This window comes from Periplaneta americana, chromosome 1 (assembly GCF_040183065.1).
Source record: "Periplaneta americana isolate PAMFEO1 chromosome 1, P.americana_PAMFEO1_priV1, whole genome shotgun sequence".
Taxonomy (NCBI): Eukaryota; Metazoa; Arthropoda; class Insecta; order Blattodea; family Blattidae; genus Periplaneta; species Periplaneta americana.
The window spans coordinates 143961684-144033772 of NC_091117.1; the positions used below are offsets into that span (position 1 = coordinate 143961684).

General features: G+C 36.1%; 1 protein-coding gene and 1 non-coding gene across 2 annotated transcripts; both read right to left on the bottom strand.

Annotated features, from left to right (window-relative positions):
- Window positions 1-3928: 3928 nt before the first annotated feature.
- Window positions 3929-4001, bottom strand: TRNAV-AAC (transfer RNA valine (anticodon AAC)). The gene has a single exon. It is a non-coding gene; the product is annotated as a tRNA-Val (tRNA).
- Window positions 4002-9941: 5940 nt separating this feature from the next.
- Window positions 9942-31018, bottom strand: LOC138709297 (gustatory and odorant receptor 24-like). Its single transcript, XM_069839971.1, has 6 exons — window positions 30781-31018; window positions 23416-23676; window positions 21749-22033; window positions 16113-16190; window positions 15915-16004; window positions 9942-10510 (listed from the first exon to the last, which is right to left on the bottom strand). The coding sequence occupies exons 1-6, from the start codon at window positions 31012-31014 to the stop codon at window positions 10406-10408; spliced, it is 1053 nt and encodes a 350-aa protein (XP_069696072.1). The 5' UTR covers window positions 31015-31018; the 3' UTR covers window positions 9942-10405.
- Between the last annotated feature and the right edge of the window lie 41071 nt (window positions 31019-72089).

Here is a 72089-nt window from a genome sequence, read left to right on the forward strand (position 1 = left end):
CAGTACAGTATTAACAATGAGTGTTTTTACTCACGAACTGAGCTGTCCATGTGGACGTATTCATTATGCAGTGTATATTATACTGTCTACAGCACATTAGCGTACAATATGGAGAATGAAGTTAAATTGAAAAATAATCATAATATGGATATTTAAACACATTTTTTAAAATGGTGGCCGTTCATTTCGATACAGACTTCAGTTCTAATGTGCATATTATCGCACTATAGACTATTGTACCTAATCGCAATTACCAGTTTCGTTCTTCGTACTAGTAACTCATGTTGAAATAATTCTGTATCTACTCTATAAAAGATTACCTTACACACTGTAAATTCAATCTTCACTTCCGCCCGATCCGAAAAGAAAAAATTACTCAGACATACTATCTACTGTCCGTTCAAGTGGTTATGTCGTGGGGTCGTAGAAAGGGGGGAAATCACGTGACAGTTAATTACTTAACGGGGCCCTTTTATTTAAGTTACCGTATTTAAACAGTTGTATAATATTACGTAGACGTCCAATTCCTAACAGAAATTAATGTTCTCAGAAAAGAACTCAGACAGCCCAGCCACTAGCTGGCGAATAAAAGTTTGTGGGGGAAACCGGGATACGATGTAGGCAAATGGACGACAGTACCTGTGCGAAAATGATTCAATATAGAAAGCTCTTTCGTCACTGGAAAACGCGAACATATTTTTGGAACGTACTTTTTACTATGACCGTAAGGCTACTATGACTGTACAGTATATGCGGTCTTGGATCTGTGTGGATGACGGTTGAGCTTTATTAGTAGAAGGGGTGGGAGTGAAGTACATTAAAAAACTCAGGTACAATAAAAATTGAAGTAAAAATAAAATGATGTCCCTGTACAAACCAAGTGAACATCTACAGTAGGACGGATGCACACAGAATCAGACGTGGCGCAGCACGGCACGAGCAGACACGGGGATACAACATTGGATGACTGCTTGAATTTGATCGCGAGTAGAGACTGATAGCTGTAGTGTACTGCGCATGCGTTAGTAGCCACATCAACGATTGCACGCTTCCACTATCTACAAATACCATTGTTGTGTAGTGAACATAATGGAGCTCGATGCGTATATTTTCTATTAACATTAGAAAATATTGATTGCAAAAGAATTTTCTCGCTTTTGTTTATGATTAAGTTTCTGTGCTTAAATTGATTAATTAATGTCTTCAGATCATGTGTCTAGACTATAATATTTATTTTAAATTTCTGAATGTACAAGAATTTCTATACCTCGTTTGAGGAATGGAAGCACTGTAATGTTTCTTTTGCAACAGCCTGTACATCTGTGTTAGAAGTCTGCAGCGGCCATCTACTGAATTAGGTATTAGTGAAAAAAAAACCATAGTCCCATGTTAAAGGAGTGAAAATTTTCAGTAGTTTTCATAAGACAACCATAGTCCAAAGATTCTTTGTGAAAACAGCCATTTTCCAGGAAGATGGTACGATAATAGCATTTATAAATAATATCCTTCATAAACAAAAGCAAGAAAAGTCTTTTGAATTCAGTATTTTGTAATATTAATAGAATAAAAAAAGAGTTCAGATAAATTTGGGGGGGGGGGCAGTGCTCCCACATACCCTCCCATAACTCTGCCTATGATTATGCCCTATTATAATTTGTAGTAGACCTACAGTTGAAGCCCTAGGTCCGAAACATCGTGGATATGGATGTAACACTATAAGAAACATGCACCCCAAAATACTTATATTAAATGATCATATTCCGATATTCTGTACCACAGTCAAGCTATAACAGGGGAGTAAGTAAATGATATCCCCCGTAACTTCGTTATATCGGGATTCTATGGTTTTCCCTTACCCCCTCCCCAAGGAAACTCTTCTCTCTCCGCATTAGTACAGGAAAGATACGTTCTGTACAATCTCTGAAACAATATCACGACAAAAGTGTGGTTTCTAAAAATATGTGAGAAAATTGCAAATGAAATGAAAGCAACAGGTGAATAACAATTAATAATAATAATTTGTAGTAGGTCTACTTCTGTGCTCTAGACTATCGCTTATTATTATTATTATTATTATTATTATTATTATTATTATTATTATTATTGATTTAACATATTCTATTATTATGGATCGTGAAGTAGTCATAAACATACAAAATGACGTTTGTGCAGTACATTAGTAGTATTTAATTTAAAGATGCTTTAAATTGGCGTCCTTAGGAAATAATAACCAAATACAATAGAATTTCTGATATAGACAGTCTCATTCATTGCCGCCATTTTCTAGCCTAGGCCAGTTTTCCAAAACCACACAGCCAGCAGATCAGTTGTCGCGAGATGTGAGACACTATAAAGCAAAACGTCGCGTCGCGAAGAGTCGCGCCGTCTCTGATTCTGTGTGCATCCGGCCTTACAGAAAAAAACAATGGACTGACTTGAATTTCTTGTAAATAAATTATGAAAAAGTTATAATATTCTAGATTGAAAGTAATCAAGCTCACCCCGTTTTGCGGTATTATTATTATTATTATTATTATTATTATTATTATTATTATTATTATTATTATTATTATTACTACTTTGTTCACCGACCCCGCCCTATTAATTGTTCCCCACACCCTCAGGGCCACGGTCCCCCGGCTGAAAATCACTGTTCTAGAATGCAGGTAAGCAAATGTTAGCGTCCGTGCCGTATCGAGCCTTGAACCAAAGGACAGCAGAAACAAGTGATGATCAATAAAGATAGTTATGCAATGTAATATCCCTCGGCCAAAAATTGGCTAGCTTAGTATATTATGTTGTTGCATAATATCAAGTTCAAATGAGTAATGTGTTTCAACAGCGAATAAAGACGAGTATTTTCCCTGGACGAAAAAATTGTACTATCCCTTGAAACAAAAATAAAAGGGAACAAAGAATTAATCAGTGAATGAAAGGTAAGTAATGATTACTTCACAAACTTCTCTGTATAGTTGGCCTTGAATAGTTGGCCTTGATTTTTCACAACGTTAACTTACCGCACGATTTTTAGCTCCATACTTACTGTATTCGTACTCTAGGACCGTTCCTATTGGCTTACGGCCGGGGCTTTGGCACGGCATGTTTCCCGTACTGCGTTTGGGGAAAGCCAATGTAGCCAATGTGCAGTACCTAATGAAATATTCAGGATCTCTAACAGTTTTAATGTTATTCGTCTTGTCTTCCTTCACAATTTAATGGTTAAGTACGTAAAAACTGTGGTTGAAGCCTTGGTTTTATGAACGTTATTTTATAATGACTGGTTCACAATAAACCGGGAACGGAAACGACAACGAGAACGAGAACGTAAATATTGTTAAAATAAATGTATTTAAATCTGAACATTAACAGTTAACTATTGTGAATGCTCACATTTAAATAGATTTATTTTAACAGTATTTCCGATCTCGTTCTCGTTGTCGTTTCCGTTCCCGATTCATTGTAAACCAGCCTTTAATGTTTACGTACGTAAGGATTTATGTTTGAAGCCTTGGTTTTATGAACATTATTTTATAATGGCTGGTTCAAAATAAACCGGGAACAGAAACTACAACGAGGACGGAAGTAATGTTAAAATAAATGTAATTAAATGTGAGCATTCACAATAGTTAATGAATGTTCACATTTAAATAAGTTTATTTTAACATTACTTCCGTTCTCGTTACCGTTCCCGGTTTATTGTGAACCAGGCTTTACATCTAAGAGTAATGGACCTACTATAGAGTACACCAGACTTCCCACAAACCTGTTGTAACATTTCACATGCCTCAGTACACGAATAAAATTTCAGAGCAGAAAAGCAAAACTAAACGCCTGAACATGTATAAACTTGATCGTCTATCACAAATTTCATATTAATTATTCAAATTATTGAAGAGAAGCATATCCATGGAACGAGACATAAAATTATTGTTTCCGCCCGGGATCGAACCGGGGACCTTCCGCGTGTTAGGCGGATGTGATAACCACTACACCACGGAAACCTTATATGTCTTGCTCTGGTGAAAGTAAAGGAGTTCAGATTTATTAAAACCATAAATATATCATTATTACGTAATGGATGAAACGTATTAACAATGTACGGTAACAGAATTATAAATTTAAATTCAAACCTAATGATCATCCATTCTTGAACAGATTACACCACTGTCTTGTCCACCGCTGTGGAGTAACGGTTAGCCTGCCTGACCGTGAACCGAGCGGGCCCGGGTTCAAATCCTTGTTGGGACATGTTACCTGGTTAAGGTTTTTTTTCCGGGTTTTTTCCTCAACTTGTTAAGAGTAAATGCTGGGTAATTTTCCGCGCTGAACCCTGGACTCATTTCGTTGGCTTTCTCATCTTTAAATCATTCACACGCTAGATAACTACAGCAGTTGATAAAGCGTCGTAAAAAAGCCCACTAAAAATACTGTCTTGTTTATTTATGCATGTACTGCAGCATTTGCTTACCTCATCCGGAACTCATGAACTTACAAGATGGTAAGAAATGCGTGTGTGTATCCAATGCCTACCCACATCACTTACGTGATTCGAGTTAGTTAGGAAAAGTTAGTGTATCTCTCTTGCAGTCATTTCCAATGTTACAACAGCCATTCGGAGGCCGATAAAGAAGACATGTAAATAAGATAAAACTTCCGAAAGAACTTTTATGCTCGAGCATACCGAAATGTAGTAATTATACACCTGGTAGCAGCCCTTTAATGGACCTCATTACAGTTAAACCTATTCATTAAAGTTCAGTTGTTCCACCAATCAGAAAATACCATTGTAGCAATATGAAAGCGCAAGTATCGATTATTCTCGGATATGCAATCGAAAGACAACTAGTTCTGTTACTATAATTAGCGTTAATTGTAAACTATATTTAAATAAATTCAATTTGTCATCTCGTTTTTCAATATATAATTCAATTCCTATTCTATGTCTTTTATTTTACGACGCTTTATCAACAGCTTAGATTATTTAGCGTCTGAATGAGATGAAGGTGATAATGCCGGTGAAATGAGTGCGGGGTCCAACACCGAAAGTTACCCAGCATTTGCTCATATTGGGTTGAGGGAAAACCCGGGAAAAAACCTCAACCAGGTAACTTGCCCCGACCGGGAATCGAACCCGGGCCACCTGGTTTCACGGCCAGACTTGCTAACCGTTACTCCACAGGTGTGGACTATTCAATTCCAAGGTTATATCAAGATTAATGTTTATTTTACTCTCTAGATTATATCAAGGTCAATGTCGACATTTGTTTCTCGGAAAAAAATCAATCCTTTCGCGTCTGCTCACATCTCACAATTTACGAGGTATTGCACAAGGTCAGTTCCGCTCCCCAGCTTGCGCTCGTTTCATAAACACACTCGAGTCTTAATTACTACCATTATAGGCTCGTTGCATAATGTACTATTAAATATCCACTTAAAAGAGGAAAAAACTTTGAGAACGGAAAAAACTTCAAGTCAAATCTAACACAACTTACCTTCATTGTCTGAAGGCAAAATAAAGTGGAAGCAAGATGGAATGTAAATCGATTTTTTAATATCAATTATAAATTTTGTTATACTATTTACAGGTACCGGTAATGCAATTGCGTCTTCATACTGCATGGAAAACAGTACAAATACTAACAAATACCTCATGGTTCTCGTGACCAATCCTCGTGAGATAGTGGAAACCTCTACAGTAACAGTTTTATAGTTTGTGGTATAAGCCAGCAGTTAAAATTACTGAAAAGGTTCACCACAACAGAAGTAATGTAATGCATAACAGTAATATAGGTTATACAGTTATTATATTCATTGCAGTCGTTCATAAATCCAAGAAACCGTGTATTATTCTTGTTTGAAGTCATAACGCTTTTGGTAGGCCTAACGCGTGACAGTTGCTGTGCAACTGATGCTACGTACCAACACCTTATTTTTTAGTTCACCTGTATTATAAATCTATTTGAAGTGTCGGCAACTACGTAGGGTTTGAATACAAAGTAATGTGACACGTCTCTAACTCAGAGAATCAGGGAAGAAATGACTTTCCAAACTTTAGTACTCCACTTACCTAGACATTGACAAACGTTACAGCAACACAAGCTTCTTTTCATAAAATGTCAAGTTTTCCCAATAAAAGCAATTGTAGATAATTTCATAACGAGTCTCTGCACAATTTTTGATAGATTTAGATAAAAAACAGCCTATTTTATAACGTTATAAGAAAGGATAACTGAATACGACAACTTCACTTGCCTATAGTAAACTTCTAACGAGATTTTAGTCGAAACCCGTGGCTCGCTGTTCTCCAAAACCAGTAGCCCGGCAATCCAAAGCCGTCCGGATGGAGTCCTTTCGACCGGTTCGACTGTCTCAATGGAGGGATGTGTTCATCAATGTGTATTGTACAGGCACATCATTTTATTTTTATTTCAATTTTTATTGTACCTGAGTTTTTTAATGTACTTCACTCCCACCCCTTCTACTAATGAAGTTCAACCGTCCTCCACACAGAACCAAGGCCGCATATACAGTCATAGTAAATAGTGCGTTCCAAAAATATGTTCGCGTTTTCCAGTGACGAAAGAGCTTTCAATATTGAATCATTTTCGCACAGGTACTGTCGTCCATTTGCCTACGGGATGCGGTTTCCCCCACCCGCTTCTATTCGCCTCTCTATAAAGGCTAGTGGCTGGGCTGTCTTAAATCTTTTCTGAAAACATTAATTTCTGTTAGGAATTGGACGTCTACGTAATATTATACAACTGTTTAAAATAACTTAAATAAAAGGTCCTCGTTAAGTAATTAACTGTCACGTGATTTTCATCCTTTCTACGACCCTGCGACATAACCACTTGGACGGACAGTAGATAGCATGTCTGAGTAATATTATCTTTTCGGATCGGCCAGAAGTGAAGATTGAATTTACAGTACGTAAGGTACTCTTTTATAGAGTAGGTACAGAAATATTTCAACATGAGTTACTGGTACGAAGGACGAATCAGGTAATTGGAATTAGGTGCAATAATATGCACATTAGAAGTGAAGCCTGTATCGAAATGAACGGCCACCATTTTCAAAAAAAGTATTTAAATATCCATATTTGATTATTTTTCAATTTAATTTAATTGTCTATAGTGTACGCTAATGTGCTATAGACAGTGTAATAGACACTGCATAATTAATACGTCCGCATGGACAGCTCACTTCGTGAGTAAAAACACTCATTGTTAACACTGTACTGTATTTTAATTAAACAAAAACCTAATGAAAATTATCAAACTCAAAATCCTATTTTACGTAAATGGATTAACCACTTTTCTTCCTTCCTATAACTAGTAAAGTGATTTGTTTGTATATTACGCCAGTATCATCGAACTCCAGTCGTAGAAGGGGATAGAAAACGGTGTTTATGGTTCTCAAAGGTATAGCCAGGTTAATATTCGAAATGTTAGTAAAAATAAAATGATGTCCCTGTACTAACGCTATGTGTATAACTACAAGTTGGATGGCTTACCGTGTATTCGGACTGCGAGGTGATGTCTGCAGTGATCCGCCAGATTGGTGGATGTGTAAACACGTGAATACGATTGTATACTATGTGATAATAAAAATAAAAGAGTCTGGGTAGGCTTACACATTACGCCCAAATAAGAGATATAACAGCGGACTTTGAAAAAAATTGTAGTCCATTTTTTATGTAAATATGAAACACATTCTTGGTAACATTTTCCAAAATTGCTTTTCTAAAAAAAAATCCCACTCTTTAAAAGCGGCTCAAGCCTTGCATTATTAAATAAGTAAATTTATATTTGATAAAATTAGTTCATTCACCTTTAATATACATTACACTTGATCACACTTTTCCTTTCTTGTATGATTAATTAAATGACCCAAATAAACTGTTCTAATCTGCCCCTTGATTTTATCGTATAGAACAGCCAGTGCTACAATCATAACTCTTCCATTCAAATTTTCTGAAGGATATTTTTGTGGTTAGATTTAAATAAAAACCGCTAAATAAATTTTCTAGGTTTATTTCACACATGCAGTATGACATTGTAAAATGTTAAGACAATAATAGTTTTATATTACGTTGAGGCCAGTTATAACACCACATGAAATAGGTATAAAATCGTTATTATTACATCGTGGAACCAAATGCATAAGTAGCTCAGAGTAAGAATCTTATGGTGGGGGTAAATGAGCTAGCAAGCTACAAGTAGAAGCGGGAGCGAAACTTTTCAGTCCACTTTCTTCTTCCCCTCACGCGCAAGTAGGTTTCGCGAGATAACGAATGTTTCCGTTTGCGATATGTCAGGCTATCATTAGAGTCTACTCACAAGTCTACGGCAGTACGCATTAAATGCGAAATTATCATTTTTTACTAATGGCGCGTATTTGACTTACGTCATTCACCCATATGAAGCCAGTTATGTAGACGAATTTAGTAGTAGTAGTAGTAGTAGTAGTAGTAGTAGTAGTAGTAGTAGTAGTAGTAGTAGTAGTAGTAGTAGTAGTAGTTTTATTTTGCCTGGCAGAGTTAAGGCCATAAGGCCTTCTTGCCAGTTGTGAAGTAACGAAGTGCACTTTTATTGTACATCCTTCTTTGTGTAACACAATCTTCATTCACTTGTCATGTATAGAGCGTTCGAGCCAAGATGTCCTCCACTACCATGAAAACAGGTTGACGGGCGGGAATTATGCGAGTCCCGGCGTTATGGATCTCCCTAGTTACGACAAATTCCCACGGCTCTCAAGTCAGTATTCAGTGTGTGTCTGTTGTGCGTGTTTGTGCTATGATGTGCAGTATAGAACAATGCATTTTTGATATGCAAGACTTTCGTGAAATATACGTGGAGAACGTGTTGCCGTAAATTCAGACGTCGTTTCCCCGATGGTCCTGTACCAAGTAAGAAAACAGTATACAGACTTTACGTAAAGATTATTATTCCTACAGAATATATCTGTTATGGTAACAATTAATATTAGAGGAGAAAAATTCGCTCCGGCGCCGAGGATCGAACCCGGGTTCTTGGTTCTACGTACCAAGCTCTCTCACCATTGAACTACGCCGAGGTCCAATCCACAGCACCATAACAGATATATTCTGTAGCACCAAAAAATAATAATCTTTAAGTAGAGTAAGTTATTTTACGACGCTTTATCAACATCTTAGGTTAAATAGCGTCTGAATGAGATGACGGTGATAATGCGAGTGAAATGAGTCCGGGGTCCAGCACCAAATGTTACCCAGCATTTGCTCATATTGGGTTGAGGGAAAACCCCGGAAAAAATCTCGACCAGGTAACTTGACCCGACCGGGAATCGAACCCGGGCCACCTAGTTTGGCGGCCAGACGCGCTAACCTTTACTCCACAGGTGTAGACTCTTTAAGTAGATTCTTCGAGCAACATTGCATATTACTGTACAGGTTACTGTGCATATTACTGTGGAATCCCGGCCACCAAGTCACTCAACTGAGTGCTGTCCTTGTATAATGCCAGTTGACTTGATATAAAATGTAAACATACATGTCCAACTTGGAGTCAAGCCACAAAGGGAAAAACACTGGAGGAGAGGTGTTCGATCCGGTGTTATGGATTGGACTTCGACGTAGCTCAATGGTGAGAGGGCTTGGTACGTAGAACCAAAGACTCGGGTTCGATCCCCGGCGCCGGAGCGAATTTTTTCTCCTCTAATATTAAATATTAATTAATATTAAAAGTATACAGACTTGTAAACAAATTTAACGAGACATATCAGGTTCAAAATAAGAAGCGTTGAGTGAATAAACGGGTCATCTTAACTGAGGAAACATGATATGAAATAGGTTTTCGATTAGAACGAAGTCCTCAGAAATCTTTGCGCAAATTAGCCCAGGAAATGAGGGTGTCAAAAACCTTAGTTCAATACGCCACTACATTGTTGAAGTTAATACCGTACAAAACCCGTGTAGTGCATCACATAGCCTAAGTGAAAATGAGCTACAGGAAGTGTTCGAGAATGTGCTGAAGCGATGCCAAGCATGGAATGCCGAAGGTCACCATTTCCAGTAACTACTACAATAAGATAAGCCTTATACTTCAGTATTATGAATTTTATTTTGTCGCAAATGACGGTTACCGTTTGGCGGGAGACGGGCGACCCGTATAGCAGGCGGATGTCGCGCAGTGAGTGGACATCTTGGCTCGAAGACGTTTTGGTAATACTTATTGTGGACATTTTAATAACTTACCCACTGTGATACTGAACTATTTATAAGCGTGGACACTTCTTTGCATAATGGACATTTTACGTTGGATATTGTGAATGACAATCATGTTACAGTGCAAGAAATGACAAGTTCCACATATCGACAAGTACATGCATGTAAAAGCACAGCATTCCCCATGTGTGACGGAAATATCTATGTCTCTGTGGCGATAGTCTCATTTCTAGCATTCTTCTCTTCGGAAGAACTCTTCTGGAATTGTGACAGAACCACCAAATATGTCACGGTAGCAGAAAAATACTGAAATCAAAAGCATTATGCATAAATTTCATTCTAAAAATACATTATTTTGCTAACACTGGCTTCACCTACAACTTATAGGCCTACATACATAATAGTAGGTATATTTTTCTTCCTCTCTTTCTTTCCTAGAGGAGCTACATCATTATCTATATGTGTTGATATTTTATAAACCAACACTAGACTCTCTCACGTGGTGGACCTACCTGACAGTGTTATCAGCACGATGCAGGATCACAGCAGAGATTACAGACAAATATATTAGAAGACCTCCAACTCGTTACGTAGGCCTATTAATAAAATTGTAAGTGAATGTCAGTGGTGACAAAAATCGGAGCTACGTCTCATGTTACATAGCCTTATCAGTATTGCAAGTGTATATTATACCAACAATGTTGTTATTATTATTATTATTATTATTATTATTATTATTATTCCCCAAAGGTAAAACGTGCAATGATCAGTATAATGAGACGTTTAACCACAATATGCTCACTAAATATGGTTTTCGGTTAAACATATGCTTATGAACAAAGGACGGATCAGAGTGACTGTTCTTACAAGTTTACTCACCATTTACTATAGTCTGTTTATGTTGAAGCAGAGACGGTGACTGCAGAAGTACACAACGGACGCGTACCTGCAATGTCCGTACAGTTGTATCAAAAGAATGCGCACACCGTGCTGTAAATGACGGCTGTGAATTTGTACTCCGTTATAAAACAGTAGATTGTACTTAGTACGTGTAAAGTGAATACTACGTAGTCTGTGCATTGCAGTGTACAATAATGTACATGCGGAGATTGTCGAAAGTGAACGTTTCTGCGTATCTTAAACAAAAATTATATCGTGATAAAGTCCCTTCGACATCGCGAGACGTAATAGGTGAATACGAATAATGCACTAACTTATATCAATATCTGATATATTATTTCTTTCACTTTTTGATCTGGAGGTCTCTGTTTGTTTTTGCGGCAACACATTTCGCACAACACACATGACTGAAAAATCATTATTTTTTTGCTAACACATTCTAAAGATTCTCGTTCACTTTTTTCGTAACTTCTCCGGCTTTCGTTTCCTTACGTTTTACAGATACTTCTTCCACTATGTTCTTAGTCTTTGGCATGTGTAAATCATGTGCTTGTAACAACGTTATGGCTTTCGGTAAGTGACAAAATTTCTTCTGTATGAAATCTAAACTAAAGATCAACTGAAATTAGGGATTTTGCTATTTCAATTGCATGTGCCTCTGTAGAATCTAAGCTATTGATCACTTTCACAATTTGAACATAATATGTGGCATAATAGTAGACAGCGTCTAGCCAACTACCCCATCTTGTTATTATGGGATTTGGTGCAAGGGGAACCCAGGGAGCGATTTTCTTGAATTTTTGTATCCGGGAAGGTGTTTTCAGAAAACTTTTCTTAACATTAGGCCTACCTATAAAGCTATCGACGTCACTATAAGAACAGTGAATTACTTCCGCGACCCTATGGAGTCCATGTGCTAATCAGGCTAGGTGAACCAAGTTATGATACATTATTTTTGTGTCCTTGGCCGTCTTTATCATATAGGGCTTAGCATCTGTGCTTAAAGAAATAAATTATTATACCTGATACCATTAGGCCACAAAATATCCATGGCATTAGAAAATACAGTTGCCATTGTTGTGTGGTTCACCTTTTCCATCGTCTCACACGTTAGTAAATATTTCTTGCCAGTAGGTCACTACTATGAGTAGTTCATCGGATAGTCTTATTCCCACATTTTTACTAGTAGTAGCATACGCCACCTATTTGCGAAGCGGAACATGATATTCCTACTACGTACTGTATAATTCTTTACCCACTGTCTGTACCTAGGGAACACGTGCCGAGACAATCTGCTCTCTGCATCAGTAACATGAAGTCACTGAACCTGGTCACTCTGATCCGCCCTCTGCTTATGAATATAATGGTTGAACATTAAACTGAAAATCATTGGCAGCACATTCCTTCTGCTACCCAGTCTGTTCACATGAACGGTCTGCGTTTTTAATATTCAAACATAACAGATACGCCAGCGAATAGGGATTACAAAGAATGGACACTGAGTGAATTTTCCTGTGTTTTGTTTGTCTGTGCGCCGGTGTTTAGTTCCACTTTCAAGCGCTAGAGGTTAGTGTAATCGAGCACATGCTAGGATAATAATTGAGAATAGAGTTGAGACACAGGATCCAAACATCGCCTACCTTATTGCATGATCCAGTAACGCTTTGCTTCAAATTAATTCAAGTTAACAGCTTTTCTTTATTTCTCAGTGACAAACTAGTTGTAATAATATTTTTTTTTCATATTTTATATATAATAAATTATATTATAAAATAATATAATACATTATATAATTATGTATGAAATTCGTTTAATATTTGCATACAATATAATATAGGAATATGGTTTTGCTTCTCATAGGAGTTTTGTTTTTCCAGTTTCAGCGCTATCAAATCATTACATATTTTAATTGTTGTTGAGTCAAAGTCTCAACTCTCATTATAAAGGAACTCTAGAGTCTAGACATTACAGTTAATGCCGGATTTATTATTTCATCGCTTCAATTTATTTTATTTCAGTACATAATGTATAGTAGCAGTGGCAAAAAACCGGACCGACCCTTGTAGCTGATTTCAGAGCCTTGTTCACTCCAAAGCACGATAGACTGGTAACTAAGACTTTTCTTGGTTCGAATCCTGCCTGGGGAGGAAACTTTTTTTTTTCCTTATTCAAATTTATTCCCAATACTTTTCGATTGCAACGATATTTTACTACTTAATTAACTTATTATTCCCAGAACATGAATTTTACCAGCAATTGAAAAGTATTGGGAATAAATTTGAATAAGGAACAAAAAAAAGTTTCCTTCCCAGGCAGTATTCGAACCACGAAAGTTTAGTTACTAGTGTATCGTGCTTTGGAGTGAACAAGGTTCTGAAATCAGCTACACGGGTCGGTCCGGTTTTTTTGCCACTACTGTATTTAGATGTATTAATTGTATATGTTATATTTCGCTGTGTCGCCTGCTAGCTGGTGTGATGTCAGTGTCAACTCCAGAGAGAAAGCAGAATCTCACGCTCAAACTGGTTTGAAGATAATTGAAATCAGTCCTGCTACAGTGGCGTAGCCAGCGGGTGGGCTAGGTGGGCCCAGGCCCATCCAAGAAATATGCGAATTTCTTTTTATGGAAAATACTCGAAATTAAAACTAAACCATGGATGCAGAGCAATAGTTACTGTCGATAGCGTTAAGGTAAGAAGTCAAAAATACGTTCATTTCTTCAAGAGCCAATTTATTTGTGTTGGATTGGGCCTAAAATTGTCTGGCAGCGATAAAAAGAAGGAAGCTGTGGAGGCTACTGAATTGTTAACATCAACTAGAAAATTTGACACTTTATTTTATTTGGTATGTTTAGATGATATTCTTGCTCTTGCAAATTCATTATCGGAAGCACCTCAGTCTCCAAAAATGGATATTAGTAAATGTTCGTCCTTCATTAAGGAAATCATATAAAAGTGTTGAAAGCTCTGAAACGAAGAAAAATTCGACAATCATGTCAAGGACAATGTTTTGTAATCTAGCATTTCTATCCATTGAGAGGAAGAAAAGCTGGGATTTGTTGAAGGACCCATCATCAGTCATCGACCGATTTGTTTCTACGAAATCTCGACAGCTCCAGTTCACCTTATGAAGAGTTTGTATAGGTATGCCTTGCATGATTGTTTATCATAATTTTTAATGTTATTAAATAGGACTTTCGAGAATGAGTTTCAAGAGAGTTGACGGCAGCGGCATTGTCAGGAGATGGATCAGGTATTTTCTAAACCCTGCATATCTGGCCCATCCAAAATAATTAGTCTGGCTACGCCACTGTCCTGCTACATCAAAGATACCGACGCGAAGTGTCCGTACTGTATAATTATCTATACGCTGGATACGTCAACTAATCACTGACCAGCTGAAGAAAAGCCGCTAATATGGTTATTTTGATTAATGACAACTACGTTGAGTCAATGCAAGGGACATAAAGCAGTCAGGAGGCATGCATCATATATAAACGCCACTGCACAGTTAACACAGCCGTCCAGAATAAACAACACAGAGTACTAATGCTGAGACGTACGAATTGCCTTCACTACTGCACACAGGTACACAAGAAACTCTTCACAATTTCGGTGCACGAGTTTGACAGGCATTGTTGTTTTTCAGTTTTCAATATGTTACCAAGTCAGCGTTTGTAGCTAAATCTGGTGTTTTCAGGACTATGGTCAGCTACAGAATTTTACTGTCAGCGGCTAGCTGTTTATTTGGCGTTTTTTTATGATTCCGGCAGAAGAAAACTATATTTTTCAGTTTTCTTCCTGTAAAGATATAATTATTTTTATATGTACTTGCGGACAACAAAATTAGTTAATCATAAATCAGAGTTTAATATGGAATTATCACAATTTTTCATTGTGCGATCAACGTTTTATGTTAACTGGATTTGGTACAACCACGTCCATTTCCTGCCTCACCCATTGTTGTTGTACAATTAAAGTATGCTGCATTTTGTTCAACTCTTAGTCTAATCATGTATGCATTGTTTTTGTAAATTAATTGTTATATTTAATCCTAAAGACTAAATAATGAACTGAATTATTATTATTTCCATTTATGATAAATTATATTATGATATATTATTTAATTTATCATTCCGCATTATAGTTTATGTAACACAGACATACTTAAAATCAGACTCATTATTGGCAGGCACGTCTCCAGTTCAGTGTGAAATCAAATTACGAACCGGCTGGTGTGATTGTGAATATGATTGTTTCCGAAGTGTCCAGTATATTCTTGAGCTACTTCATTCACTTTGAAGAAATATGCCACGTATAACTCTCTACGTTCTAAAGTTTATATATGTGTGAAAAAAACATGTGTTGAAAAATTAGGTGGAAGAAGTTGTCGGTGGTAGTTGGAAAGTTCGATGTAAATTATGTAAGGTAATATTGAATGCAAAATATTCAGACTTAATTGTCCTTACGATTTTGCACAGAATATAGAGCCTACAAAGTGATAGCCTACACACTTTCCATAATTTAGTCTACAATTTTTAAAAATCCTCCAGTTCCTAAAACTGTATTGTTTGTATTTCAAATTTGAAAGTGATGTGTTAAGAAAAATCTGGAGTTTTTCAATTACAGTTTAGCGGTTTTTTTTAAGCTTGTGCAGCGGTAAATGGAATTCTGATTTGGCAACACTGATCCTGTGCTCTGTTAGTGTGGACCCAACATTTTGCTGATTCCACATCATGAGTTTCGAGTTGATATAGAAGAGCGTTACACTTACTGTAAATATTCCTATTTTTATGTCACCATGTACTTACAGAGGTAAGCAAGCTTCTGTTGACGTCAACAAAACCACAAAGGCTGATCACAGGAGAGTTCAATGTAATTGTTTCTAAGAAGTGTCTTATCTGTAATCGAAATTAACAGCTACGTATAGAACTTTTAATTCTAAAGTAAGACATGTCAAAATTTAGTTGCATTTGTTAATATGAAATAAAATATAAACACAAACTTACATTATCTTTTGCAGTCTTGTTTTTTGTCGGGTATGTCATTTCCATTTTTTCAAGCTTCTCTTGAAAAATTTCACCAACCTGTAAACAAGTACTTAGCATTAAAACTCAATAGCTGCATTTGTTATGAATGAAGACGTCAGCTTTAGACGCCCTACATTTATTTAGCTGAAGTCTTATTATGTTAATTCTGGAATCTATATATATATATATTATTAATTATGATTATAAAAAGCTTTTGTATTCTCAAATTATGTTGGACCGAAAAGGCAACTACAAACACATTTGGATAATTCTAGGCAAGACATCGAAAAAAAAACGTAATTCTTTTTTCAATTTGCTGACAATTCTCTCAACAAAAAAATCCACTACACTTTTCACAAATATAATTCTTTGTTTAATTTTTCATGAAGAGTGTCTTCAGCTATCTATTAATTGTCAACATGATTTGGAAGAGAGTGTAGGAGAATACTAATATGCTGCAAGATGAAATGAATTGATAAAACACATTAAAATTTAAGAAAATACATAACAGTTGTATGAGCACTACGTCTGTGGAGCTTCTTTATTTATCATACATGTTTCGGGGATTGCATCCCCATCATCAGTGATGTCAAGACTGCGACAGAAACATTTACAATTATTAACTGATATTTTGTATTCGACAGATAATGGAGAAAAAATGGGAGTATAAGGGTACCGTGCATCAGTTATTCATAGATTCCAAAAAGGCATATGACTCGGTTAAGAGAGAAGTTTTATGTGATATTCTTATTGAAATTGGTATTCCCAAAAAACTAGTTCGATTAATTAAAATGTGTCTCAGTGAAACGTACAGCATAGTCCGTATAGGTCAAATTCTGTCAGATGCGTTTCCAATTCACTGTGGGCTAAAGCAAGGAGATGCACTATCACCTTTACTTTTTAACTTTGCTCTAGAGTATGCCATTAGGAAAGTCCAGGATAACAGAGAGGGTTTGGAATTAAACGGGTTACTTCAGCTGCTTGTCTATGCGGATGACGTGAATATGTTAGGAGAAAATACACAAACTATTAGGGAAAACATGGGAATTTTACTTGAAGCAAGTAAAGAGATAGGTGTGGAAGTAAATCCCGAAAAGACAAAGTATATGATTATGTCTCGTGACGAGAATATTGTAAGAAATGGAAATATAAAAATTGGAAATTTATCTTTTGAAGAGGTGGAAACATTCAAATACCTGGGAGCAACAGTAACAAATATAAATGATACTCGGGAGGAAATAAAACTCAGAATAAATATGGGAAATGTGTGTTATTATTCGGTTGAGATGCTTTTATCATCTAGTCTGTTGTCAAAAAATCTGAAAGTTAGAATTTATAAAACAGTTAGGGTAAACCATACAGTTATTGGCCACTTAAGGAAAGTTTTATGTTTGAAAGTCGAGGATTTCAATGCATTATATTGTAAGAAGGAACTGTTTGTGCATCTGTAATTGTCAATTATTTCTTTATTCAAATCACTGTTACACAAATGGATTCAATAATACTGCATGATACTAGTGGCCAAATAATATTAATATGTATGAAATTATAGTTATTGGCCACTTCTTGACAGTTATTGGCCACTGACTGTATAGTTATTGGCCACTTCACAATTGTCAACTGTAACAGACATTTATTTTTGTTTTGGTTGCAAATATTATTTTGAACTCTTGCTATTATTTCTATTAGTTATTTACATATGCATTGCACTGCCCTAACACCAGTTTTATGTAAAATATAAATCCACATGTCTCTTTGCTCTGTAGGCCCTTATTTATATGTTGCTAGTTTATCAAGTTCTTCAAGGAAATCATCATCCTTCGAACTACCCTTAAGGTCCATACTGTTATGTGAATCTTCTTCTTTATAAAAATGAGTGACATAGGGAGATATCACCATCTTTTTCAGGAATATGTTGTCTGTGTTTACGTGAAATATAATTTACATAAAATACTTTTTTACAATCTTCACATCAAATTTTACTGAAAGCTTCTTGCAAATGTCACAAATTGGACTTCATTCATTTTGCAATTCTCTGAAAAGTGTTCGATTTGCCATTTGTGTTTCCTCTTTTCCTTCTTGCGCAACTTCACGTTATCTCTATCTTTTTTCTTTTCTTGGACGACTTTCTGCTCGCGTTTCTTTCTGTGCATATCCTGGTAGCTCAGTGATATTATCGAAAATGGCAATCTTTCTATATCATGTTTTCCTTCTCTTTTAGGTGTCTCTGGCCAAACCAGAGACTTTCCAATTGTTGTGTTCTTGACTCTTTTGAGCATGGAAGCTATTTTCTTACTTATGTTCTTTTTACTTCTATCAACTACGAGGTTATTTAGCGTCGATGGGATTGGTGATAGCGAGATGATATTTGGCGAGATGAGGCCAAGGATTCCCCATGGATTACCTGACATTTCCCTTACAGCTGAGGAAAACCTCGGAAAAAACCCAACCAGAAATCGAACCCGTGCCCGAACGCAACTCCAAATCGGCAGGCAAGCGCCTTAAATGACCGAGATACGCCGATGGCTCTCACTTACATTTATGTTACCACAACCAGAATGTTAACTACTACAACCTGCATTCACACTTGTTGATGTGCAATGGGGAGTCGGCCACTGGCGTAGTTCAGTCGACTGAGGCACTTGCCCGCCGATCCAGACTTGTGCCCTGGCATGGGTTCGTTCCTGCTTGAGATGATCATTTGTTTGAGTTTTTCCGAGATTTTCCACAACTGTAAGGAGAATGTGAGGTAAACTATGGCAAATCCTGGGTCTCATCTCATCAAATACCATCGCGCTATCACCAATCGCATCGACGCAGAATAACCTAGTAGTTGATACAGCGTTGTTAAATAGCCAACAAAAAATACAAAATATACAAAATTGTCATGGAAAGTCAGATTCCGGGGTTCATCTCTTGCATTTTATAATAGGTGTAATTGTCAATATTGTCAGCCAAAACTTCTTATTGAGTACAGGGTTGTTTCTGATCTCTAATAACGAATTTGAATGACGTCATGTGCGTCAGGAATCACACCGACAGCTGAATTGCAGCGAGAGGTGACAAACCAGTAGTGAGTGATTTCATAATCAGAGTGCACAGTGTATCACAGTAGCAATTCCCAAGAAAAGTTAACCTTTCTGGGAGGTGTACATAACAACTCTTTCCAATGCCAAGTACAGTTACATGAAAATCATAGGAGCCTGCAAAAACGTGGTTTTATTATTTCTAAGAAAGACATCTTATGTGTACTTAATAAGACTGGCAAAGCTCGGATGGGATTAATTCCAGAGTGGAAAAATCAAGCAAATCAACCCCCCCCCCCCGTCACAAGTCGTCGCTCCCCACGAGATGATACAAATTAATTCCATTCGTACTTTACCAATCTTATTAAGTATACAGAAGATGCCTTTCTAGGAAATAACGAAATCTCGTTTATTACAAGCTTCTTTTATTTTCACTTCAGTGTACTTGGCACCGGAAAGAGTTGTTATGTATCCCTCCCAAAAATGTTCGATTTTCTTGGGAATTTCTGCTGTGAGTCGCCGTGCACTCTGACTATGAGATAAATCACTACTGGTCTGTCACCTCGCGCCACAGTTCAGCTGTCGTGTGACTCCTGATGCACATGATGTCATTCAAATTCGTTTCAGAGATCGGAAACATCCCCGTAGATTTGACTGCATCCAGTGTTCGATATGAAATGACATTTTCAGAACATTCATTATCAATTTCCTCCTAAGCTATAAGATTCAAATCACCTTTCCGTTTTAGCATTCTTTATTTTGATATTTAGGGTTGCCTTAGGAACACCATACTTTTTAGCAATGACTCTAAGTGAAGTCCTGTGAGTTTCCAATTCTTCCAATGTTACCTTCATCGCCTTTGGCTTATAGTCAGCCCAATTTGGAATCTTAAAAATAACGTAACCAGGGTATAAAATAAACAAGAATAGTTATTGGCCACCCATTAAGACAGTTACTGGCCACGTGGCTAATAACTATGCACACGTTTAATGGACTCAGAATAAAAATCCTAGTGAAATAGTGGCATTTAATAAGTTAAATGAAGGAAAATAATTGATTTTTAAAATTATTTTAAAATTACAGTTATTGGCCGGGGTGGCCAATAACTGAAAAATGAGTTATAATTAAACAGTTATTAGCCAGTAAATTTTGAAAATTTAGGGATTGTTTTTCATTACGTTTTTTAAGTGTAAAGTGAAAAATAGAGATGTACTTACCTCATAATTGGAATAATAATGAATACCAATTAAAAGGAACAGTAATTATAACGACTCAACCATAACACAGTTCTTAAGAATTTCACAAGAAACCAAAGCCTGGGAACGTGTGTTTTGCAAAAACATCTTTTTCATCACACAGTGCTATCTGTTGTTGAAAATTAAAGTAACTACCAAATAAGAAAACATGCTGCTACCATCTGGCAAAATATTAATTAATTATTTGCACATCCTGTCTTATAATGACACATCAAAGTTCAAGTGACCAATAACTGTAAGGTGGCCAATAACTGTATGGTTTACCCTGTGTTACCGGTTGTTCTTTATGGTTGTGAAACTTGGACTCTCACTTTGAGAGAGGAACATAGGTTAAAGGTGCTTGAGAATAAGATACTTGGGACAATATTTGGATCTAAGAGGGATGAAGTACAGGAAAATGGAGAAAGTTACACAACGCAGAATTGCACGCATTGTATTCTTCACCTGACATAATTAGGAACATAAAATCCAGATGTTTGAGATGGGCAGGACATATAGCACGTATGGACGAATCCAGAAATGCATATAGAGTGTTAGTTGGGAGACCGGAGGGAAAAAGACCTTTGGGGAGGCCGAGACGTAGATGGGAAGCTAATATTAAAATAGATTTGAGGGAAGTGGGATATGATGATAGAGACTGGATTAATCTTGCTCAGGATAGGGACCAATTTTGGGCTTGTGTGAGGGCGGCAATGAACCACCGGGTTCCTTAAAAGCCAGTAAGTAAGTAACTGAAATAGTTACTTATCATATGTTAAAATTTGAGATATTTTAAAAGAGTTTGAAAAATAATAAATTGTCATGCAATTTGCAATAATTACAATATGATTTGTTGGACTTAAATATGTTTAAAAATAAAAATAAGAATGTATTAAGTTCAAACAACAAAAATTATATTACATCATTTGTTTGTATATACTGAAATGTTAAAAGAATGTTTTTTAATAAAATACATTAATTATATAATTTAATTAGTTTCAACTTGAAGATACGGAAGTACAAGATTTACGTATAAAACTGTTGATTAAAATAACATCATTGTAATGTGTATAAATCTTACAAATTGAAAAAGAAAATTTAACAAAAAGACCAAATGAAAAGTAGACAAGACATTTTGTTAAATGGTCTTGTTCAATTGACTATACATGTGTTAACCCTTGCGGTAGCTGAATGGTCAGATCTTTAGCCTGTCAACACCTCTTATCAGTTCCACTACATCCCTACTCCCAGCGTCTCCTGTGATGTTCTCCTTCGGCCAGGGTCGGTGAGGTGAGGTGAGTCCCACACTGCATCTAGGTAGAGTTCGGGAAGTGTGATGATTAAAACTTCTTACCTCTGCTGTGGCCGTGTGGGCCGCATTGCACTGGAAATAGAGGAGCCCGCCGAATACTATGGTGGTCAAAGCGAAAATGGCGTTGGCGATGAAGGGACCGTGACCTATCTCGGACAGAAAGGCGTAGGCTCCGATGATCTGGATGGTGAAGAACACGAGGTTCTGTGCGCCATATGTTATACCGCAACAGTAGCCCAGTCCTTGGGTCTGGTAACTGAGCTTCAGCCATAGTTTTCTGTATTGGTTCAGTTTGTCGCTTGCCCCAGAATGCAGATTTGCCATGTGCTATAACCATAACCACATAACATTATTTTACGTGTAACGTTTATATTTGACCTACACTAACAGAAAAATGAAAAGAATTTGTGGAACGGAAATAACACTGATGTCATTCGACTTCGGTTGCAATGGAAATACTTGTCATATTCGACAAAATGATAATATGAACGAGTTCAGTCCTCTACAAGGAGAATTCACATATAGGCCTACCCCGTATTCGATTTTGAATCGGAACTTCAAGGACTTGTTTTTTGGGTTTACACCTAATACATTTGTTTGCCGAGCCTAACCAGACAGGCGATTTTACTGATTTAATAATCTGTGGTACTTTCAAATGTTTGAGTCTCGTACTTAATATTTATTTATTTTTTAATTACCTATGTTTGTTTTTAAAAACATGTAAAATTTTGTCACGTGGACAAGAAAATACTGAATTTACCTGTTAACAATTCTGACTAGGTTTCGTCGAGGAAGTTGATGAAATTGTGACCAATTGCCCAGAAATTAATTTTCACAACAAACATCATAACGACACTGCTCTCCAACTAAAACTCCTGTGTAGAAGTAATTTTCAAGAATAATTTTGTATTGCTTCGTTGTTAACATTCATTTTTCCCTAAAGAAATATTTTTAAATATTAAGTCAAGTCCGACTGTTATAATAACAAGGATTACATTTATTTATTTTTAATCCATGGCTGCATTCATTTGTTGACAAAACAGGAGAAAAATTTACGGCATATTCCCATTTGCTTGCCAACAGAATTGTGCATCGGTGTACGCTGCAAGAAAAGGCTTAACTATCCTCAGAACCATGTTTCCTGATCGATTGATTTCAAGATTTGGTGACATCACTTGGCCAGCAACATCTCCAGATCTGAGTGTATGGGGCTACGAATCCAGAGTTTTCAAGAATCGTCCGAGTACTACAAAAGAGCTTCAGGAACACATACGAAAGTAATAAGAAACATTGATTGTGATATTCATAACTTACATGGAAGGTTACACAAGTGTTTAACTTGTAATGTTGTAATGTGAGACATTTCGCCCAGGTTCTTTTTAAAAAAGTGAACAAGATAATTAAATTACACACTTTGAAATTTGTTTTTCTCAAACAGTTTACTTTGTTCGCATAATTAAGTTCTTACAAAACATTTTAAAATTCACCGTACTCAATCGACAACCCTACGTTTTCGACGTTTCAGGATTACTTGTAAGTTCAACCAGTTCAATCATATCAACAAGACGTGGAAGGGATGCATGTTGCCTATTTGTTTGGAGTATCTAAGTATAACTTTACGAACAGAATATAAGCGACTTTTCAGATCAGGATAACATGATTCTGATAATAAAATATAGAGGTATTCTTCATAGATAAAATCATCTTACTGTCTGCATATCGTCCATGATTTCCTTCGCAGTGAACACTAGTGCCCTGCAAATAGAGGTCCAGTTGAAAGGCAGAAGAACGCAAAGAGTGACAGAGAAGCCAAATGGAATCCCATGCCACCACTTCTGCAAGCCTCGTATAACGAGAAACCCGTCAATTTCCAGCACAATGAGCATCAGTGCCATTAACCCCAGCATCACGGACACCCTGCGCTTCAGATTCAATGACAGCTCCTTCTGGATAAGCCTGTTGTAGTCGCTCTAGAAATGAAAACAGAAACAATCTTACAATCTTTAGGAACAAAAAAGTTTTCTTTTCTAATAATTATAGAGATCTAAAAGACGCTAATGATTTTAAAATATCTCACTTTTCATTAAGGATTTTTTCACATTACTATCGAGATTTATATAAAGATAACTTATCTTCTCTTTTACGTTTTCAGCCTCACATCAAATGGGTACACAGTGGAGCATTCTTATCATTGTCAGCTTTCCATTTAAGGCAATATTTCTTCAGTGGCGAATGCAGCAGGGACGATCATTTTTGACCAGTGACCTCCACTTTTCGCACATGGAAGTAAGTTTATACTAAGCCTATAACCAGGGGCGGCCTGTCCTTATGTGCTACAGTGCTACAGCACAATGATAATGTATCTGTAATACCGTAGTATCTGATGTCATTTGACCATTTCCCGTGGTTATGTTCATGACGCGTTAGAGAGTATTTAGTCTTCACTCTTCGCTCTTTGGTGCCTCAGGGAGTTCGTTGTGCTCCTCAGAACTCCACGTGAGAATGTAGACAATTATGCGCATGTGTGAAGCTGAAATCACTGCTGTGATTGGCTATTTTTACCCGGGAAAGTGCTGTAGTCAGCTTCAGTACGACACAGCTAGGAGATTGTAAAAGTAAAGCGTCACGAAAGAATGATTGTTTCTGGAAGAACTCGGAACTATTTACAATGTACTATTTGGCAATTCAAGAGTCCTACTGCTGCTGCCATCTACCTGTTCATTTGAGGTTCCTCCTGAATCAGCCAGTAAGCAACGGAAAATTTAATCCCAGAAAACTGAAGCCAAGGAAGTATGTGACCGTATAATTCAGGAAACTACTCACCGTTTCCAGTCTTTAAGCTACGTAGACGCAACAAAATTGTTAAACAGCAAATTTTTAAAATAATTTTTTCGCATAATTTTCCTGAACGCGAACCTGAAGTTGCTGCCAGTAGTTACACTGTAGGCCTACTGAACAAAAGTGTGTTAAATACACAACTTGGAGTCCTGTACGGAAGACCCGACTTCCGAAATATAGATGGCTGTTCAATTGTTACAATACATAGTCTCCAACAATTTACAGGATCATTTCTGAGAGGTTAGGAAGTTGTTAAATATTTGGTTACAACACCAATGACCACTGCTGATCCAGAAAGATATTTTTCTTGCTTGAAACGCATAAAAACCGTTTTAATGAACACTATGTCCCAGGATCGTCCTACTGCTCTTGCAATACTGTTTATAGAAAAGATTATGATGTCCAAAATGGAGGCGTTTAACACCAGGGTAATTGACAAGTCCTGCAGTAGGAAGGAACGTCGAACGGAATTCATATTTCGTCACTAGGTGAGTCTCAAATTAAGATAAATACATGTTAGTGCTACAGTAGGCCGATGTAGAGATTGTAGCACACTCATTATTTAGACCACCAACCGCTACTGCCTATAACAAACACAATCGAATAGAAACTATCAAACAGTTCGATTATCGGTATTCAAAACTATATTACTGTTCTATAATTTGGAACACTAAAATGAATTAACTTAATTTACAAAGTAGGAAAATGTAACCCGTGATTAACAACACAGGCGTGTTAGGCTTCGATCAACCTACTGATAACGTTCTCCAGCAGCAAAAAACGTCGTCCGAACTGTAGTCTAATTCTCGATCATTTGCCCTCAGATATCCTAATATGAAAATAAAGCAATGAACATTATCTTATTCGGTTATTTAAGGGGAAATTAAATGCCCAATGCCACCAATGTTTAATTTGTTTTTTTTAATTAAATTTTTAAGAAAGTACAAAGATACAAGGTTTCTAAGAAACTGACGCAGATTTATCAAGAAATACAAGCTGTAGAAAAAATTTGATGTTTTAAAATAATGATTTTATTTTCTTATTTTTTATCTAAAATATTTTTTTGTTTCTGATCAAACTAATAGACATATGCCACTTTGATATTTTGATATTTATTTGTCAGCCCAATTTACAATTCATAGTTATGACAGACCTTTACATTTCTGCTTTTCGATCCATCATCCCTTTAATATATGTCAATATATTCGTTTGCCAAGTATTTCCTGATTACTTCCTATTCTTCCGCTTTAATTGAATTATTATATATCCTTCCCTATCTATCCTCTTTTATTCTCTCTCTCATATCTAGACTATTTCACTTCCATTTCTCGCTTTTCTCTTAAATACTGCATATTCCTTTCCTTAATAATTAGCATTATTTTTATTATCAATTCTCAAATCTACGTAAGTTCCTACTCTTAATCATTCTTTTTAGGTATTTTCTACTAAATTATTTGTCTATATTTCGATTTTCTCTATTTTACAACACTTATATCGCTTGTTATTTCCCTACGATTCTATCCTCTATTTATTTACGAACTTATCTCTTTCTCTTCGCTTCACTCCTAAATTCCATCTTTTATTGCCACTTTCTGTAAATTTATATCTATAATACTCCTACAGATTATAGTACCCCTGATGCTACTCCTATGCCACAACACTGAAACACATAAAATATCTAATTCACTTAATTAGACTTCCAATTTCTCCCTTTCGTTTCTCATTTGTTTAGATGTTCTTTCATTTTAATTTTCTTTCATTCATTGTTTGTATGTCTATCTTACTACACTCTTACACTATCTTCTTACACTTAACACTTTCTTCTCTATTCTTATTCGAACACTTTTGCCACCCCTGACTTTTTTGCACTCACTATTTAGCATTCTTCTTTCTCGTTAACTCCATCCTCCTCACATACGCCATTTAATGTGGGTCCATTTCTTTAACGTATTATTGTTAACATGTGTTTAAAATTTCATCCTTCTATATTTTATAGTTCGTGGGAGAATGGGGCATTTGCATGAAGAAATTACAAATATCAACTTTTTTTTTGGAAAACTCAAATCCTTTTTAGTGCTTACATTTACTGATAAAGTCTGCGTCAGTTTGCTTAGATATCTTGGGTAGTAATAATAAAGCCTAAGCACTTTTTCAAAGTTTATACTTTTGAGTATGAGCACTTCCTGTGATTATATACTCGTAACCACTAGAACATATTCATATTCGTAAGAATAAAGACATTCTGCCTAACGCGAATATATACTCATCTCTACAGTTTTCTTCATCGTTTAAAAGTTAGTATGTACTCGTGTTACCTATCCTCTTTGACCACATTGCACCGTGATGCTCAGTTTTTTTTATAGACTTTCACATGCTATCCGCATGCTGTAGTGGTTTGTGTTTTGGTTTTTACAAATAAATAAATAAATAAATAAATAAATAAGTAAATAGATAAACAAACAAATCAGTAAATAAATAAACTAATTATTTAATTAATTTAATTAAATAAACAAAGAAATAAGAAAATAAATAAATGAATACCGGTAAATAAATAAACATGAAAGAGAGAGAGAATAAGATAAGTGACGTTAATAAACAGGAAACAAGAAAATAGTACTGGGAAATCGTCATTACGGGATGTTGGATAGAGATTACAATCCATTTCTAGAATTCCAGTTATGCTAATTCTATTTTTTATTATAGAGAGTTATATAATTATATAATTTAAAGTTATAAGTAATTGCATTTTGCAATTCAAATTTTACAAAATAAACAGTAATCGTTAATTATATTTAAAAGTACAATCTAACCTTATAATTTGATAGCCATTCATATTTTTATAGGTTATGTTTTTTTATGAATAACAAATACTTGTTTAACCTTTTTCACATTCACTTTTGTGAAGCGTTAAAGGTTTCTGAAATTCAAGTCTTTTTCTATATTTTTCAGTGAGTTACTACATCGTTCATAAATTCTGCCATTTGTTTTATTTAAATTTAAACTGAACACAAATCAACAAATATTCAGAATTCAGCCTGCTACAAACCATACTCAGAATAACATGAGAACGAACTTATAAATATGAGAATATACTAGCTTTTATTCTTATCAAGCACGAGTACGTATATATTCTGTACAAGATGGAAACTTGAGTATATTCTACTATGCTTCCATGTTATGAGTATGTAATCAAAAATGAGTAGGTACTCAAATGTTTTTATTCTTACTAACAAGAGTGTATATACTAAAAAAGCCCAGTATATACTATACACTTGTGTTTATTCTTACCACGGCTTGTATCTTCATCGTAAAAATGTCAGTATATCTTCAGTGGTTTCTGGGGTAATAGTTAATTAAATAAGCAAATTGAAAATTGGTGCACTACAGGATAGGGCAGTTAATCTCTTATTAACGACACTATATCAACTACTAGGTTATTTAACGTCTATAGAATTGGTGATAGCGAGATGAGACCGAGGATTCGCCATGTAATTACCTGATGTTCGCCTTACAGTTGGAGAAAATTTCGAGAAAACCCCAACTAAGTAATAAGCCCAAGCGGGAATCGAATCCACGCCCGATAGCAGCTCCATATCAGCAACGCGTTGAACTGTAAAATTACTTCTAGATACACTGTCGGAGATGAGTCTATGTTAGTCCAGAATAATGATGAAGAAGAAGAAGAAGAAGAAGATGACGATGACGATGACGATGACGATGACGATGACGATGAATGGAAAAATTATGGAATGCTAATAGTTGAAAGTCTGTCTCAAATACAGATACTGTACACCAAAAAAAATCCATTTGCACTTGTCGGAATTTCAACTGAATCCTCGACGTGGAAAATCTAGATGGCACATATAACGGTGATCGTATACGACACTGCTATTTGGTGACTATACCGATTAGCGGCTTTGGTCACTAACTAGTAGATGACAGAAATCTCGAACACGACACTAGGCTACACAAAAGTTATTGTAATTTATATTCCAAGCGGTGTCGAGTGCCGAGGAAATAGCTGTTATTCTATATTATTCGTTATTATATTATTCTCTGCGGACGTAGCAGAAGATTGTGGACTCACTTTTTTTTTACAGCTGTACATCTATTATCAGGCAGTACATCTCACTTGACAATATGTGTCAGAGGAAGAATAACTGTTTGTATGCATCTGAAGTCTGACTGTGTAATATGTAGCTAGTCGGCGATGTATGAAATGCAGAGGGAAAGAAACTGACCACCCTACCCCATTATCTCCTGGCCTAGTTGCCTCATAACGATGCCTTGTTGGTATCACTTGTGAGGTTCAGACCTGTCTTCGGACAGTTGACTAAACAACAATTAGTGACCGCTCCACCCGTGTACCAGGTTGCGTAGAAATGTATGAAGTGACTCGCAACATACAGTTTAGTGATTTCTGTTTCTAGTCAGTTTTATCAATAGTAGCGCCTCAGTTTAGTATATACAGTTGCGAAGCTCAATACTTACTAAATATGCAAATATAGACAGTTGAAATATGCATCCATAGATAGTTGCTAGCCACCAGGATCGCTACTATCGTCTCATCACAGAATCTTTCCCTAGCAGACGATAAAATGTATTGTACTTTTGATATCGTGTTCTTTTGAAAAATTAACACCTTCCCTCCACTATTGAAATACGAAATACATAAGGTTTATATATTATTTTCATAAAGTATATATTATATTTTATAAACTCACCTTCCTGGATCTTTCGGAAGGATAACTCTGACCTCTTTTTCTTAGAATTTATAGTGCAACAAACGTTTCCTTGTCCCATATTATTATTCAAATTATTGTATTTTAGCCATTTACAGTTATTACAACCGATATTGAACATTTCACAGTTTACACAACTTTTCACAACAATGCGAAATACGGCACAGTCAATGCCTTTTCGATCTAGACCAGGCCATAATATATGTTCGGGTTTTCTATTTCAGTGTATGGAGCTCAGTGAATTATTATATTATAACTTTATTGCGTATCATAGCTAAGTTTTATTTAGTGTAATGTGTCCATAAGTTCCCTTTACTTCTTGTTGCATAATAGCCTATGTTGCAGAAATAATTACAAAACTGTGTTATTTTAATGTTAAGAGAATTTTACATGTTAACATAATCTTTTCACATCAACTTTTTAAGTTTAGAATGGAAGCTATTTTGAGGTTTACTAAAAAAGAATTTATATTGTGTGGTTTAATATAGCACATCTATCTTCCTTGTTAAAGACAGAAAATTTATCATACCACTCTTATGAAATTAGTGTACGCACGATTGTTACTTCGTCTCTTAGGTAGTAGATAAATACAATAATTCAATACTCAATTGTAGTATTAAAATACAGACAAATTGAATGTGCGGAGTATCATACATGACATTATGCTTAATTATAATGTATAATTGAGAATTTAGGAATATAAGTTAAATATAGTAAACATAACCTATAATATTTCCATATGAATGGCAGGGCACTAAAATTAGACAGAAAGAGGCAACTGGTACAGTAAACATAACCTATAATTTCAACATATCTAAATATTCGTGCGGTGCAACTGAAAATTGTTGAATCGTGCTTAAATGAATGTACAATAATTTCGCAATATTTAATCGAAATAAAGGCAGGTAGGTCTATTACACATACGAACAACGTAATTTTCACACCAAAAATAATATTACACCTTAACTCGCAAGGAATTATGTCTGAAGTGTCTCCTAATCATTGTTTTAAATTTTATGAATGCAATTACACTACATTTTAGAGAAATATATATTACTTTTTATGGATTCCAATTAATTTATATGGTTGAAACGCCACCCTTCGTGATCGGGTTAAGCGAGTCACATGGTCTGCCTTACGGCCTGTATTAGATCACGATGGCAGTGACACAGTCTATTGTTCCTAGTACACACAGCGCTCCAAGGGGCTAGCAACTATCGCGAGAAATGCAAATAATCACCCCAAGCTTCGCGACTGTATATGCTAGACTGTGGTAGCGTCGTGTAAGACGACACAGTGATAATTAATTATGAAACCACTCCTTCCTTGGACACAAGGTTGCCTACGCTTGAAACATACAGTGTAGGTGTTTCTGAATTCTGCACAGAGGTCAGATGTAAACTGCTACTGCTGCTGCTGCTACTGCTACTGCTACTGCTACTGCTACAAATACTACTTGTGGAATATCTCAACTTTTTTGCACATTTATGTTACCTGCAGAACACTCCAGCTGTTGACATAGTTGATCATCTTTCTCATCTCCAGCCAATGAGTGACAGGAACCAAGAACACCGGTAGGTGTACGACGATAAATGCTGTGTCGAGAAGGTGTTCAACGTAAGTAGCCCTGAATGCTGCGATCTCCTGCATCCTTTCCTTCTGTATACATCCCGCCATCACAAACATTGATGCTTGTACAAGGAACGAATACACCGTGATCACAGACATGAACCGGAACTGAAGTTCACCTGCGTGCACAACAGATCTCGTCATATTTTGCATACTTCTCAGTAATCCCTCTATTATTAAACTCTTTAAGTTCAATACCGCTGTCATCTCTCGAGTGCTGATCTCTTGATTCGACTGTCGTTTCTTCCGCAAGGAATATAAAGCATCATTATAATAATTAAACTGTACAGATCAAATTAATGTTCCCGATTTCAACAATTCATTATGCGAAATCTATTTAGTTTATCCTCTTGTGAGATAGTGCTTTGCATTGATTCAACTGTCGTCTTCCAGGACAGAACAGTTAAGGAAAACGGTGACGAGTGGAAAAGACAAAGCGTTCTATTTTCTTGATTTTCATGTAAACCAGAGCTGGACAACTGAACGCTCTGTGGAGCAGCAGAGCTTCGGCTCTTGCTCACGAAATACTCGTAATGCTGTCAGCTCTCCAGTGCAAAATAGCTATGCAGAGGCGGATTACAAATTACAGATATATACAGAGTGATTCAATAGAATTTAACGTCACTTACAGAGCTTATTTCCGAAGACATTCTGAGCAAAAAATGTCATACAAACATTTGCTCTAATCTCAATATTTTCAAATTTACAGTAATTTGAAGTTGTTAGTAAAATACTTTTTTTCTTTAGTTTTACGAGTAAGCAAATATTACAAATAGAGAATGAACTATTCAGAAATGTAATTTATTTAATTAAGTAATGTTCTGAAGCTAAAAATGTGTTGTTAATTGCTTTGTACAGATTTTATTTTTCAATTTATGACTAAAAATGACACCATGTTTACGAACTTATCACACGACTTAGGAACTTGATTCTTTAACAGTTTAATTATGCATCCTAAGGTACAGTCTTAAAGAATTTACCAGAGTGGCGTGATTTGTAATAATTGTTCTGATAAATGCGGAAGAAAATGTAATTTTGAAGCTAAAAATCGAAAAAAAAAAAAAAAAAAAAAAATCTGTACGAAGCAACTATGGAATTCACAACACATGGTTAGCTTCAGAATACTAGCTAATTAAAGAAATTATACTCCTGAATAGTTCAGTCTTCATTTTTAATATTATTTTACCCTTAAAACTCAAGAATAATGGTATTTTACAAGCAACTTCAAATTAATGTAATTCTGAAAATATTGAGATTAGGGCAAAATGTTTATATGACATTTTTTGCTTAGATTGTCTTCGGAAATAAACTCCGTAAGGAACAGTAAACCCTTATGAAGCACCCTGTATATATGCATGTATGTACGTATATATATGTATGTATGTATGTATATAAAGTATGTAACATATATATCGCGCATTGATAGGAATCAACAATTAATATAGTCTTTAAATGTGATTGAAATAACAAATTTCAAATAATTAGAACAATAAAACTTGAGAAAGTAAACTTACTAAGTATATTACACAGCGTTTAATAAGAGTACATAATTATTATGTAGTATGAATATTATAATGATGTTCAACTACATTTATGCGTACACGATATATTTTTTATATATAACTAACATCAGTTTTTCTCCTAATGACATACAATAATTCATCACTGTGCAACAAAATACAAAACATTAAGAATAGTCAGTATATTATAAATATCCGCGGTATTTGGTATTGTCTTATTTAACGACGCTTTTCTACCTGTGATGTCAAAATTCAACTTTGGGCGACAGTCGAACATTAATTTTGATGAGAGACACCTATCATGCAACAAGGGTTCTTAAATCATGTCGCAAATCTTATAATATTTCCACCACAAGTTATTCAGTTTTTTTTATTATTTTGCTTTCTTTTCAAGGTAAGGTGGCAATGCTAAAATTAATTCCATTTGTCTTCGTTTCTGTTTAGGAAAAACAAATCCTTAATCTGTTTCATATCTCCTAAGAATTTACGGCAAATGTACACCTGAATATTTATAATTTAAATAATGAACTAAAAACTATTCATTTTTTAGTTAGGTACAATATTAATCATTATTACCCCATTAATTTTGAAGTAATAATTCTCAAAATAGTAACTAATGCTGATATAAATTCATGAAACAACTGAGTAAGCACAAAACTTGTAGATGTCTTTTTCATTTGAACAAGTCTGATCTATCCTAAGAATATGAGACAAATATACACCTAAATATCTGCTACATCCTAAATAGCCTATATACAATCTATATATCTGTATCTAGGAGTTTTCGCCACCGGAAATTTCTGTCACAGATATAAATATCTTATTCGTCATACATAATCTCGCTATCGCGCTTGTGGAATACCCTACTCAGTAACATCAGAGACTGTCGGAATTTAGCAGCGTTCAAAAACAAACTGATGTTATCAAGCATTTTCTTACTGCATAGAGTAGTTTAAATTTTTACTTAATTAATAAAAATCCTTCTTTGTTCTTAACTTCTACAATAAACTGTCTAGTCTTTATTAATCAGTTAATCTTTTAGTACTTTGATTTTTATTGTACTTGTAAATTTAATATTAATTGTAATTGTAATTGTAATTCTATTCTTAATATTGTAGTTGTAATCCCCTGGTAGAGAGGAAGAGAAGGCCTGATGGCCTTATCTCCACCACGTTAAATAAATAAATAAATAATAGACACATTATTTTAGTCATAGTATGTATGGTCACACTGTGTGTTTTGGTCACGTTGGGCAAATACTTACATTGCAAAATAGTCACAATGGTGGGCCTGTGTCCAAAATGTAATGCGTGACGATGAGGCCTGTGTCAAAAATGTAATGTGTGACGATGAGGCCTGTGTCAAAAATATAATATGTGACGATGAGGCTTGTGTCGAAAATGTAACGTGTGACGACGAGGCCTGTGTCCAAAATGTAATCTGTGACGATCAGGCCTGTGTCGAAAATGTAATGTGTGACGATGAGGCCTGTGTCTAAAATGTAATCTGTGACGATCAGGCCTGTGTCGAAAATGTAATATGTGACGATCAGGCCTGTGTCCAAAATGTAATCTGTGACGATCAGGCTTGTGTCGAAAATGTAATGTGTGACGATTAGGCCTGTGTCCAAAATGTAATCTGTGACGATCAAGCCTGTGTCGAAAATGTAATGTATGACGATGAGGCCTGTGTCGAACATGTAATGTGTGACAAAAATTCCGGAAGTCAAAAAATGTATGACGAAAACACCCAGATCCAGATACCTACTTACTTGTAAATACAGTGGGTGCCGAAAAATGTATACACACTTTCACAGGAGATATCTATTTAATATATTTCAAAGTTGGACGGAAAAACAACAGTAATGTGTAGTATGATGTCCTGTAAACAGATGAGACTCACATACGTTATGCCAGCGTTGCTACGCAAAAGGTGTAGTATGATGTCCTGTAAACAGATGAGATTCACATACGTTATGCTAGCGTTGCTACGCAAAAGGTGTAGTATGATGTCCTGTAAACAGATGAGATTCACATACGTTATGCTAGCGTTGCTACGCAAAAGGTGTAGTATGATGTCCTGTAAACAGATGAGATTCACATACGTTATGCTAGCGTTGCTACGCAAAAGGTGTAGTATGATGTCCTGTAAACAGATGAGACTCACATACGTTATGCCAGCGTTGCTACGCAAAAGGTGTAGTATGATGTCCTGTAAACAGATGAGATTCACATACGTTATGCTAGCTTTTCTACGCGAAAGGTGTAGTATGATGTCCTGTAAACAGATGAGATTCACATACGTTATGCTAGCGTTACTACGCGAAAGGTGTAGTATGATGTCCTGTAAACAGATGAGTCTCACAAATGTTATGCTAGAGTTACAACGCGAAAGGTGTAGTATGATGTCCTGTAAACATATGAGATTCACATATGTTATGCTGGCGTTGCTTTGCGAAAGGTGTAGTATGATGTCCTGTAAACAGATGAGTCTCACAAACGTTATGTTAGCGTTACTACGCGAAAGGTGTAATATGATGTCCTGTAAACAGATGAGACTCACATACGTTATGCTAGCGTTGCTGCGCGAAAGATGTAGTATGATGTCCTGTAAAGAGATGAGACTCACATACGTTATGTTAGCGTTGCTACGCGAAAGGCGTAGTATGATGTCCTGTAAACAGATGAGATTCACATACGTTATGCTAGCGTTGCTACGCGAAAGTTGTAGTATGATGTCCTGTAAACAGATGAGATTCACATACGCCAACGCAATTAATAATTGCATGCATTTGTGACAAATATGAGACTCGTGGTACTGTAATGCGATGTTTACGAGGGTAGATCTGGGAGATCTCGCACATTAATAAGCCCTGCGTCCTCGGCATGATTTTGGAACGTTTTGAGCACTCACTGCAGAAATCTACAAAGCAATTGATATCGTTACACCTGTGAGGCAGGTATTGCCAAGTTTTCTTTATGTTCCGCTTCATATCAGAAGACGAACGTGAATTCAAAACGATGGGGCACCTGCTCGCGTCAGTTACAGAGTAAGAAGAGATTTCCTCCATACTGGATTGGCCATGGTGGGCCGTTTCGACTAGCAAGGAAATCCGACCTGTCAAAATTTGAATCCTTTTTCTCTACGATATATGAAGGCCCTTGTGTATCACAACCACGTGAACATCTAGAAGAACTTATGACACTAAGTGCAACGTGCAGTGAAGTCGGAGATCGAGCACCTGAAATACTTATCAATGTTTACCGGTTCGTAGTCAGGCGTTATGCAGTAAAGTCAATAGCACAGACTTCAAAAATGTATCGTATGATACAGTTTGAATTAAAGCAAACTTTCAACGGTATTTTTTTCTTCTTTATATAGACATTGTGCGAATGACTACATCCCGCGTTGAGGACCCTAATTTCTTCTCTCTGAAATTACCGTTTCTTTCTATTCCCAGTCGGTCTGGATGGCGCAGTAGGTAGAGTGCTAGCCTTCTGTGCCCGAGGTTACGGGTTCGATCCCGGCGACTGATTCATGTCAATAGATTTATTGGCATGTAAAAGAACTCCTACGGGACAAAATTTCGGCACCGGTGACGCTGATATAACCTCGGCAGTTTGAGCATCGTTCATTAAAACAAATAAAAAATATATACTCCCAAATCATATACCACAGCACCACCCGTTACTTAATCTCCAGGTGGAGCGATGCCATCTTTGGCGTTCCATAATCAATAACGGAACGTTGGGGACCCAATATTCCTAATGTTAAGATAATGTCCCAACACATTGTCACCGCTCAAAAAATATTGCATTTATTTCAGAGATACACTGTAGAATAGAAAAGATCATTTTATCGTGTGTCTAATTCTGGCGTCAGAGTCTAAAACGAGACCGATACTATTTCATTTATTTATCAGAGCTTCCTCAAATCAGAGGCTGCCAGATAAAGCATATAAAATAAAATAGGGGACAGGCAATGAAAGTTAACAGAGTAAAGGAGTGACAAACAATCAAGGAAAATGATAACAGCGCATCAGGCTTCTCAGTACAGTGAGTTATAATCTATAATCTATATAGGTAATTCCGTGAGGCTTTGATTGACTATTTAATTATGAGGAGAGCCAGAAAATTTAGAAAAAATTTGTGCAGTCCTAGGTTCTTATAGAATTGATATGAGAAATTATAGTCCAGTAGCTCTTATTTCCGGCAGCCAATCACGTTACAGGTCGGCTACATTAAAATGTGTGCGTCTTGTGATTCGCTGCTTATCACGTTATGCACTTCCTAAGGCTCCATAAATATTTAATATAATCGCCCGCCATTTCGGCTCTTTCCTTGGCGTTCGCAGAAAGCACACGAGGACGTTATTTTCCGCTCAATTATTTGCTCAAGTACAGTGCGTTTGATATACTATCATAGGAGCTACGACATGATAATGTTTAACGGTGCGGAAAATAGATTCCTCGTCTGGTAGCTCCGCAAAGAAAGAACAAAAATGGCGAACGACACTACCAACCTGGACTTTATAGAGCCTTCACTTCCTAAGGCGTAAGCAAACAGGTGGAGTCACGCCGGAAATAACAGCGACGCAACTAAAGGTATTACTCGACCAAGGAGAGTGGAGCCGCGGGCGTAATGTGAACTATCGCGATACAATATTACGAACGCAGGAGCAGTAGCGCCACGGCTCCGGGCTGCAGGACTCCACTGGCCTTGGTCGAGTAATAGCGTTCCTCTTGCATCAAACATCAATCCTGTGACACTGATATCATCAAGTTGGTATTTGTCTTAATAACAATGGATGGCTGGAACGTATACTGGCCATTCTCCTCGTGTACATTTTCAGGCTGCCCTTTGTAAAATAGGTAATAGAAATACTTAAATTGAAAAATATCAGGTAAGCAAGAGAATAACAAAATGTCGGAGAGTGAGGCAGAATACTACCAAAAATTATTTATTGGGTAGGACAAAAATGAATAAGATGCTTACATCACAGGATGAATTCTGAGCAGTAAAACTAAAGCGAGGCAGTTCACTAAGAAGACACACAACTGTAGTAGCTTCGGTCGCTCTATATCTAGGTAAAGATAAAAGAACTCTCGGTTAAGCAGGCTCAAACAGAAATATAGTTCAAACTTGGCTCTAAGTGTTAAAGTAAAGTATACTTGTATGTATATGAAAAATTAGGAAGTACCTGCTTCATTGACGATATACGGAAATATCCCAATCGTCCTCATCGTCAGCATGATAGGTCTCATATCGCTGTAGAAGGTGTTGCTCTGCTTTCCAGTGACGGGAGAAGAATGTCCTACCTTAATGATAGGATGGTTATTCTTAGAGTTGGGCACCAATCTGGACCAGCGGGCGGAAATATCATCTCCATAAAACGTGCTGATTTGTGATGACGGCATGCCACTTTCTGTATTTGAAACATACCATATTAATATAAAAGTTAACCTAATTTTCATTACATAAAACATTTGCCTTATGTTAAAGTCAAAATTTGTAATTTTACGTAAAGTTGTACAGCAAATTATCGGACGTGGATTTGAATCTAGGTAAGGGATGTTAATACAAACATCTTCTGTGAATTATTAGACTTTAATATTGTATACTTTTTGTGTTTCTCTTTACTAGTAGATATTTCTATTGTGTTCATCTACTGTTTGGAGTTTCATTGGTGAAAGTTTTCTTTTAATAACTTATGTTGTGTATTGATAACGATTGCCTTTAGTTCTTCTTTGGTTTTTATTAATAATTTAAGTAGTACAATTTACTTTTGCAACACACTCTTTGGTGTCTCGGCAGCCTCTTGGTCTACTACTACTCTAGTGGTCGGTGACGCTGGCTCCTAACCAGGAGCTTTCGGCTTCGATTCCCGTCTCTGTCAAGGGATTTTTCCTTTGTATATATGACGTGGGTGTTTGTTTGTCCTTGAGTTTAAATTGTATTTAGAAAGATATAAATGTTAGGAGGGAATTGGCGCACACTACCAAAATCTGCTGTTAATATTACCTTGCGGGATCACCCTTTTCTTGCAATATCTTGTAGCTAATCGATTTCGGATATAGATATTTTGAGCTGTATGAGCTGACGTCAAATGAGCCACGGAACATCTTTCTTTTTTCTTTCCTTTCTCTCTTTTGTTCTTTCTTTTTCCTTTCCTTATTTTAACTCCCATTTTACAACTCACTAGGGTATAGAAGAGGGGATTTCGTTTGATTAACAGTGGACATATTCAAATTGCGGGCCTCCCTGGCTGGCTGTGGGATCGGCATAACACTCGACAATCGCGGAGAAATCACAGAACAATCATAAGTCAAGGGACAAACCTTCAGTTCCATGGTACGGAGAATAATTTATTTCTATCCACGCCGCCGTGAATCCAATCACGGGTCGTTGGGTTAGAAACTCATACGCTATCCACAGAGACGAACAGAATACACACTTCAATGCATAACACTTAACCCGTATAACCTGTATAAGCAATATTTCTATACCAAACTCAGAATACACAGAATATTAATAAGTACCTAGATTATTATCTTAAGAAATAAAACGTCTTTTATCAAGTGAATAAAGTCGTAGTCAGTCTTATGATTAATTAGGCCTACATCAACAAGAGGTGTATCTTACCAAAATTATTATATGTACCGGTTCATCTCCAAATTTTAGATATTGATAAGAGTCATTCTCGAGATACGAAACAAACAACTTTTACATGGCATGCTTGCATGAATGTACAAACCGATCATTTAGTCCTGGCAGCTCGACGACACGAAAGAGGGGAAGTAATAGGAGTAGCGGGGAGAGCTCCGGAGTAGAGATAAGGGCGAGCGGTCAGTAAAGGAATGCAGTACTGCTTAACTGTATTAAACTTACCGCTCTATCCAAACATCGTAAATGCTATACTTCGGATAGGTTATTTTCCTAACATCTGGAAACACTCGCACATTATTCAAATTCCTAAGCCAGGAAAGAATAAATCTGATCCACGTAATTATCGCTCCATTAGTTTACTAAATGTTTTAGGTAAAATTGCGGAAAAGATCATACAAAAAAGATAAAATCCGAAATCGGAAACAATGATCTAATCCGAAACGAACAATTTGGATTCTGTTCAGGTCATTCGTGCACACAGCAATTACTTCGCACGACGGAATTCATTACTACTGCTTTTAATTTAAACCGAACTGTACTGGCTATATTCCTAGACTATACACAAGGCTTTGACAGAGTTTGGCATGCGGGCTTGGTTCACAAATTAATTAACAATAATTTAAATTGCCGCCTAGTCAAGCTGTTGGACAATTATATTCGTGGCAGAACGTTCCAAGTTAAACTGAACGACGTGCACTCTACGTCGCGAGGTATTAACGCTGGAGTGCCTCAGGGCAGCATTCTGGCAACGATACTTTTCCAAATCTATATTAATGACCTACCTTTTAATGAACATTTCAATAATAGTATTTTAGCGCTTTACGCTGACGATTCGGCATTTCTCACGGCATCGTGGAAGCCAACTGTTGCCATTAATAGGCTACAAAGTCACCTACGCGACATTGAACCAAGGCTCCTCAGATGGAGAATTAAATTAAATATATCTAAAACACAAGCCATATTATTTAGCAGGAGAAATAAATTCAATAGACCGGGCATAAATCACACAAAATTAGCTATAAATGGATCACAATTCGAGTGGAAAACTTCAGTAAAATATCTCGGAGTGACACTAGACAGACGGCTTACTTTCTCCGAACACGTACTACAAAAACTCAGACTTGCCAATTCTAGAATGATGGAGCTTTATCCAATATTAAATAAAAGCAGACATTTAAATATACACACAGCCCTAATTTTGTATAAAACATTAATTAGGTCAGTAATCGCTTGGGGACAGGCACCTACTACAGTCCTTAAAAATTACAGATTTTCCAAAACAAAATTTTAAGATTCATTACAGGACTTCCTAGAGTAACTCCTGTTAGATTGATTCATAAAGAACTAGAAATTTGGACAATTCAAGAGTATATCTCAAATCAAGCCTTCTGCACGTACACCAAGTCGTACAGTAGCACAAACCCACTAATTTCTTCACTGGGAAATTACAATCCTTACTTACTTACTTACTTACTTACTTACAAATGGCTTTTAAGGAACTCGAAGGTTCATTGCCTCCCTCACATAAGCCCGCCATCGGTCCCTATCCTGTGCAAGATTAATCCAGTCTTTATCATCATATCCCACCTCCCTCAAATCCATTTTAATATTATCCTCCCATCCACATCTCGGCCTCCCTAAAGGTCTTTTTCCCTCCGGTCTCCCAACTAACACTCTATATGCATTTCTGGATTCGCCCATACGTGCTACATGCCCTGCCCATCTCAAACGTCTGGATTTAATGTTCCTAATTATGTCAGGTGAAGAATACAATGCATGCAGTTCTGCGTTGTGTAGTCCTATTCCGAGGCTTATTGTAGGGATTCGTAACAAGCTGTTTTTTTTACGGTGATGGGTTGTTAGACCTTCGCCCAACCCCCAAGCTGGAGGACCACCTCTTATCGGCTGTCCACGACTGCTTATTCAATATATTCGCAGCTACTCTCCACATCTGGAGGCCGTCTCCTCTATCCGCAACCTGAGGACGCGCCATACCGTGGTGATAGGGACCCACAATACATGGGAAATTACAATCCTGCATTAGATAAACATAAAGGACCTAAGAGCGTACTCCTCCCTCTAGCTTGGAACGACAACGTACAAGACGAATACCAACTTGAATACTAAACAACCACTTGACTCTACACACAGACATAAATTTACTAATGCATTAATAACGTTATTTCTCTGTTTCAGGGTCATCACGTTATTGGCTGTATAGATGCATTGTACATATTTTCTTGTATAGCCTATAATTTGTATGTATTTTTATTGTACTTGTATTATAAATCATAACCACCTTCCACCTCGACATATACAGTCCCCGCAGAAGCCAATTGGCTTGTCGTCAGCACGACACCTCATCCTGCTCAAGGTTTTTCAGTGGTTTCCCTTGAGTAACTAGGCAAATGTCGGGATAAACCTAAAAGAAATAGGCCACGGACCTCTTCCCTTCCCCCACTCTTTCTCTTCTACTATCACATAGAACTTGCTAATTTCTTAGATAAAAAAACTCTGTACTATGACAATAGAGGAAAATAAATATATTGTAAGTTCACAGGGCTAACGGCTTCGAAGCTGGGTACCTGGTTCTAATGAAGTGCACAGGTAGCAATTTAAAACATGGGGACAATGACATAGTTACTCTGCCTGCCATAAAAATTCACTTCAATTAAATCCCGAAGGTAAAAAAAAAATACCGCTCTATCGCACAGATGACATCCGATCGCTCTGAAGGTAAGCGACTAACTAATTCAAACAACCCTTGGCGTAACTAAATGGACTCGCCTGACTCGGTGACTGTCAGGACTAAATAATCGTACTGTACATTGCGGCAGTAGATCCAATGTAAAACATCTGCAATAGCTACATCTTTATTTGTTATCTAACACTTTTATGTTCCAAGAGCTCGACAGCTATTAGGCTCCGAATACATTTCAGCCTACTGTATTGGACTTCTGTGCCTGCTCTTATCTTTGAAATCTGTTTCGTGGTTTGGTCGTTACAAACATTTCGATTTCACAAAATGATTTGTAGAAAAATCCAGTCTTAATCGATTAATCAACATTATATATGGATTTGGACCACTGGTTAACTCTTTCCGGTCTCCAATTCCTAATAGCCATTTTGGAGATCTTCTCTGTCGTCTTACTTCACTAGATTATAAAACGAATATTTCATTATTCTTGGGAGACATTCTCGTGTCATCCGTTGCACACGTGCAGACCAATTTTTTTTATATTTCACCTAAAACTAGGGTGGCTTTTAATTAATTTACAATATATTCATTTTCCTTATAATGTGACCAAGTATATTGTACAGTTTTTCTTGTAAATTCCATTTCAGATGCTCTAATTCTTGATTTATCCTTAGATTTTGTTCATGCTTCGCTAGCACAGTTTACATTAATATTAGAAGACTGAAAGTACTATACATTTTTATTTGAATATCCTTTGAAATTTTTGTTGGTTAAAGCCTGGTCCAGATGCAACAGTTTACTTGACATTTTACTTGCACATGCAAAAACCTGTAAGTAAGAAGGGGCGTGTGGACCGTAAAACTGAGCGATTTTCAGAACTGAATATCTCCAACTCAGTGTCCAGTCTTCGTTCACTCTAAAAATCGCTCAGTTTTACAGTTCATACGCTCCTTCGTACTTGCAACTAAAAGAGTGTGCAAGTAAAACGTCAAGTAAGCTGGACCGGGCTTTAGTATTAATCATTCCTGTTATTGAATTTTGTTATGTACGTATTTTTTATTTTCATAGAATAGTAAGCCCCCTAATTAAATATGTAAATGAGCTGGTTTGTTCAATTCATTAGTCTTTTGCTCATTATTGGATCGTGTCCCTTAAAAGTCATGATTTTTTATTACTCGGTTTAAATTTTCATTCCATATAATTTTATTAGATTAGATTAGGTTTTTAAGTTGCTAACTGTAAACTATTTTCATTGTTTGATATAACTACTTGATCAGCTGCAAGTAATATTGTTTTTTTTTTATCATGATTTCGGTTTATTTTAATTCCATTGACTTCTTGTTCCCATTTCTCAATTGCATATTCAAATACTTATAAGCTTATTGAAAAGTACTGGCGAGAGATCAGTTTATTGATACGCAGAAACATCTGTCCGAAAAGTAACTAGTCGTTATTTTTGCCTGCAGATCTCGTAATCTGGGACAAAGTGTAGTCTATTTACTTTCTGTAAGCATACAAAACAGAACTCACAGCTTTAGTTTGGTTTCGAAGGAAGCCATGCTAAGAGTAACCACTTAAAGACAGCAAGCAGTCATGACAGCTCAGTTAATAGAACACGGATCCGAGTTCAAAACCTAGAGATGGCGGAATTGTATTTGTGGTAAAAAATGGGAGGCATTTCTCTCGTTCGAGGTTCGCCTCTTCATTCCATCAACTCTCCACAATTTCCATTTCATTACCATCTTCTTTTCGAAAAACAAGAGCATCTGCTTGTGTTTGTTTGGTATCGGATCGTCCGATAGCCGCCAGCAGTTCAACATCACAGATACTGTATTCGGATTTGTTGGCTGAAGGGAAATACGTGGTGTGGCGGATGGTGGTACCGACTTAACGAGAGCATAAGAGAAGCGACTAGAAGCATTTGAAATGTGGATATAGAGAAGAATTGAACGTGTGAAGTGGACAGACACAGTAAGAAGTGGGAAGAGTGGGTGAGGGATAATGATGCTGAAACTGATCAGGAAGAGAAAGAGGAATTTGTTGGGTCATTGGCTGAGAGGAAACTGCCTACTGAAGGATGCACTGGAAGGAATGGTGAACGTGAGAAGAGTTCGGGGCAGAAGTAGATATCAGATGATAGACGGCATTAAGATAGGCTATATGAATCATATGAGGAGCCTAAGAGGAAGGGAGGAAATAGGAAAGATTTGAGAATGCTGGGTTTGCAGTGAAAGATCTGAAGACCTGCCATTTGGTAGAACACTATGTATGTCACCGTTTCTGGCGTGTGAAATAAGTAATGGGAACGTTAAGTACCAGTGTTTTACCTTTGCAGCAGTCAGTATGACAACTCTGTTCGACAAATGGCTGATGTGACGTGTATAGGAAGTGGTACCATTCTCACCTGCACTAGCAAGATGCTCAGAAATTGGGCATTATACTCTACGACATTGGCCAAAAACGCTGGCGCCAGAGGAAGGAAATTCATTCCAACGGATGCACAAAAGTCTACTTGGCCTGCAGCGCTTGCAAATTATCTCCCCCAGTCCGGCAATAATCAATAACCAACAGAAATTACTTCAGGATCCAAAGATCTTGGCCTGGCTTGACACTGCAACTTTGTATCTTTCAATATGCGTAGTAACTATTAACTACTGGCCATGCCTGTTCACCATGCGTATTTACTTTCACAGTAAATCTGACAGTCAATTAATCGATAATAATAGAAATCATAATCACCATAATCAACCACTTATCTACTAACAAATATGTAATTTATAATTAAGCAAACCGAACCATATTTTTTAACGTACCTGTTACATTGGTTGTGTTCCTTCGGAGACTTAAATTGTTAGTTTTATGGGGACGAAATGTTCGTGGAAATGGGTAATTATGCATGAATATCAAAGTGTAATTGACTCCGACAGCAGAATATTCCAAGTTAAGTATAAATATAACAGTCAGTAATTAAAAGTAAGTAACTGTTCAAGTGTGCCCACCACAGTGAGGTTTATCAACCTTCACACAAGAAGAAATGAAAAGTTCGATATGAAAAGCTCGAAAGAATGGGTGCATAACTTGATATATTAAAGCAACTGGCAGTTTTTTTATCTACTTCTATTTCTTCTTTTTTATCCATTTATATTTCCATCATTATGTCAAGTTGTCATGCAACGGGACAAAACGGTTTCGCTGTGGTGCAGTTTCCATACAGACGACTGCAAATACATCGACCATGAAGACCACAATCCATCTCTTACAGGATCTAGTTTAACATATTACGTCGATGAGAAACACGCAAAGTTGCATACGAGAAATTTGACAAATTGCATCCGTTAAGCACACACCTTCCATGTACATTATTTTCAGAAGCACGCATACAGAATGTTTCGGGTTTAGTGTCTAGGAATTGAAGACTATTCTCTTCAGATCATTCGCGTTGATTTAATTTCCTTACATATCCCCCAGAGTCTAGATTAAGGGGTTAATAATTTTATTGTACCAGATAATCAACATTCATCATCGTGAAGGGGGAGGGTGAACCCCTGGCGCTACGTATACTATCAACAGTAATCTCACTAGGCGTTTTGATTTATCTAGAGAAAATCAAAACTCGAGTGGGATTTAATTGACTATTACACGATTAGAAGAAAGTATATAAAGATTAGAAGTAACGAAGTACTCCAATACAATAAAATATTAATTGACTTACGAAAATACAACTGTCTTCAAATGTATTATTGTACCATCTCAACATTACAAATATTACGCTAGATGCATGCTAGATGGCAGTAGTGAGCAATGCCTTCTCGTCGAGAAGTTCTCGATCTATACATGATGGCAGTGTTACTAGTCAAGAAGGCTTCGTTGATTCAGTTTCATTTTTATTAAAACAGTTGCATTCCACTTCATTTATCCGAATCCCAGTAATCAACGTCACTTGACAGATGATTTTCAATAAATCTTAATATTAAACAATCTCTGAAACGTGACTATCCATAATATCATATAACAGAAGCTATAACATAACCTAACTAATATACACGTGTTAGAAAAGTTTTAATTAACGACGATGACATAAAAAATAAACATGAATAATTTTAAAAGGAATAATAATTTTATTACTGAATGTACAATTTTCAAATTTGAATATGGTTGGTGATTCAATTGATGTTATATTGGACGTGTGCGTAATAGAAGTGGAACTCGTTGATTTAGGCCTACATGGTGTAGTCAACTTATTCAGGATTTCCGAATGGTGCTCTTCATTTATTTGTAAATCGGATATCATAAGATCCATAAGTATGATCAGTGATTTTTATTAATTCTTGTTCTTGAATGCCAATGCGAGTCATATTTGAAACTGCTGTGCATCGACTGGAGTGGTTTGTAATTTTATATATATATATATATATATATATATATATATATATATATATATATATATACACACATTTTATAAAATATAAATATATATATATATATATAAAATTACAAACCAGCGCAGTTTCAAATGTTGGCAAACAAAGAAACAAATGCTAGGGACGCGATAAAATTGTGCGATAAGCAGCCATGATTGGTTGAAATACGTCCTTTCGTACCGTTTTATTGGTCAAAAGTAGTATGACGTAGTAAGAGTGTAATAGTCATTGTAAACTATTAAGCTAGCTCATATTCTCACTCATACCAGTTGACTGTGCTAAGGGTCACTGCGTATCCAGGTTTCATACAGACATCCCCAATATCCTTAAACCGGTTTATTCCGCACATCGCCATCCACTAATCCGAGAAATGATGACTTATTTACAATTGGATTTTAAGGAACACGAAGGTTCATTTCCAGCCACACAGGAGCCCGCCATCGGTCCCTATCCTGAGCAAGATCATTTCACCTCCCTCAAATCCATTTTGATATTATTCTCCCATCTGCGTCTCGGCCTCCCCAAGAGGTCTTTTCTTCTCTGATTTCCCAACTAACACTTTAAATGCATTTCTGGATTCACTCATACATGCTACATGCCCTACCTATCTCAAACGTCTGGACTTAATGTTTCTAATTATGTTAGGTGAAGAATACAATGCGTGCAATTCTGCGTTGTGTAACTTTCTCCATTCTTCTGTAACTTCATCGTTCTTAGACCCAAATATTTTCCTAAATACTTATTCTCGAACGCCCTTAACCTCTGTTCGTTTCTCAAAATGAGAGTTTCACAAGCATACAGAACAACTGGTAATATAACTGTTTTGTAAATTCTAACTTTTAGTTTTTTTGAAAGCAGACTGCATGACTAAAGCTTCTCAATCGAATAATAGCAGGCATTTCCCATATTTATTCTCCGTTTAATTTCCTCTCGAGTGTCATTTATATTTGTTACTGTTGCTCCAAGCCACCCCTTCAAAGGATAAATTTCCAATTTTTATATTTCCATTTCGTACAATATTCTGGTCGCGAGACATAATCATATACTTTGTCTTTTCTGGATTTTCTTCCAAACCTATCTCATTACTCACTTCGACTAAAATTTCCATGTTTTCCATAATAGTTTGTGGATTTTCTCCTAACATATTCACATCATTCCCATAAACAAGCAGCTGATGTAACCCGTTCAATTCCAAACCCTTTTAGTTTTCCTGAACTTTATTAATGGCATATTCTAGAGCAGCCGTGGCGAGAACGTGACTCGCGAGACATTTTGGCTCGCAGTTATAGCTGCGTCTAACATCCGCTAACCTCCACCCTCTCACTCACTGGAGTCAAACTCCGTTACATTTATATTTGGCTCTGACATGCGAGTGGCATATGTCTCTCTCGAAACCATGTACGAAAATTTCAAGTAAGATGGGAGGACGCATTTTTTTGCTGTCACTATGATGAGAATATTAAATGTATGATTTGTTCACAAGTATTACGAGGAAAACGGTTGTAGGCCTATAACATAAAACGGCATTATACTACATGTCACTGATGAAACATTAAAAGGTTAAGTGTTATTGTTATCATCATCATCATCATCATCTCTGTACGTCGACCCTTTTTCAGCAGATGTACGAATAATGCGGTTAGCTCTTCAATTTGAACTCACTGATTTACTATGTGATGTCAAATGAAAGCTAGATGTAAGAACTTGACAATTGTTGAACTTTCAAATCTTTGCCCAAAAAATAAATATCCGAAGCTTCGTTCTTTCGCTTGCTCTGTTGAAGCCATGTTCGCTACAACTTACGTTTGTGAAAAATTATTTTCAACAATTAAAATAGTAAAAAACCAAATTTAGATCACGACTGACAGACAAATACCTTCGTGATCAACTACGACTGGCAGTAAGTGACATAATTCCTGATTTTGAAGCTTTGTCGCAGAGACTTTCTGAAGACAATTAATTTTAGTTGTAATATTGTTCATTTATTATTAATTTCTTTCTTCGTTACACGTACTAAACATTAGTTTGTAACCTTGTACTGTCTAAATTTATATTTAAGTGCTTGACGTAAGGAAAATGAAACTCCGTTAATAAGTCAGACAGTTGCTTCACTTCCCCTTCGGGTGTCCGCCTCCCTCCATAGGTGCTATGCACGTTGCAGGTTACACAGTGACTCGGCGCACAATTACATTTTCGCCATCGCTGTTCTAGAGCAAAGTTAAAAAGTAAAGGTGATAGTGCATCGCCTTACTTTATCCCGAAGTGAATTGCAAAGCGCCAGACAGAAACTGGCCTATACGGATTCTTTTGTATGTTTGACTGAGACACATTTTAGAGAAATTATGACTACGATAATGAAATAGAAATCGGCCAGAATGCTGCTTATGCCTACCATAGGAAAACAGGAGAACTCTGAGAAAAAACTCTAACTGCAACCTTGTCAGCCCCATTGTTAAATCCTAGTCCTGACCGGGACTCCAACGCGGACTGCTTGCTTCACAGGTTCGTGACCTGACGGTCAGGACATGAAGACACTGCGAGGATGTACAAAATAATGCTGTTCATAATACCGGGTGATTCGTTTGGTAAGATACAAAATAAAAACGCTGTAACATGAGAAAGGTTACTATTTATTTTTTAGCTATCTATAAATTAATTCCCGAAGGATGAAAGTTTTGATCACATTAATCTCAACGAGCCCACCGACGTAAATGCAACACAATTCAAAATGTAAGGTTAATCCCTCCCATGTGTGATCTTACATCTCACGGTATTTTTTTTTTTTTTTTTTTTCAAAAGCTGAGAATTTGCAGGTCACATAATTCGTCCACCACAACTGTACAAGTTCATGTAAAATCTTATTCAGAAAACCATGAAATTATTTTACTCAATAAGATAGTGGGGCGCCATCCCGCTGGAACACAGTGTCCATGTGGTTTTTCTGTCGCAGCTGTGGTATCGAGAGCAAATGTCAATGACACGTTTCATGCGGTAGGGGCAGAGTTTTAGATCACGTTAACACGTCATGCCTGCGGACTGTTGTGTAAGGGTACGTACAAGTTGGACCGACGATAAACTACAAAAGAAGCAGCGATGCTATATCAGAGAGAATTGAAGCATGCATTGTCATTTAGGTGTGCATATTGGAGTAACGATAAAAGCGAAGATACACGATAAAAGCGACGAAAAAGATAAGTTCCATCTTCTTCGCTCTTGTCGTTCATATGATCTCTGATTAAGATAATATTAATCTGTATAATGACCGGTGGTTATCAATATATCCGAATATTTAGAGATTTATTATTATTTTGGCATATTAAATTAATTGTTGTAGATATTGGCAAATTGATCAGTTGTGTATTTATTCGTGATACATTATGTGATCACAATAACCAATCACAGCACAACGAATTTATACTACCTTTAGGATGAGAAACGTATTTAAGTTATATTAAACTTGAACCTAGCAGCTGATATTTCCTATATATCTTCTTTCATTAAGTGAATGTATAGAATATATTCTACTGATAAATCAAAATGTTCGCTTCCCGCGTCCTCGTTGCTCCGATATGAACACTTGATTGTTTGATAATACCAAAGCGTCGCTAGGTCATTTCTTCTATCGTTTATAGTTGCTCCAACGTGTACCTACCCTAAGACTCTTCTTGGGATTTGTTACCATTCCAGCACTAACAGCTTCGGTTTGGAGAACACGCCTACGTGCACCAATGAGTGGCATGTTAACAGGTCCACTTTCTTTAAACGCGCAATAATACAGAGCGTTCCAGCGATAAGTACCGGTTTATTCTTCAACTGCTGGACGGCATGGTGCTTGAGCAACCGGGCCCTTAAACTCAAGGCGCTTCATCGAGTTAAAACTTGCATGCAAACTTACTAACCATATGTTGTATTTAACATTAATTATTATAGGTTATATTAATTACTGAATTTTGTACTCATCCTCATGACAGCAGCTGCTGGAAGTGTTGACCATTTTGCGCTATACAGAGTTCACATCGCCGTAAAAAAACATAATTCACATTCATGACCTCCACTGCACTGATCTGTCTAATTGCGTCACGAATGTTATCTTCTTTCAGTTGTTTTGCCACACGATTTTTTTTTTTTTTCGTATAATAAGTTTTCATAACGTATGTACAGTTCAAGCACAGAATATCTCACCATTACGCAATCTCCACGTGGTAACTAAATGAGCCGGACGACAACACGACACGACTCCTTTTTATGTATTTCAATCTCAGACTGACTGGTCATTGAAACGTTACGTGAGGTACTGGACGCTAAGGGAGCTGGCCGCCCGGCAGTTGCTCAACAACCGCCGTCCCCTAGCGGACAACGAATGAACCGGTACTTATCGCTAGAACGCTCTGTCTATATAATGCTATCATAGTCTACTATATACAGTCACGAAGCTTGGGGTGATTTTTTGTATTTCTCGCGATAGTTGCTAGCCGCTTGGAGCGCTGTGAGTACTAGGAACAATAGACTGTGTCACTGCCATCGTCGTAAGGCAGACCTTTAACTCGCTTAACCCGATCACGAAGGGCGGCGTTTTAACCATATAAATTAATTGGAATGCATAAAGAGTAACATATATTTCTTTAAAATGTAGTGTAATTGCATTAATAAAATTTAAAACAATGATTAGGAGCCATTTCAGACATAATTCCTTGCGAGTTAAAGTGTAATATTTCGATTAAATATTGCGAAATTGTTGTACATTCATTTATGCACGATTCAATAATTTTCAGTAGCACCGCACGAATATTTAGATATGCTGAAATTATAGGTTATGTTTACTGTAACAGTTGCCCATTTCTGTCTAATTTTAGTGGTCTCCAATGCCCTGCCACTACATATGTATGTTATGTCATATGGAAAGTATAGGTTATGTCTACTATATTGAACTTATTCCTATATTCGTAATTATACTTTATAATTAAACATAATGTCATGTATGCCACCCGTCACATTCTATTTGTCTGTATTTTAATACTACAATTGAGTATTCAATTATTGTATTTAACTACTACCTAAGAGACGAAGTACCACAATCATACGCACACTAATTTCATAGGAGTGGTATGGTAAATTTTCTGTCTACAATTAAGGAAGGTAGATGTGCTAAATTAAAATCATAATATAAATTCGTTTTTATTGAACCTCAAAATAGCTTCCATTCTAAACTTAAAATGTTGATGCGAACAGATTATGTTGACGCGTAAAATTTTCTTCACATTAAAATAACACAGTTTTGTAATTATTTTTGCAACGAAATGTTCGTTATCGGTTGTAATAACTGTAAATGGCTAAAATACAATAATTTGAATAATAATGTGGGACAAGAAGACGTTTGTGGTACTATAAATATTGTAAGAAAAAGAGGTCAGAGTTATCTTTCTTCCGAAAGATCCAGAAAGGTGAGTTTATAAAATGTAATATTTTATGAATAGTACATTATGCAATGAGCCTATAATGATAGTAATTAAGACGCGAGTATGTTCGTTTATGAAACGAGCGCAAGCGAGTTTCATAATTTTCATACGAGCGTCTTAATTACCATTATTGGCAAGTTTCATACGACTTTTTGTGCTCGACAATATTTCTAACTTGAAATTATTCAGAAGTATTCATTTTATTCGTATCTAACTGAAGAGTGGAAGTGACCTTGTGCATCGCTCGTAAATTGTGAGATCTGCGCAGACGCGAAAGTATTGATTTTTTCCGAGGAACAATAATGTCACTGACCTTGTTATAATCTACAGAATAACATGAACTAATTTTTATATAACCTGGAAATTGATTTAGAATTGAAAAACGAGATGACAAATTGAATTTAATTGAATATTATTTACAATTAACGCTAATTATTATGGTAACAGAACATAACCTTCTGCGACAGTATTGGATTTCCAGCCTCCGTGACGTTTCCCTCGTTGTCTTTCGATTGCATATCCGAGAATAATCGAAAACCTCAACTTTAATGAATAGGTGTACTTTAATGACATGCATTAAAGGACTGCTACCAGGTGTATAATTACTACATTTCGGCATGGTCGAGCATAAAATAATATATAAAACTTATGTATTTCAAATTTGAATAGTGGAAGGAAAGTGGTTATTTTTTCAAAAGAATACGAAATCGAAAGTACATTACATTTTATCTTTTGCTGGGGAAAGGGTCTGTGATGAGCCGATAGTAGCGAACGTGGTGGTTAGCAACTATCTATTGATGCGCAGGCTATTTCAACTGTCTATGTTTGCATATTTAGTACGTATTGAGCTTCGTGACTGTATATACTAGACTGTGATGCTATCAACTTGTAATTCGGAGCTCTCTGAACATCATACTCACGGCAAAAACGACGTTCAACTGATGTTACATTTTCAAATTCTGTTAAACACTACACGCATTTAATCCGTTGTCTTGCAGTAAAGGGCATTTTGTTTATTAAGTCGTTACTAAATGATAATATGATTCGTAAAAAGAATTATACAAAACTCCTGTGTTTTTAACTGTTTTTGAAACTGAAGTAACTTTTGTATCTGAGCGATTTTATGCCTTCTCAAACGAATCAGTGTGTTCGTGCATAATAAGAATGATAAAACAGCTTGTTTAATTGTAAAACAGACCACCGGCGTGATGTAGACTTCAGGGAACGGGACTCGTGCTCTGAGCCTGTGCTCGATTGTGGGTTCAAATTGCGCTTGGACTGATTACTTGGCCGGCTTTTGTTTTTTATAGGTATTTCCCAATTCTATGGCAAGTATTAGAGCTACGAAAATCTTGTAAATAAATTCTCTGACATATCTCGCCAAAATGCCACCTCCCTAGTATCACCAATTCCACCGACACGAGATAACTACGCAGTTGGCACAAAGTCGTAACATAACATATTTTGAAATTAGTTAAATATGTGGTGGAACTAAATTTCGACAATATTTCCAACTAATAGAAGTGGACTACTTCTTGAAATTTTGATGGTACAACTTAAAACTCTCAAATTCACATCAGATTTTCAAAATATCATAATCATGGTACCGTATGTTTTCTGTTGACATAATACAGATATTCGTGTAAAATATAGAGGATTCCACGTTAAGAAAAAAGCATTGAGCATATGAGGCTATTCCATCAAATAATCAATTGTCATAGAAACGCCTATCTACCACATAGCTTCTACGATGTACTAGGCAAGGCCCATAAAGCCAATGTTTCTTTCTTAACGTGTGGAATGCTCTATAGCACTGATGAAAAAAAACAATAGTCGCGCCCAAATTATACTCTATCCATAAGAACAAACAAATAAATCATTAGGAGGAGTAGCCTATGTCCTTATCTGTAGATTATTACTAGAGCTAAGAATTTTAGATGCTGCACTTTATTTTATTAACTTTTTCTACTAAAATGCTTTGACTTGTCTTGCAAAGAAAACACGAAATAAACATAAATAATTGATTAAATGGCGATCTTACTTGTGTTAATTATATAAGCATGTGCGGCTTACAGCTGTTTCGGTGCTATTCGACACCATCCTCAGAGCCTACTAAGTAGTGTACGAAAGATTCAACATGGACGAAATAAACACTCCTAACTGCGTTTTGGTTGCACCTTGTCTCAATGTCAGCATCTTTTTGCATTTTTCCCCCTTTTTTGGCTTCTATACCGTATTTTATTCGTATAAAAATTTAACAAGAAAAACCGAATGTTCCTTTTTCTACATACGAGTAGTGACCGGAGGAGTAGCCTCACTGGGGTGGGGGGGGGGAATTGAATGTTATCTGTTTTAACAGCTTTTTGGACAAATGATTGTAATAACATTGTGCCCAGGGACATTTTAGAAAGAATTGTTATTGCATGAATTACCTTGTATGTAATGTGTTTTGGTATCGTTTGTTATGAATAAACCGCGGGAGTGCGTGCTCTTTACCGTCAAGTTAAGTATGACTGGAGCGTTCCGTGGCGAGTGTAATGAACTCTGAGGTAAGCAACTCACTGTGCGTGCTTCAGACGTACAGTGTTGAGTATATGAATTGCATACATACAATAATCATACATTTCGTATTTATCTAATTGATGCGATGTCGACGGAGTCTTTTTCTTTACAATAAGGAATTACAATGTACATACGAGTTGTCACAGGAGAAACTTCAAAGTTTATCAGTTAGAATATGTTTGTATTGCGATAAGCTTCTTTCGACATTGCATAAGGTTAATGGAGCGTACGTGAAAAGGTTCACATTGTCATTTAAGTTTTTGTCCTTATTTTTCATCAAACTGTTCAACACTGCATAGCCATTATTTTTTTATTACACTACGTAATTTGTCATTTACCTTATTAGGATACAGTCTTTAGGGTGCCTGTTAATTGTTTCCGATAAATTCTCAATTAATTAAATACACAGACATTTGTAGACCAGACGTTTCCAGTTGAGTTATAACTTGTGATAAGTTTCAGCAATTGGTCTTCATGAATTGTAGATTTTGGTGCATATTTTCTGAAATCCGGGATTTTGCTATTGTAATGGCAGCTGAATTTTCGCCATCTAAAACATGAATAACTAGTTTGACTTTATTGTAATGTTCTGGGAAATAAAGGCAGCTTCAAGCCAGGTGCCCCATCTTGCAAATATCAGTTGAGGTGGTATGGGAAGATCTGGCGCAATTTCTCGAAATTTTAATATTCTTGAAGGGACTTTGAGAATTTTTTTTCACATACACTATAAAACATTCCACATCGCTATATAAAGCACGAATATCTTCAGCAACTCTATGCAGTCCGTGCGCCAGACAAGTTAAATGCACCATGTTTAAGTTATTTTGCTCCCTTAATAATATATGGAGCTGCATTAGTAACGAAAAGAAGTACATTATCATATTTAATTCTTTCCGACCATAAAAGGCGCATAGCCTTATAAACAACTTGGACAGCTTTTCCAATTTCTCTGAAGTTAGCACAAATTTTTCCCTACACAGTTCTCGGAAAGTATACCAACCACCACATTTGCCACATATCTACCACTTACGTCTGTAGACTCATAAACTGAAACCCCTATATTTTCTGATCGTTCAGGCTTTCTCGAATTTTGGCAATCGTATTCTGGTACGAAATTGGTAAATATACTTTACTTATTGTTGCTTGTCCTGTAGTATGTTGATTTGTGTATTTTCCTCATAAATGATCTAAAGTAGGGATTGTCCAAAGTTTTGAATGGAATGTTTGTGTGTACCAACATGTCACATAAGTCTATATTGAATTGTGACCAACTATTTGAACTCGATTGGTTCTTGTTGGAATTGCGTTCGACATTTTTCTTGTGTCCTTTACTATTACAGTGTCTTTCAAAATAGTACCTACTTCTTAGTTCGTAATAATCTGAAATTACACACGACACAGTACAACACTTTCTCCTTCTATAATAGCCTAAATATATCGCGTCCGAATTGTTCCACTAAAATATTTAGTATTGCACTTCGTGAACGAGTTGTTTTAGGCATTGTAATATGTGTCATTTCACACACGCAACTCTTCAGTATGACAGCTAAACACACTCTGAATGTTTTGGGTTCGATGCACGGAACAGTACGGCGAAAGGCGAGAGAGACTTACGTCATACTCTATACCCGTCTGCATAGTCAACTGCAATCGCCGTAGGGCCCGCACTCCCGCGGTCTAGTTATGAATATTTACATTTGAAATTTGCACCATTTTCAACTAAATTAAGGTACCTTTTTTGCATCTTTCTGACCAATAGTTTACACCTAAAATTCTTATATATAATTATTACTTATTCTCGGACTCTTATGCCTTGGTTTTTCTGAACCGACGCATACGAGGTGCGCAGTCCTCGCAGCTACAGAACCCACTCACTATCTCTCGTGTAATCCGGATTTGTGCGAGGCGGGCCTCGCACCCCGCATGCGTCGGTTCAGAAAAACCAAGGCTTTACCACAGTCTAGTATATATAGTCACGAAGCTTGAGGGTGCTACGAACAATAGATTGTGCCGGTACTATTTCGCATTCTCTGTAATGAGGCGATATTAGCAATCCTAGTGGTTAGCAACTATCTATGGATGCATATTTACTACGTATTGAGCTTCGTGACTGTACGAGTATATACTAGACCAGGCATGTCAAAACCCTGCACATTGTGCAGTCGCGCACATTGTGCACTGGTGTCTGCGTGCAACGTCTGCAATTTCAGTGTACAAAATGAAATTGTATGGTTTAAACTAACGAAATTACTATTCCCTACTATATTTCCAAGTTAAAATAACCACTGCAGGTTTCTTCACTTGTTAGCAACCATTAGTACATGATATGCAGTACCTAGTAACTCATTTCTTGAGAATACAAGAGGTATCAATGTAATGTGTTTAACTCAAAACTGCACTAGATTAAATATATCGTAGCATATGTAGCTTCATTTTAAAAATTAATTATAGTATACAATTTATTGGAACACACACATAAGCTTTGGAAGTTAATGATGATACTTATACTGTCTGTAAAAATTTATAAAACCAAATGGAATATACTGTAATACATAATAAAAGCACTGTATCATTATACGACATATCAAATTAAAAAGGGCTTGTCACAGAAATGTAACAGGGTTTCCACAATTAGAACTTTTTACATATTAAGAATTTACAAAAAAAAAAATACTTTATTCTGGAACATTCTAGAAACCAATAAGTGAGCATAATACAAAGTTCTCCAATAAAAAAAACCAGTTACCTTTTCTAAATCAGTTCTTCAAATGAAAATATTCTAATCGAAGAAATATTACCTAGTAAGATAGTTTATACTGTAACATTGAAAATTACACCAGAAAGAAAACAGAACTTCGATCAAATACACTGAAATTAAAATAAAATGTTTCAAAAACAGGTTTCATACTTACGGGAATGGAAATATATTTGTAAATTTGGTATTTCATATTATCCTACAGAAAATTTATTTCTAAACAATTTCTATAGTAACGAATATTTCAAGAATTCAGAATTAACTTTCATAAGGCACAATTTTCCAATCCGTAACTATATGGAAAATTTTTCAGCAGTACAAAACAAATGTTCGCTTCTGCATAGAAGATTTTTATAATAACGGGAAACTTTAATCCTGTTTCTGATATTAAAATCTATGGTAAGGAATATACGTTCAAGAAACATTTTAAGTTACAGAGCATATGAAAAAATAGAAGACATTATTTTGACACATCCAAAGCACTTTCACATTTCACTGTGTATCATATATTTTCATATTAAGAACATATAAAAAATTATATTTACATAAAGACAAGATACTTGAAAATACACAGAAAAGTTCTATAAGATTACAGCGGCACCATTTCTACTTAATGACTATAAAACTTGAACATCTCTGCAATGTTATCGACTGAAATGGAACTTTTGAGCTCAGTGAAGGGAGTTCAGCATAAAATAAAATTTGAAATGAACATAATTAGAACCAGAAGCTAACATTACCAGTACTCAATAGCTCGTCAAGTTCAAGAAAATGGAGTAGAGAACATACTGCAATACTGTAAGATTTCCAAATGGGTAATTATCTTTATTATGTAAGTCTTATGACTGACCTACTTATAACATAAATGTTGAGAGCTTTACTTCCATTTACTTACACACACCATGCTTAACCTAACCTCATCACCATGGCATTAAACATTTGCACGCAATTTTCTCATTTCTAACGTCACAAGCCATAATGAGCTACATAATCTAGATTTCTCCTAAATGAAGTACCAGTAATGATCTACAAACCAAGTGGAAAGCGAAATATTTGCAGACCACATAAGTAATGGACTCCTTACACTGGAAGAGAAAGGTAAACTGCTCGATCAAAGAATGAAAGAACATTAAGAAAAATTTATAGCAGACTCAAAATTATTAGGTTAAAAAAAGATCTTCATATTTTGTCCACAATGTATCATAAAAATATACGGTATCATTACAAATACCGGTACCTCAATCTTCAAAGAATGTTCTATTTCAAAGTTGAAAATAAGTCCTTCGAAATTGTTGAAATTTTTCATCCTCTATAGCACAGACTTCTAGAACCAGGGCCGCTCAGAAAGAGGGGAACACCAAGCGAGTAGGGGGGGCTTGGATGCTAGAGAGAGAGACAGATTAATTTTTTAATATTTTTCAGGAAGAAGAAGAGAAAATATTCTCAAACATCTTTTTAGATGGAAGAAAATCAGTCACATATTATTGAAATGGTAATATGATTTCAACAAATTTTAAGAAGTAAGCTACTATTGAGTCCACTGCTGTGGAGTAATGGTTAGCACGTCTGGCCATGAAATGAGCAGGTCCGGGTTCAAATCCTGGTTGGGACAAGTTACCTGGTTGAGGTTTTTGCCAGGGTTTTCCCTCACCAATTGAAGCACAATTGCTGGGTAATTTTCGGCATTGGACCTCGGACTCATTTCATCATCATTAATTCACATATCATTATTATCATCATCATCATCATCAATACAATAGTCATGGTTAATTTCATGGTGCGGTGTGCTGTACTTGTACAAGAGCACGGCAGTTCAGCAACCCAATCATTCACAGAATAGGAGTGGTAAGCACAATAAGCCTCAGGCTGCAGTGCAAACCTCTGTACAAGTGAAAAAAAGCTACTATTGAAGGATTAAAACTCAATACCGGTAGCTTACTTCTCAAGACCTTCTATAAAAATAAATCTGAAGTTTTAGTTAGGATACTACCGTACAATTATTAATTAGGCGACATTACTTTTAGTTATATTTGCATATTCATTTTTTTAAATACATTTTTAGTGCCTTAATGTGACATATACCTGCATTTATTTTTAAAATTACGTTTTTTTTTTACTGATTGTAAGACTAATTATATTATTAAACATGTTTATAAACTGAGGTTTTTTATTCAAATTTTCTTGCCCAAGTATAATATTTCAATTTCAGTAACAAATACGGGTGCCAAAAACATTGTAATAAAATTTCCTTTGCTTGTCTTACTATTTTGAACTAATAGAATTTCAACAATATTGGCGAGAGGTGAGAAGGACCTGACAAATTTTTGTGGAGGAAAGGGGCACAATTTCTATGACCAGCCCTGCCTAAAACATAAGCGTACACTTTCAATCACTTAAGAATCACCAGTAAATAACAGGTCAGTCTAGTGAAAGTTTTGTATCTTAAACTTTAAATATCATTTCATTGTTACTAATGGTCGAAACATTCATGTCAAATTAAAGCATATTATCTAGACAGATATCTAATACAGAAATTATCAACGCAATCTAATGCTTTTGCAAATCATAGCACCAGTACTTAATAACGCAATTTAAGAGAACACATCTTAACAATATTCCTTACATTTGGGTAGTGCAATGAATTAATAACCTTTTATTATGAATTTCGCAATTCTCAATGTACAACATTTCGATATCTTTTAAGTCTGCTTTTATTCATCTGTTACATTTAGCACAGTTCAGTATATTTGCAGAAAATGGCAAAATTTGAACCTCGATTCCAACAAGAAGACAACCATATTTAACTAAAGTCTGTAGTGACATTTTCAAATCAAATTATAATTTCATGAAAATACAATAATAAATCATAATACGTATTCCCACAACTTCAAATATATCATATACCGGTACTTGAATTATGTTAGGACTATTTAGAAAATGCTATGTTGAAAGCTACTACTTAGAAGAGGAATCTGGTTTACTTATTATACTGAGAATTAGAATAAATACATTGTTATATGAATCACACTGTGCATAAAAAAATTAATTACAAATTATGGAATGAATACTAAAAACTGGCAAGTATTCTATTTCTAATATTTCAAATTATTTTAGTTTTTAAAATCTATAAATGAAATTTATCACAACACTGCTGATACTTCGGAAACTATCACATAATCCGACAACAGCACACAATGAGCAAGAGGCATCTATGTTCATTATATATATAGATCAGGGACGTAACGTCCATGGATGTAGGAGATGTATTACATACCCTGCAATTTCCTTCAAGGTGACTCTGAATTATGAATTATAATATTAAACATATAATCGTTTTCGGACAGATCAAGTTTTCCCAGAATGTTTGATTTTGAATTAGCACTATGTTTTAATCACCTTGAACAGAAGGCGCGACCATTAGTAAGTGAAGAACACAGGAAAAGAACGTGCTTTGTCCACTTTATCAAATTTTTCAGGTGAGCAATTTCAAAGTTTGAAACCGAATTCCATGGATACTAACGGAGATATTAATGAACACTGAAGTCAGTATGAAAGAACAGGTTATCTGAATGAATTTGAATTTAAGTTTGCATCCTTATTTTTGAAAATTGTAGTTTTATTGACATTTACGTAAAGTAATGTCATAAGTTACAGGGAAAAAACGTGCTTCTTATGTACGGAGGAATTAATTTTAGATTAAATATTACAAGTAAAGCTGTTTTCTTCCGGAAACGTGTTTGTATGTCTGTTTGTGCGTATTGTGTGTATAGAAATTTTGAATTAACATTCAGAATTTCAAAACCACGGGATTGACAAACCTTTAAATGATGACATAACGTTAAACATTTTCTCTTTCCTTTTTTAACTTTTTCTGTAATGAAGTGGAGTGGGGCATAATAATAATAATAATAATAATAATAATAATAATAATAATAATAATAATAATAATAATAATAAAGATCACTTTTGTCACAAAATGCGCAGGGCCTCCTAAGAATAAAACAAGATCAATTCTGTTCCAAAACACACAAGGTATAATAATAATAAAGATCACTTTTGGCTCAAAATACACATGAACTAATAATAATAAAAATCACTTTTGTCCCAAAATGCGCAAAGCCTAATAATAATAATAATAATAATAATAATAATAATAATAATAATAATAATAATAATAATAATAATAATAATAATAATAATAATAATAATAAAGATCACTTTTGTGCAATTTTGTCCCAAAATGCACAGGACATAATAATAATAATAATAATAATAATAATAATAATAATAATAATAATAATAATAAAAATAATAATTATTTATTTATTTATTTTTATTTATTTATTTATAATATTAATGTGCGAAACAACAGCACAAGGCCAATACTTGCTCACTTTTGACTCAAAATGCAGAGAGCCTAATAATAATAATGATAATAATAATAATAATAATAATAATAATAATAATAATAATAATAATAATAATAATAATAATGATCACTTTTGTTCCAAACTGCACAGGACCTAATAACAATAAAAATCACTTTTGACCCAAAATGCACACCCCAGTCTAGTGTGGAAGGTTTGTGTAAAACACTCTATCTTCGTGTCCACGAAATTCCTTCAAAATCTGGAGGTCCTAATACTTTTCCTTCGATATTACCAGAGAAGTTTCTTTGTTAGAAATAATGTTACCGATATTTAAATTATTAGCGGATATAAAATAAATTATTCAAAATAATTTGTGTTTTGCCTCTGTAAGCAGGACATGGGTATTCTTCAGATTGCTGCTCTCGAAATCGCAGTGAAGCTCCCACCACCGATGAAATCCTAGTTCCATTACACATATCACGATGTTGAATGAGGTGAGGGTATTCTTTTGTGATGATTACCCCTCTGATGGGCCTTGTAAGAAATGAATATTTCCTCAAATATTTCTTCTGCAGAAATGACTCCCAACTTCCCATCATATCTTGATTGAACACCACAACATCAAAAGGCGTAGGTTTACTTCGAGCTTGTACCATGATCCGCACCCAACCCATTGGAAGTTCTGCTACTGCTTTTGTATTAGTTAGTCCTATATTTTATTACATTCCATAAACGAATGTTTCATTCTGTTCATAAGTTTCATTTCGTTCACAAGATAATTAAGAAATTTCAGAACAATATAATTCTTGCTCTGGCCTGAACATGAATCACAAAAATTTTCAAGATATCCGCTTTGTTGTCCATTATTCCTGTCACAAAGTGATTTAAAAAGGATACGACTTCATTGGCTCCTTTTCTACCATTATCTTCAGTACAACTAAAAAACACTGAAGTTTCATCTGAAATTTGATGAATATTGAAAGAGTAAACAGATAATTGCCTTCTGTAATACTAATAGACATCATTGATACTAATGTACGGTAAGCATACATTTTTTCGTAGTCCATGAAAATTGCTTCTGTTTCTTCAAACTTCCGACTTCTTAAACGAGCATTCCTCTTTCTGGTATAAAATATTTCAACTTTGAGTTTATGGACCTTGTTGTTACTGGTGATCTTATTAATTTATTCCAAAACTTGTTTCTTCATGTTGCCATCTAAATTATTTTCAGTCAGTCTTGCATTCAGCACTTCCATCTCAGCTGTGTACTTATCATATGCATGTATCACTCCTTGGATATCCAAATGCTATATTGAATTTGGTGTTGAACATTATTTTGTATGTTTCATATTAAATTATTAAATTTTGGTATTTTTTCTTGGACATTTCATACTTCTTTTTCACTGATAGTTCTTCTGGGAGATACAATTTATTGGTCCTTCCATTGCTGTAATGACTGATCGCTTTCGATAAACTGGAATTATTGTAATGAGCCCATGTAATGATTGTTGATTCCAGTCTTCTAAATCATTAAATTGCCTTATAATACTTGATCTTTCTTCAGCACTTACTTCCTCGAAACACTTTAACTAACAGTTGCAGTCTTCTCCTACTTCATGTGATTGAACCCTTAATTTCTTCATGACTGCAGTCATTCTCCCTCGTACTTTCTTTTTCTTAACACTGTTAGAAGTCGAAGGTCTCTGAGTTCCATCCTCAGATGAAGTACTCAACATTCAATAATATAATAATATTAATAATAATATTAAAATTTAAGTGACAAATTTACAACACTTATACTTCTAAACTGAATTTCTCAAACTAAAAAGATTTATACTTGTACATAAAGTTTATGCAGCAAGAACGAATTTTCTCATTATAACAATAATGAAAAACAATGGAATATTATTTTTACTCCAATTCCCTTCTTCCTGCTATAACATGCATGCCAATCCGTAAGGAAACTAAAAATTAAATCACAGAAACAGCGGACAGAGCACATTATTTCCCTGTAGTGAGAGGACTTAGCACGTTCTTTCCCTGTACGCCAAATCTAAAATCTCTTGTAGCACTTCGACTATTCACATTATCACATTGGTCGATTAATAACTTTAAACTACATGGAATCCTGCATCTCATAGCATGCATAACTCATTTTTGAAAAAAAGTGGACAAAGCACGTTCTTTTCCTGTGCTCTTCAGTATTATACTATAACTCTATGGGCACGGCCCGCTTGATGTTTAAAAACATTTCGCAACATCTCAACGACACCTGTCGTCAACCCGAGGAAACTCGTGCAGTGAGCATGCGCCTGACCCTGGATATGTACAACGTTGTAATACATATTGTCGTATAGTCATGCTTGTGTTATAATATTATTTTCAGTGGCTTATAAAGAATGATGAGTGAGTTATTTGTTCCAAAATGTGTACTCTTTTTCACTTGTGAACACTGAAGACTGTTTTGAACCCTTAATTGTTTAGTGTTGAAATATAAATTATGTTTAAGAACTTTGTGTTACACGCTTAAGGGCTCAAAGTATGTACGCTGAAAATATACATCCAAGAGGACAAGCAGTGAGTGAAAGGGAAATTGTTTCGTGTTCATTGTCGCAAGTTGCATCAAATATGGAAACAAATTGTTGTATAATCGACAAATTGAAGGTAAGGAGCTTCCAGACTTTAACATTCTGTGAAAAGGAAGATGTAATTAAACAAGGCCCTCCAAAACCCGTACTGAATATCACTACGAACATAAAAAAGTGTGTAAGGCATTTTAATGTAAAGATTTATGAAAGTGAGTCGTGGCTGTGAGGTTGTAAGACTTTAAACGAACTGTTTTGCTGGTCTTACCTTCTCTTTTCTAATGAAAAGTCCCTTTGGAATACCAGTGGCTATGAAGATTTAAATAATATTTATAAGGCACCAAGAAACATAACTATTCTTGTAACCATATAATGTCTGAAAAACAACTAAAATTGTTCGAGAAAACTCCAAGGATAGAATTTTCATTAAATAATCAGTACAAATTTTCTATTGACCAGCACAATATTGAAGTTAAAAAAAAAAAACAGAGCTATACTTTCACATTTCATACGAGCTGTTTGCTTTTTAAGCAAAAAAGGGCTTGCATTTCGTGGTCACGATGAGAGTGCGGGATCTTCAAACAGAGGAAATTATATTGAGTATATAGATGAAGTTTCAACATATGACATGTCTCTGAAAGAACATTTAGAAAAGTCAACTGTATTTCGTGGAACTTTACCTGATATTCAGAATGACTTGATTTCAAGTATGAGTGCAATTATGACTCGTGAAATTAAGAAGGAAATTTCAGAAGCCTCTTTTGTTTCACTGTTGTTAGACGAAACTCCTGATGTAAGCAATAAAGAACAACTCTCTACAGTCTTTCGTTACGTAACTGTTGACGGTAATATTGAAGAGAGATTTATTTGCTTTACAGATGTAAGTTCTGATAGCAAATCAGATTCTCTCTTGAATCATGCTCTCAATATTATTTAAGACTTTACTTGTTCAGATAGGCTAATTGCCCAAACATATAATGAGCAGCTGTCATGACAGGGGAACATAATGGATTGCAGTCGAAGCTCAGAGAGCATTGTAAATCAGCCATATTCGCTCACTGCTACGCCCACCAGTTAAATCTTGTGCTGTCGCAGTCAGCTAGTTTTATCAAACAAGTTAAGATCTTCTTTATTTCTCTGGCAGGTTTTGGAACATTTTTTTCTAAATCAACGAAGAGGGTTCATGTTTTGGATTTGCATGTGAAAAAACGAATTCCATCTGTACCTCAGACTCGATGGAACTTCCAAAGTCGTTTAGTCCGGACAGTAAAAGAATACAAAATTGACATGGAACATTTATTTGAAACAATGGTCAAAAATGAAAACACCGAATTGGTATGGGATGAAGATACTGTTAATGTGCAGAAGGCTTATTGGCCAAGTTAAAAGAATTCACTTTCAATTTCCTTTTGTCAATTTTTGCCAACATATTTCAATACTCTGATGTTCTCTTCCAAGTACTTCAGAGAAAGCTTTCAGATATTGCTTACTGTAATAGAATGTAAGAAAATTTCAAACTATATCTGCATAATTATAGGAACGAATTTGACGTGCTTAGGAAGGAAATGAATGAGACTGGCTGTGAACCTCAAGCAAAGAAAATTCGTATTGGCAGTGTCTCCGGCACCGACAATGATAAATCCAATTATATACGATTATTTTTTTAAATCATTGATACCGTAAGACAAACTATATCTCAGAGATTTAGTGAAATTTCAAATCTAAAATTTGTCTGTCTTCTTGACCATGCATAGTTCTCTAACTTCATAAAAAGATTCCCGGAAGAGACACTTTCAAGTCTGAAGGCAAATTATGAGATCTTTTTTTGATTTCATTGGACTAAAAAGTGAATTGTGTGTGATTTATGGTGATCCTGATATGAAGAAAACTAGGTTTTTGAGCTACACCAGTATATGAAGACAATGGATCTTTCCACACTGTTTCCTGAAACTTTCAAACTGGCAACTTTGATCATGACTATACCAGCAACTAGTGCTTCGGTAGAAAGATCTTTTCCCTGCTTGAGAAGAATAAATGGTTACCTTCGCAGCACTCAGCAAGAAGAAAGACTCCCAGCCCTTGCTCTGATGAACATTGAGAGCAAACTTCTGCAGAAGCTACGTTCTCGACCTTCATTTCAGGATGATGTAATTGACGTCTTCCCTCAGAAAAACCGGAGGATCCAGCTGATTTACAAGAAGTAGGCTGATAATAAACGTGAGTTTATTAATTTTATTTTTACTGCATCGTTCTAAACTAAGTTTATTAAAACCCTTTGAGTGTGTCAGTTACTTGTCGATGTTTTACTAGGTACGTAATATACTTGTAAATTTGTATTAGCAAGCGAGATATATTCAGTGTTAATATTACGTTATACAATTATACTCGGTATGTACGCTATGCTGGATAGATATACGGGAATTTCCATTTTCGTTGGGGCACTTATAAATTATATTCATTGAGTTACATACCCCAGTCTCAAAATCAGGCTACACTACTGATATAGATTTGTGGCAAGATTATCTGTAATCACAAGAAAGTTTGTTTCTCACTTTGAAAGCAGTCTCAAGGACGATAAGAGGATCTGTTAATTCTGCAACAGCCATACTTATAACATTCATATGGGTATATTCTGACAAACTGAATTTAAAAAATTATATATTTCTATACTTTCAAGAGTGCTACATTTTTTTGATGGTAGATTAATTCATCAGAATTCCTTACATAGGACAGCTGGTCGTTCTGTATTCTTTATGGATGAAATATGTATCATTCATATAAAAATGTCAATATCTTATTTTAGATTTCACTGGTAAATTTAGTGATAAAAAATTACGAAAATATTCATGCAATACGTTAAGAGAAAAGAGTGGAAATTACCAAACTTCTTAGCAATCACGAATGTTGGATATTGGAAACTTGTATTTCCATAATTTTAAATTGATTTCTTCAAGCACATTATAATAGTTTCTTCAGACAGCAAGCAACAGAAAAATAAACATCCTTTACACATACACAATACACAATAAAATTATTGTTATTCAAACTTATAAGTTTCTAAATTTAAAAATAGTGGTGATAAATAATTCAAAACGACGCCCCCATCTCCTTGTTTTACACAATATTGACATGGCCGAATAATTGACTGTTGCACTCGTTCAAGGATGCCAGTTTTAGTACAAATGGTGTTACAGGCTGTGACAATTCATGTAAGATAACTGACATGGCCTACTGGTGTGAAGTACACGAGGGTATTTATATGTCCCAAAAAGAAGAAGTAAAACAGATTAAGGTCCAATTATCGTATAAGCCAGGCTTGCACAAGGTTTGCGCTCTCCGAGCCGGCTCACAGCTAATGAGCGGAATGCAGATATTAGCTGCGCTCTGTATAAGGATGGACTGGAAGAAGGGGTAGATCTCGTACAAAATATACACAAAAGAAAGTACTATTATGAGTGCTTATGAAATGAATTCCCGTTCAGAGTTTGCAAAACTATCTTGGGATATTATTAATTAATAAAGAAATATTTATTTTACACAAGTAATAGAAATTCTATAGCTACTTAAATGTACAACATCATTTTGTTATATTTTTATTTATCAGTACATCAAAACGAGGTCTTATGCTGTTGGCAGCTGAAAGGAACAGTAGCCTATTGATCATAATGAAACATCAGTTACAAATGTTCGATGTCCGCCTTTATTAAAGTTGATTATAGAAAACAGTTGCTCGCATATACAAATGTTGAGCCAAACATAGGAATCATTTTCACAGCCAGCCTGTGTAGTCGTGGATATTATTGCTAATGTTTAGTCTTGTAAAACTCAGCCAGGCTAGTAGTAGTATTCAAACGAAATGTTATGTTATGCTTTATTTAACGACGTTCGCAACTGCAGAGGTTATATCAGCGTCGCCGGATGTGCCGGAATTTTGTCCTGCAGGAGTTCTTTTACATGCCAGTAAATCTACTGACATAAGCCTCTCGCACTTAACCACAATTAAATGCCATCGACCTGGCCCGGGATCGAACCCGCAACCTTGGGCATAGAAGGCCAGCGCTATACCAACTCGCCAACCAGGTCGACTATTCAAACGATCTTTAGCCCTTAGGTCACATTGAAGATCAATAAGTTCGAGCTGTAAATCGTTAAATGGTAAATGTTATGTTCCGTCTTTTAGATTCCTCCATACTGAACTGTAGCAGTAGGTAAGCAACGTGAAACAGTTACTGAGAATAGGCCTGCACACTGCACTCCACTAGATAGCTGGGTGGTCATTTGCCTCTTCTCTACCTATATCAAGTCTATGTCATTCTGACGTATCTTCCTCTCCGTTTCGTCGAGCGGTAAACACCGCTCTCCCTCTCCGAAGGAGCGCGCGCGTGCTCGTTGAGCGTTGTTTGTGTAGGCATCGTATAAGGCAACCTCGTTCTGTGACACCTGATGTAGAGGAACTCATTCTTCATATAGTGGGAGATGAATCGTTCTTCAGCACATATGCAACCACACGTCGTGTTCTGTTGAGTTACAGCTGTGTGTAGCGGATTCTTCATGAACATAAATATGTTCAGTACCTTAGTCCAAATTATTATTCACGAAGACACCAGTTTTGCGAATTGTTTTTACATCAAAGTCCAGTGATACTCCAATTTGCAACTTGTATGTTGTTCACTGATAAATCAATTTTCCCAGGACATGGTATTTCATCACACACAACTAGCACATTTGGGACAAGGAAAATCCACATTCCATTTCATTCCACCCTTACCAGGTGCGGCGTAATGTCAATATGTGGTGTGACATCATAAACGACATACTACTTGGTCCACGTGTTTTACCAAAGCACTTAACGAGGAGACATTACAGGAACTTTTTACAAAATATCCTGCCTGTTTTATTGAAAGATGAAGGATGGACAGAACAGAGAAAAATTTTCTCCAGCACCGGGACTCGAATCCGGGTTTTCAGCTCTACGTGCTGACGCTTTATCCACTAGGCCACACCAGATTCCAGTTCTGATGCTGGATCGAATGCCCTCAGTTTAAGTTCTACCTCTCAATTTTCCCTTTGGTGGCCTACCCTCATGTACTGTCACAAAATATATGACGGTAACACAATGTCCAATGCACTATGTACAGAGGTGCACTCATTACGAGTGACTAATTTATTGAAAGGAGTACCGCTTGCAGTATGCACCAGGATGTGGCTCCAACGTCATGGAGCTTCTGCGCACTTCAATCTCGTAGCAAGGTGACATATGATGACATTTTGGTAACAGATGGGTTATTGTGGTCCCATCCCAGGGCCTGTATGATGGCGAGACCTTAATATGTTTGACTTCTTCTTTTGGGAACATGTGATGATCCTCGTGTACGCAACATCAGTAGACCATGTCGATCTACTTCCATAGATTAACACAGCCTGTAAAACCATTCGCACTACACCTGGAGTGCTGAAAAAGTGCAGCAGTCAATGCTTAAGCGATGATTTTGCAGAACAAGGGAGTGCCATTTTCAATAATTTCTGTAATGCACAGCACTACACTTTGCCAGTCCACCACTATGGAGTAATGGTCAGCACGTCTGGTTATGAAATAAGCGGGCCTGGGTTCAAATCCTGGTTGGGAACAAATTACCTGGTTGGGGTTTTTTCTGGGGTTTTTCCTCAACCAATTGAAGCAGAACTGCTGGGTAATTTTCGGCGATGGGTCTCCGACTCATTTCGCCATCACTAATTCACGTATCATCATCATCATCATCCATACAATAGCTGGGGCTAAGTTCTCGGTGCGGCATGCTGTAATTGTACAAGAACGTAGCCGTTCAGTTATCCAATCATTCACAAGAATATGAGTGGTAAGCACAATAAGCCTCACGCTGCAATAAAATTAATGGACTTAACTCACTTTTTGGCTATTTTCATTTTCGGTTAAAGATGCTTACTGTATAAAAGGCTACTTAATCTTTGTATAGATTTGGTTTTCTAAATACAAGACTGTAACCTACACTAGGCGCAATGGTGAAAGACAAGGTGCTTAAACGCCGTATTCTGAGAAGATGAATGAAGATGTAGAAGCTGTACAGAATGGCATGACAGAAAAAGGAAGCTGCACGCACTTTCGGACTGCCTAGATCAATGCTGATTAGTAAGTTTAGTGGCACTATTTCTGAATAACGAAGAATGGGGCTAGCACGTAGGTTGACATCAGCTGAATAAAACCTCCCTGCATAATGCATTTTATCATTGGCTAGGAAGGACTTTCCAATTAACAGGCACCTAACATGTAATGCAGTGAAGAAGGTGCTTGATGTAGACAAATGACCCTATCCCTTCACCAATAACTTGCCGGAAATGACATGGTTTCATGCATATATGAAATGCAACTCAGTCACTTCCGAGAAACGTGCAGAAAATTTAACTCGACTGCATGCATTGGTATGAAAAGCATCGAGAAATTGTCCCAAGAAGTGGAATTAACTTTAATTGCAAATGGCTTCAGGGATGTCCTACACCATCCAAAATAGTATTTAACGGAGATGAGTCTGGATTTATGTTTTGCTCAAAAGCTGCAAAGTCCTTGAAACTCGGGGCAGAGCTGACTATTATCACGTACCCAAAAAATGAGAAGGTACAATTAACTGTGATGAGGTGTTCCTTGGCAAGTGGGGAAACCATGCCATCTATGGCTATTTTCCCATATTATAGATTAGAGGTGTCACAGATTCTGTGCCACATTCATGAGAAATTGGTCGGTTAGATAGTTGCTGGATGAATAGCGAAATCTTCTTTGAATATATTTCTTATCATTTCGTGGAATTTTTGAAAAGAGAAAACATTCTGAGGTCTGTGATAATGTTTGTTGATGACCACCATTCCCTTGTGACGCTCCAAATGATTAACCCCTGCAATTCAAATTATATCATTCTGGTGCTGGTTGCACTACATGCCAATAGACATCTATTGCAGCCAGGTGATGTTAGTGTTTTCAAGCCCACAAAGGACGGTTGGAAGGAGTATACAATTGAAAATATCAGCACTATCAGAGGGATATGACCAAGAAAACATATTGTCCCCTTTTACAATCTGATTTCGCTACCAAAGCTAATGCAGAGGTAATAAAAAATGGACTTATACACACTGGGCTTTATCCATTCAACTGTCAAAATGTTAATTTTGGGTAATGAGTCCAGAATAGAGAGGTAAATAATCCTCTAGTAGGCACTAAGAAGAAAGAGAAGTTTCCCTATTCCAGGCCAAGAATTTCAATGAAATGCTGGAGGAGGAGATTAATCCTGCCACTTTGGTAGCATTCGAAGAGGTTCAAAATGGAAAGCAGTGGCCAGCTCAAGATTCTGCTAAGGATTTATTTCATCCCTGGCGTGACTGCTGAATTGAGGAAGTGGGAAGTCAATTGGAAACTAATTCGTAAAACGACCAGCTGCATCCGAGACATGACCTAATATACCTGCAAGCACAACTACCTAGTTACCGGAGTCATCACAAGTCACACCAAACACCCCTCACCAACCTGATCCATCTTGTGCATTTCCATCCTAATCCTCAAAGAAAATAAGTACTATTACAAGCCCCTTTAAAAGATCCAAAAAAGAAAATTGCTAACTTAAACAGGTTGTCTTCTCCCAAAAATGGAAGCAGCATTTTATCTCGTCGGAAGAGAGAGAAAAATCTGCCAAAAAACAAAAGAAATTGATTGAAGACCTCGAAGATTGGATTTGCAAGAAACGCGGCAAAAGCTTAAACCAGAAGTTGAAGTAACTGAAGAGGGCATGGGTAGAATGTGACAAATGCAGATACTCTGTACATATTACTTTAAATGCATCCCAATGTCACACGTGGATGCATTTGGCTTGGATGAAGAGGAAATGGAGAAAGACTGCGTCATCATTCACTGTCACAATTGAAGCGGTAGCCAGAAAATGTGTCCACTAGTCTACAGGCCCTTTTTTGAGAGAATATTTAATTTGATTCTCCGTTTTAAAATGACTTGCTTACGTACTTTCGTTTCAATTATCTTGTAATAGAGGGCAGGGTACTAATTGAATGAATCCGTTGTCTTGGAAAGCAGGGTCAGATGTGGAGTTGTAAAGACAAAAGAAAGCTTCTGACTTATGGGGTCTTCTC

Bases quoted from the DNA above. Each gene is read 5' to 3' on its own strand.
- LOC138709297 (XM_069839971.1), bottom strand. From the start codon at position 31,014: ATGTCTGTGATCACGGTGTATTCGTTCCTTGTACAAGCATCAATGTTT. The intron at 23,677-30,780 runs GTAACATAAATG...TTTCATTTCTAG, and splicing joins ACAGCTGGAGTGTTCTGCAG to AGCGACTACAACAGGCTTAT. The intron at 22,034-23,415 runs GTAAGATGATTT...TTATGGTTATAG, and splicing joins TCATGGACGATATGCAGACA to CACATGGCAAATCTGCATTC.